At 40.8% G+C, this 71,918-nt stretch overlaps 1 protein-coding gene and 1 pseudogene across 1 annotated transcript; one reads left to right on the top strand and one right to left on the bottom strand.

Annotated features, from left to right (window-relative positions):
- The first annotated feature begins 15,510 nt into the window (after positions 1-15,510).
- On the top strand, positions 15,511-62,978 carry TMEM38B (transmembrane protein 38B). The gene is made up of 6 exons (XM_062207810.1): positions 15,511-15,679; positions 21,465-21,621; positions 40,209-40,393; positions 41,219-41,309; positions 45,131-45,248; positions 62,225-62,978. The coding sequence occupies exons 1-6, from the start codon at positions 15,568-15,570 to the stop codon at positions 62,438-62,440; spliced, it is 879 nt and encodes a 292-aa protein (XP_062063794.1). The 5' UTR covers positions 15,511-15,567; the 3' UTR covers positions 62,441-62,978.
- LOC133771204 (U5 small nuclear ribonucleoprotein 40 kDa protein-like) lies at positions 36,907-37,953 on the bottom strand (annotated as a pseudogene).
- Positions 62,979-71,918: the final 8,940 nt, after the last annotated feature.

Here is a 71,918-nt window from a genome sequence, read left to right as displayed (position 1 = left end):
TGTTCATTTTTATTCAAAATCACTCTATGACACAGTTTATTGCTGGAGAAGATTTACATAGACAGCTTTCTTTACATCAAAGTTTTTAATTCTTTTCTAAGCACTTTAATAGATTCTCATGAATCAAACTCAATCAATGGAATATAAAAAAGCCCCAACTGGGGTTAATTCTGAGACACCGTGTGTAGACTGTCATATGGAGGCACTCTTGAACGTGATGCCTGTGAGTGAAACTGGTAAGTTCCAACAAGAGCTGGGTCCAACATGAGCTGCTTTCCAGTCATTGCCTTCAACCATACTCTGCCTAATCATCCTTTCTCCTCCCATAATTGAATGTTGGGCCTGTTTAGACCAATTCAAAAGCCCATCTCAGGGCAAATGTTTCACCTAGCAGTTAAGACCCTGGTTAAGACATTAGCCTCCTCTATTGGAGTACTTGGGTATGATACCCAGCGTCAAGTCCTGACACCCATGTGGGTGACCTAGATTGAGTTCTGGTTCCCAGTTTTGGCTATGGCCCAGCCCCAGCTGCTATGGTCATTTGGGGAATGAACCAGCAGTTGGGAGCTCTCTGATGGGGTGGTTTCAGATCCAGTTTCTTGGTTTCCCTTTCACATTCTTGCTAAGGAAGCAGAGATCATAGAAGACCTCTAAAATAAGCCCAACCCTGAAAGGAGGATGCTTTAACCTATTTGGTGTTTCTGTTACAAAATATCTGAGGCTGAGTACTTTATCAAGAAAAGAGGTCTATTTAGCTCTCAGTTACAACAGTTCCAGAGCGTCGTGCCAGCATCTGCCCAGCTCTGGTGAGGGCCTCGTGACAGATGGCATCACAGGCTTATTTTATTGAAATAACATCCTGTCTCATGGGAAGTAAGCTGCTTCTCCCACACCTGAACCTCCTTTCAGGAGGCCTGAGTCCCTGTCATCTAATTACTTCCCACTAGGCTCCACCTCTTAAAGCCTCCATCTCATCACCACCACACTGAGGACCAAGCCTCCAGCACATGAAACTCTGGATGACAAACAACATCCAAACCAGAGCAGAGGAGGATCCTGTGGTGGGATCTGTAACCCAGGCTTCCTGGAGAGTGTCCCCAATCCTATTGCATAGTGGGGTAATGTTCCAGGTGGGACAGGTCCAATATATACCCCATTTTCAGTTGCTGCTAGTTTGAGGATCAATGACTTTCTGGGCAAAAATTGGATACATATTCACTGTTTAAGCAATATTATGAGAGTAGAGAAGAAAAATAAAACCTCTTTCTCTGAATGAGTAGGTTTTAAAAGGAGGTAGGGAGGCACTGGCATGTAGCATGGCAGGTTAAGCCACTGCCTGAGAAGCCAGCATCCCATATGAGTGCCAGTTTGAGTTTCATCTGCTCCTCTTCTTCAATCCAACTCCCCACTAATGTTCCTGGCAAAGCAACGGAAGGTAGCCCCAGTGCTTGGGTCCCTGCACCCACATGGGAGACCTGGATGGAACTGCTGCCTTCTGGCTTCAGCCTGATCTAACTCTGGCTGTTTTGGCCACTTGGGGTGTGAACCACTGGAAGAAAGATCTCTCTCTCTCTCTCTGTGCCTCTCCATCTCTCTGTGACTCTGTGTTTCAAATAAATAAATCTTAAATAATAATAATAAAAAAAGTAGGATGGGAGAGGGCTGCTGGGGACAAAAAAATGAAGTAACCAACCAACCAACCAAATAGTGTTTGCCAAAATGGGACTGCTGTCCTCTAAAATTCAGTTTTCACACTGGAGCCCTACTTTGGGCAAAAATAATGTAAAGTATTTGTGTCTAAAAATTAGTCTTCAGAAGATAGTCATATGTATACTTGAAAAGGAGATTTTGAAGTTAAATGCTTTCATGGATTGACTAAACGTGTAAGAGGTTAGAAAGCTATATGCTTTATCACTTGTGGATATACGTATATATAAGATTAAAAGATGGAGGCTGAGGTTTGTATGGGTCAGCCTTCTGGGGCACAAAGCAGGGCAGAATTTTCACAATCCCCCTCCCCTCCGCAAATAAGGACCAGGTAACACATTCTGAGTTTCTGATATCTATTGGAATTGATAGGGGGTATATAACTTTGTTTTGTTTTTTAAAGATTTTTATTTATTTATTTGACAGGTAGAATTACAGATGGTGAGAGTGAGAGACAGAGAGAAAGGTTTTCCTTCCATTGGTTCACTCCACAAATGGCCACAACGGACGGAGCTGCGCCGATCCAAAGCCAGGAGCCAGGTGCTTCCTCCTAGTCTCTCACGTGGGTGCAGGGCCCAAGCACTTGGGCCATCCTCCACTGCACTCCCGGGCCACAGCAGAGAGCTGGACTGGAAGAGGAGCAACTGGAACTAGAACCCAGTGCCCAAATGGGATGCCAGCACCGCAGGCAGAGGACTAATTTAGTGCGCCATGGTGCTAGGGGGGTATATAATGTTGATAAATGTCTTTGCATTGTTTATATAACTCTTACTTGGTCATGGTGTAGTTTTGTTTTCATCTACCATCATGTTACTTTCTCCATCTGTATCTTGACCAAGTTATGAAATAGCTCTGAAATTCCTACTTTTTCAAAAGAAATCTTTACTAAAATCTATATGGGAATGCACAAGATTAATTTATATTTGCAGAACACCTTCACTGACTAAGGACACTTTGCCTCACTTCCTTTTGTGCCACTCAACTACTCTGTCTATGCAAAAGGATACCTAAACTGCAATGTTTCAACCTGCAGCCTGAGGGACAATATTAGAACTGTCTGAGCTAATGAGTTTGCCAGGTCTTCCTCTGAGCTGTTCCTGACCCTTTCCTTTTATCTGAGCACCCCCCCACCCACCCAGGCCCCTGTCTCCCACTAATGGTGTTCTGTATATTCACTTTGGCTTCTAGAAAGCAGAAACTATTTTCCTGTCTCTCCAGATTACATTTCTTCCCCAGGCTCCAGAGCTCCTGAAAAGCACCTTGCAGTACCTTTCTTGTTCATCTATAAGAGGCTGTATATGCCAGGCTCCTGGAGGGACAATCCCCTTCACCCAAATGGAGAAGTAATTATGCCTGGGTATCCTAGTGCACCTACTTGGACCCATGAAGTGAACGTGGTTGTATACAGCAAGGTTTGGCTGGGAAGGGAATCAAAGTATAACTGCCTTAAGGAAGGGTCATTTATATCCATCATGTGCCCATTGTGTACCAGGTGTTTTACAAATGCCATCTTTAATCCTTTCAGCAAAGGCCAAATTCCTCTTCTATTTCTTCCTCCTTTAAGAACAGAAATCTTCTGTAAAAGAAATGCACGTTGCGGGCAGGCACTGGTTGAAATAAAGGCAAATAAAACAAAACACCAAGTTATTTGGTTGCTGCTCTGGGTTTTCTATCCAGAAGAATGCCTTGCTTGCCAGAGGGAAAATCATCCCGAGAGTCATGGGAACTCTATTGCTCACAGCATTTAAATTACCATCAGTGGCACTCAGGAAGATGGCTCAACAGACACACACCTTCTCTGCTGGTGACTTCAGATGTAAATCGTTTCATAGGTGGGACTCAACAAGAGGTTTCCTTACTGTCCCATAGAGTTAAACACTTTCAGATGTTCTCTGAGATTCACCTACACTTCGCATATGGTGCTCTGTTCCCAGCAAGGACGGGGACCTCAGCCTCTCAGGACTCCTTGTTTTGGAGTGGAATCGAGAAGTGGAGGGAGAGAAGTCTTTCTTCCACTAAGATGGTGATAGAAACCACTTGCTTGAAACACATATTTACTGTTCACGTGGGGTCTCTTTCTTATATTTTAAAATGGTGATAAATTCAACATGAACTGTTTACAGCAGAGAAAGGTATTCCCAGTCAAAACTTTCCCTGGCTTCACCTACAATAACAAGTTGATTATTGAGTTTTTCTTTTGTGGTTTTAAGCATACATTACCCAAAGGCCTAAAACACCTATCACCACCTACCCACCCTCCTTCTCCCAGAAATAAAGGAAAGACACAGGAGTCCCAATTCAGAAAGCACTGAAATCAAAACATCCAATGAACGTTGTTCCCTACAAGTAAACCCCTTATCAGTCTCTCGCAGAGATTCTAAAATGTTATCTCGATAGACCAGATTATGGGCTGACCCACTCTCAGTGCTGAGTAGGAATCAAATGGGCATTCTCTTCTGTCAGCAACCCCTGCATTGCCAAGCCAGATAAATCAATTAATGGGATGCAGAGCCGCTGCCTTGCCTTTCTCATCCCCATGCTTACCTCCCAGAGCTCCCCCGGACTCCTCAGTCCCCTGTTTAATACCATCTAAGAGTCCTTATTTACAAGAGGGCTTGTGCAGGTGCAAGCTTTCAGGCCAGCAGCCCAGTAGCAGTGGTCGCCCCTCCCCTTCCATCCTCCAGCCTCCCCTCTTTGTGCAACACTTTTCTTTTCTCTGCTTTTCAGACCAAAGGCGCCCTCAGCAGCTAATCTAATCGGATTATGCTAATTCGTACTTCATGAACCTAAACAGCATAACTGGATCTGCAGAGGGCTATGGCCGGCCGGCAAGAGGGGGACAATGACTTTGTCAGTAAACCTACCCCCCAAAAGTGCAAGAAGAATGTATGTCCTGTGTTTAGCAACACAAAGCTGCTCCTCTGGCAAGCCTACAGACCTCTTGACAATTTAGAGTGCCCAGGAGCAGTCTGTGCTCAGAACAGAAAAGCAGCCCAGGGATGCCACAATACGGACCACAATGACAATGCTGTCTCCCACCCTGCATCCCCATTAGAAAGTAAGGCTCCTCTTTTTCCTCCTTCCCAGTTTGCTCACATTTTCTCTCTTGGCTAATTGGTAGCTAAATTAAGAAACGAAGTCAGGTGGTATAATCCATCAAATGATTCTTGGTACTGGCCACTCATAAAACATGGCATTTGGTGCTTTGGGATGCACTGAGCTAAGGCTTAATTTTGCTCTTTAGTTTTTAGATTCTAGTAGGGTGTCATAGTCTACATATAGAAATCAGAAAACACTTCAATGAGATTATTGCAATTGCTCAGTTCTATCTGTCTCTGTTGTTTCACTTTACTAGTCATCTTCTACAAAATATTTTTAAAAATAACGGGTCCGTATAAAGCTCTGAGTTCTATCAAAACATGTAAATACATAGCTTAATTTCCTTAACAGATTTGAGATAGATAAAACTGGTATTTTCAGGGCAGGTGTTTGGTGCAGCGGTTAAGTTGCTGTCTGGGACATCCCATATTGGAGTGCCTGGTTTGAGTCCTGGTTCCTCTGGTTCCAATCCAGCCTTCTGTTGATATGCCCCTGAGAGGCAACATGATGGCTCCAGTGCTTGGGTCCCTGCCGCCATGTAGGAGACCCAGATTAAGTTCTAGGCTCTTGGGTTTGGCCTGGCCCAGACCCAGCTCTTTCAGCAATTTTTAAATAATCAGCAAATAGGACATCTCTGTCTTTCTGTATTTCTGCCTTTCTAATAATAATAATGATGATAATAAGGCAAGTAAATATTTCAAAACACTGGTATATATTCAAGCCCATTCTCAAGTGAAATGGAGACATAAATGGCTCACTGAAGAAGAATCTTTCAGTTAATAATTGGATATCTGATTACAAATCTGGTGTTCCTTGCCCTCACTCTCACGCTGCCTCACGGAAGGTTGGAAGGGGCCCTGAGGAGATCAACAACCCCAACTCTTTTGCAAATGAGTACAGCTGTACACAAAATGTTAATCTTTTACACTAACAACCTTTAAAAAGCCTTCTGCATGCATTGTGAAGTTGGGAAAACTAATTTGAATCTTCCAGTGGGTATGTGAAGTTGTTAAACTGGAATAATCTGGGCGAGCAAGTTTTTTTGTTGTTTGTTTTTAAATAAACTTCAGCTCATTTTTAGACCTAGACTTTCTTGTCACTGTTCTTGTGTATTCATATCATTCAGTGTCTTCTTTTCTTGGTTAAGACATCCATAAACGCTCCATGAACTGGTGTCTCCCAATCAGTCGGTGACCTTCTCCCTCTTCAGGTTTCTGTATCTATGGGTGGTTGGCACTCAGCACTTTGTGCTAATTGGTTTCCTAGCTGGTTATACCCTTGGGTGATGAAGCCCTGGCAGTTGGAGATCCCTTCCCCGGAGACTTCCTGCCACACACCTGTCCCTGTCACAGCTTGAGAGGAACGTGTCTTTCTCTTAGTGCAGAGCCTCGTTCCCTCTGGGATCTCTTACTGCTTTCCTGTTTCTAATCAGAGAGAACCTTGTAATTCACAGTTCATTTATGGAGCTGGAAAGATGGATTCTCCTGAGATTAATGAGTGACTGAGGCCTTCTCAGTCAGATGCTCTCTTTACTACCCCTTCTTCTCCTCTACCCTTAAAATAGCTGAAATAGGCAACAGCAAATACCCAGCAATTTTCCACCAAAAGAAGAAAATAAACACATATTTCAAATTTGCTCTCATTTGCTCCCCTTCTCACTTTTTTAAAAAGCACCTTTTTTATTTTATAAAAATTATTATTTGAAGGAGAGAGAGAGAGATTCTATCTACTAGTTCATTCCCCAAATGCTTTTAACATCCAGGGCTAGGCTAAGTCAAAGCCAGGAACTCAGAACTCCATCCAGGTCTCTCACATGGCTGGCAAGGACTCAAGTACTTGAGCCATCATCTTCTGCTTCCCAGAGTGGCCACTTGCAGGAAGCTGGATCAGAAACAGAGTAGCTGGGTGTCCAGCCCTTTGCCCCTTCTTTTTTAAAGCTAAAGAACATTCTTATAATCTCACAGCCTCAAATGCTGGTTGGAATGATGAGTGGAAAGGCAGACAGTTAAAGGTGGAAGATTTCAGATGAATTTATATAATTTCTGAGCATTAAAATATGCTTATTCTGCTTATAATTAATTCATGGGAGCTTTTATCTGAAAATTTCAATTAATAGTTTAAATCAATTTCCTTATATGGAAATTTAACCATTCTAAGCCAATTTCAGACTTGCTTTTGCAACCAGCTCAACAAATGACAATGCAAACATTAACGAGGTTTAAAAATCCTAACCTTGGTTTGAATCTTGCTGTGGATGGCTTTCTTTTGCTGATGTAATGCTGCCCCATTGGATTTTTAGTGCTCGGTCTACATTATTTTTATCAACTTCTTATGATGAACCGAGAGCCAGTCATTAGGGTGCATGTAAGCTGAAGTCTTGTGACTTTACCAAGTTAACTGTCTCGACAGCATTAAAATCAATTGTCATAGACACAGCTTTGGGAAAAAATGATTTCTTTACAAAAACTGTAGTGATGCAGATTTTTAAAAAAAAAAATCTAGAAGACTAAAAAATCTGGTTACTATTTTAAAAACCATGAATAGAAAATGTTTGCATTACACAAGGTTAGTTTATGCTTATTATGGTAGAAATTTTATTACTGAATTCATCTAGGAGTTTTCCGCCTTCATGTTCTATAGCCCTCAGAACACAACGGATGCTTGAATGCAGAATTCAGTGTGAATAATCCTCCTATCCCAGCCACACAGGAGAGTGCAGTCTCTAAGAGCTGCTGCTGTTGAGACAAGCATACAAAATACAAAACAAAAGAATGAGAAAGAAGTTTATATATCATGTTAGACTGCACAGGATGCCAAAAGCCAAGTCTAAATAGCTTTGGTTGTTTTGCCTAGGATCAGTTTCTAGGGCAGCACAATGGACATTACCAAATGCAACTGAAACGTAAGCCTTCAGGTCCATTGTCAAATCTGGGATTAAAGCCAGAAAAAGTTAACCAACAGAAAGACCAGACAGTTATCACATCAGTGATGGCTCACTGTTGTTGGAGATCGGAACACAATCAAGACTCCAAAGTATGGCACTTGGCATGCTGAGTGCTTTGAACTAAAGGAGATGGGAAGGTCTCTCTGGCCTTTCCTGCCTTCCTATCTGCAGCCTCTTGTTCTGCCCCCAAAGAAGGTCATGGAAACCAGAATTATTCTTCTACAGGGGAGGTATTAGGAACTAGAACATGCTCCCCAGAATCAACCTGATTAACCTAAAAGGTCTCTCTCTCTTCTCCCTTGACAATCTTTATTCCAGAGCTGTCCTTCCTTATTTCCTCAAGAAAGGAAGGACAGACAGGTTAAGAAGGATCTGAACAGATGGCCTTGCCTGGGTTTCCTTCCCTCAGTCTATTATCATTAAGTACCCCTTTGTTCAATCACATTTTCACACAGCTTCTTCACTGAACCTAAGCATAAGAACAGTTTTCCCTGGGTCTTTGGGTTTTCATTTCTGAAGGTTCCTGTGTCATGTAAACTTTTTGCTAAATAAATTTGTTAGGCTTTAAATTTGTTACCTTGTCTTTTATTATAAGAGTGTTGTCTGTGACCCTTACGATGGATGAGGAAAGGTATCACATCTTTCTGCTAATATAGTGAGTTGGGGCTTTTTATAATGACATGATGTTCTTTCATTATCCATAAAGACCTAACTCTCCTTACTGGTGTGTGACACTAACTTTCTACCATGGCATTCTTTCCTCCAATTCTACAGCAGTTCTCTAGCTAGAGTGGTGGCTGTTCTTTGGACTACATGGAAAGATGGCTGTGGAAGGCTGTCATAGGTTTGAAGTATTGCAGAAGTTGTCAGCACGTTTTAAGTTTCACCTTGTGACTATTTTCCCAGCTCCCATCCTCATCCACTACATGTGCAGTTGCCCTGAAACTGCTGGGAGTCCTCGAGATCTTTAATATTCTGAGGAATATAAAAACATTTCTGCTTTCTGAGACTTTTTTTGGAAGACACAGAAGACAAGGGCCAGGAGCCCCATCATGTACCCACAGATTTAGAGAGCTCATAACATGGCCCTTGAGGAGAGCAGGCTTGGGGTTCTGAGGCTCGTGTTCTGTGGTTAGATATATAAAAAGAAACATGAGAAGCAGGTTGTGCTATAGAATGATCCATAAAATAGTGACTGCCTTGGCTGCAGGACAACTATTCTTCCACTTACTTTAATCAGAAATTGTTGCATAAGCTCCTGGACTTGGACTTGGGCTTTGAGGAGACAGTTGTTGCAAGACTTGTAAACCAGGATCCTGGTTAACTTTTGCTTAGCAGCTTTTAGTTGGAAGCTGAGCACACTATGAGTTGAGATCTGGGAGAAGGTCCACTGATTATTAGTGCCCTAATTTGTTGCCATGTAATTGAGCAGGAGTCCCCTGAAAGAGGCTTCAAATCCAGGGAGGGCAGGCAAAACACTGTGGTACACAAAATGGGATTGTGACCCTAAGGCATTTGCCAGCACTTGTGTTTCCTAGACTTTCTTAAACTCTGCTGTTTGTATCAGCAAATGGGCCTCCAAGACTTAGGACAACACGTTGTGCTTCCTGCTGTTACAACTCTTATTCTATACAATCTTTGCTCATTTGTCTGCACTAGAGTGAAGCATCCCAAGAGCCTAGAAATGTTATTGATCTAGACATAAAGTTAATTAGATTCATGAACTAGCCTTTTGGGATTTCCTTGCAAATATCTCACAAAAGTCCAGTGTAGGCAGTGAAAGGGATGGCCATTTTTTTCAAAGAACTATTGACCCATTCACCATTCCCCTTCTTCTGAATGGCAGTCTTCAGTGGAATTGGTGTGCTCCCAACTCTACTCTCACTGACTCCCAAGATCTAGCAGCTCATGGATTCATGATTAATGAATTTTAAGTCTGATTTCAGTTACCCTTGCCACTCAGCTCTGAGTTCTGGTAGAATAAAACATTAGCTCCTGGCTGACTACTTCAAAATACCTGATAAAATTTGCATGTCTGGAGCCAAATTATATATTTGTTCAGGCAACAACATCAGACAAGGATCTTACCACTACTTAGCTGAAAGCACTTCCCTTTCAGAAGGAAGAGGCAACCCCTTGTAGTATTCAAAGGTACATAATTGAAGAACTCCATAGTGGCCTTTAAGTCTGCCACCCCCTCTACTTTTTAAATAGTTCTGTCCCTGGGTATTACGGGGGGGGGGGGAGGGGAGAGTGGAGAGAGCGAGCGAGGGAGAGAGAAAGGAAGGGAGGAAGAAAGAAATGAACATAGAAAACCAGTCATTCATAAAGCTTTAGATTTCTGGTACCTAAAAATGAATTCCAGGATGATTATTAACCTTTTCAGTTCTGGAAGGAATTTTTTGAGGAACAGACTCTAGGGAAATAGAGAACTAAGGAAATTACATGCTACTTAACTCTTGCATCTCAGGGTTCCAGAAGAAACCTCTGGCTGAGCCTGGTGACATAACAAAGCCTATGAAACATGAGTTAGAATGGGCTTCTTCCCCTTAGCTCACCATGCTACCCAAGCCTCCTTCGGAAACAGAAAATCTAGGCAGGGCTGGCCTACGTAGCAAGTCTAGCTGCCTACTAAATTTGTTAGAATGTGTCATCCTCTGCCCCTGACCCCATTGAAATTTTTTGATGTGAAAAAGTCTTTTAAAAAATCAAGTATATGTATTTTGAAGTGTAAAATATATGTACTAAGTAAAAGTGCACAAATTGTAAAAGTGCAGCCCCATGAATTTTCACAACAGGAAATAAAAAACTCAAGAATCTCTGGAACATATGCAAATACATGGAGACTGAATAACATGCCCCTGAATGAATATTGGGTCATAGAAGAAATCAAAAAACCATTGAGGAACAGGTTTATTTTTTTCATACTATTTGTTGAACTCTTTACTTAGTATAGAGTTAATCATCTGTGTGTGAAGTTAATTAAAAATAGATTTTAGTAAAAAAATAAGAATTGAAATAGGAGAGGGAGGAGGAAGAAGGATGGGAGAGAGGTACGGTGGGAAGAATCATTATGTTTCTAAAGTTGTATTTATGAAATAAAGTTTGTGTACATTAAATAAAAGGTTTCTGGGGGGGAACTCATACAGAACTTAAAAAAAAAATCTCTGTCGTTCCCTCTCTCTGTAACTCTGCCTCTCAAATAAATAAATAAATATCAAAAAAGAAAACAAGAACTTTAAAATAATTCATGGGAAAATGGAAGTAAAAGAAAAATCTATTTTGGTGCAAAAAGTTTAAAATCATGTATTTAAGGAGTCTTCATGGATACTATGAATTATGAAAAAACTAAGGGTTTCATATTTTTTAATTTAATTAATTAATTAAATTTAAAAGTTTTTGAGAGGCAGAGAGACAAAGAGACAGAGTTTGGAGCCATTGGCTCACTCCCCACATGACCATAATAGCTAGAGCTGGCCAGGTCAATACCAAGAGTCAGGAACTGAATCCAGGTCTCCCAGGTGGGTGGTAAGAATACTGTAACTTGAACCATCACCTGCTGCCTCCCAGGGTACCCCTTAATAGGAAGCTGGATTAAAGAGCAGAACTGGGACTCAAACCTAGGCACATCTATATGGGGTGCAAACATTGCAACTGGCATCTTAATCACTATGCCTAAGGCTAGTCTTCAAAATTTATTTTTGTCGCAAAATAAACATTTTTGAGTACCCCCCTTCCCCCCACAAAAAGGGAAAACTTTAGAATTTTTTTTGTTTTTCTACCAGGCAGGAGAAAATTTAAAATTTAGTAGTACTTCAGGGAGACTGATTAAAACAGAAAAATAACAAATTCTAGATTGTCTAGACTGCCTTTGTGGCCTCTTCTGGCCATTCATTTCTTTCTTTAAAATAAACAGATTCAATGACATGATTAGAACAGACACCTGTTGGAATGGCTATCTGGCTCTGTCCTTTCTCAGGACATTGCTTCTGACATGTAGGGGTGCTTTCACTCTGAGCCAGGTGACCCAGCCTCTCATTAGATCAGATAAACACAGGACAGGACATCTATTCCAGGCCATGGCAGACTTTCTCTCCTGGCAATACTGAATAGGTGGTCCCAGGCTGAGGGATGTTGGCACAGAGGATCGTCAGTGGCTGAGAGAAGGCCATGCCCACCTGCTGTTGCTAACCTCAGAAATACTCTGCATGCTTCTCTTCTTGGAGTTGGTTGTTCAACTCTTCTTTGCGTTCAGCAAATTCCTCACTTTAATCTGCTCAAAACAGTTTTCTAGTACTTGCATTTCAAGACATGTTTTTAACGAGCCTATTCACTTCCAGAATTCTGTTATTCTATGATTTAAAGGTACATGTCACTCTTGAAGAGAGCTGGATTGTAATGTCAAGTGTTGGTAACCACAGATAACTGGCAGCTACAGCTTAGAAGACTGCAGCTTTGGCAGTCCTTACACTGATGAAAATCAGGGATATTCCCTTTAATGATATCAAGTTTTTAATTAGTTATGTTGGCAGTTATTACACATTGGGAACATTGTTAGCTTGACAGTTTATTTTAGAGGTATAAGTGATGTTTATATAAAAAGAATTTTAGTTTCCAGTGTAAGAAACAAGTGAGCCAAGTCAGATTTTCCAAAACACAATACCAGAGGTACTATTATTAGACACATGCTGAGTCTGAAGAGTTGACATTACTTGAATTGGTTTATCACTTGAACCTCAGGAACACTGAACTGTTTGAATTCAGTGGGTATGCTAGGGCAACTGGCGCTCATCATTTAATTCTCCTTGATAATCCTGAAGGTTTAAAAAAGTTTGAATTCAAATTACACATATTTTATCTTCATTGCCATCTAGTATTACAGTATAATTTGATTCAATGTAGTCATCAAGTGCCTATAAAAATACCTTGAGAATGAAAATGCCTTGCCAGGAAACTGAAGTTTAGAAGTACAATTGGTCCATTTAATATGAAACTTCCTAATTGCAGACTTTTTATGGTCCTCTAGAAAGGTATTGTTGTGAATTTCCTGAAGTGAAAGGCGTGCCACTCAGTGGATAGAAAGCAGTATTGCAAGGAAAAAAGAGCTAGGACTGCGTTTACAATGCTGGGCTACAGGATATTACCAACTTGATCCAGGCAGATGGATGAGCAAGCCAAGACTAAACGGGGTTATGTGAGTTGTTCTAGAATTAACCTGGTGATTAATATTAGTGGCATGGCCACTATTAATAGAGGCACATGCTGCTGAAGAAAGCATTTCTTCATTTTTGAGAACAGCTCTGAACCAGAGCTCTTTTGTGTCCTTTCTCCCACTACAAGAGGACATTTAGCAAAGTTTAGAGATAATTTTGGTAGTCACAATTGTTTATGTGTATGTGTGTGTACGTGTGTGTGTTTAGTGGAGAGTAGGTGAGTGGATGCATTGCTGGCGTCTAGTGACATGGACCCTGCTAAACATCTAACAGTGCATAGGACATTCCCCCACAAAGAAGAATTATTCAGTCAAAAATGTCCTGTTGAGAAACCTGGTTTATGAAAATTAATTTCATGTTTTCAAATTGAAATGTGCCTTGAATAGGTTTAATAAAAAACTCTTTTTCAGGTGTTAATATAATTAGACTGGTTTTGCATTCTAATGAATACTTTGCAATTGGGTTTCATTTTACCAGCAATAAGTGTCATACAGTAACTTGTTTTAAAAGTCAGAAAAGGCATTAATGTTCACACATCACTTTCCCAAATGCTCCTTTCCTTCTTACCAGTTCAAAGGCTTCTCTCCTTTTTTCCCTCAATGGCCTTCATCAGACTAACGAACCCAAGCACTGACCTGAAACAAGCACAGCAGCGCCTTTAAAATTCAGACGGAATTTGTCTTTTTGTGAGATTGCTACTTAATTTCCCTTATTTTTGCTTGTTTTTAGTTTTTTCAGGCTCTAGGCAGATGGGACAAGCTTATTCCTACAGTGTTGAAATAAAACAAATTTCAGATGGCTTGTAGAGTTTGGGATGATTAATTCTTTCCTGTGGGATTAATCTGCTTAAGGCAAGTGAAGTGCTCTACTTACCTTCTTCAAAAATCTCAAATGTGTTTTGCTGCTGCCCTGTAGGGATGAGGGGACATGTCCCCTCTGCTCTCTGACAGTTCACTCCAACTCACAAAGACAGAATAAACAGAAGAAAAGGCACATCGATTTAATAATGTGAAAAAAGAAGAAAATTAAGGGCAGATACTCTGGCCCAGGGGGTTAAGCTGCTGCCTGCAACACTGGCATCCCGTATCGGAGCGCCAGTTCGTGTCCCAGCTGCTCTACTTCTGATGCAGTTCCCTGCTGATGTGCCTGGGAAGGCACCCATGTGGAGACGTGGGAGATCTGACAGCCTTTTGCTATTAAAAATTATAAGAAATGACGTTGGTAGGAACACGATGTAGAGATGTTACAAGGGTGACTTTGTCTTGAGTGATTTAAGTCCAAAGACAAAGTATGTTCTTCGTGAAATTTTAAGACTGAGAAGATGTAAAACCTTTTAGGAAAGAATATCTAAATTCTGCCCCTCAATTATCAACACTATAATCTCAAAGACAAAGGAATAAAAAAAAAAAAAGAGGGAACTAACTCACACACACAAAAAATATAAAATATGAACAGATAGGGCTGGTGCTGTGGCATAGCATGTAAAACCGCGGCCTGCAGTGCCGGCATCCAATATGGGCGCTGGTTCGAATCCCAGCTGCTCCACTTCTGATCCGGCTCTCTGCTATGGCTTGGGAAAGCAGTAGAAGATGGCCCAAGTCCTTGGGCCCCTGAACCCACGTGGGAGACCTGGAAGAACCTTCTGGCTCCTGACTTTTGATCGATCCAGCTCTGGCCCTTGTGGCCATTTAGGAGTGAACCAGCAGCTGGAAGACCTCTCTCTCTCTGCCTCTCTGTAACTCTGCCTTTCAAATAGTCTTAAAAAAAAAAAAAAGTGGGTGAGGCGAGCCAGGAGTGTAAGCGAAATGGAGGGGACTGTTTTGGCTGGACCACAAAGTGGGAAATGAGGATGAGACTCAGAGTTACACGTCCCAAATGGCCGCAAGGGCCAGAGCTGGGTCAATCAGGAGCCAGGAGCTTCTTCCGGGTCTCCCACATGGGTGCAGGGGCCCAAGGACTTGGGCCATCTTCTGCTGCTTTCCCAGGCCACAGCAGAGAGCTGGGTCGGAGTAGAGCAGCCGGGACTCGAACCAGCGCCCATATGGGATGCCGGCACTGCAGGCAGCGGCTTCACCCAATAAGCGACAGTGCTGGCATGCGGCCGACATTTTTAGAACAACTTTTCTCTCTTAGAAACTGCCCTCTCATAGCACTTACACTTCTGACCACCTGTTGTGTACAGTTAGGTGCATTTTTTTTCTGAACGAAAAAAAAACCTGAGGAACCGCAACTTTCTCGAGGCCACCACAGTTTCATTTTTCAACCTGCAAAAGGTCACGGTGTGCCTTGCACTGTGGCTGTTCACTAAAAAAATTGGGTAAATGACATCAATTTACAGAAATAAATCCGACTCCGAGCCAGGAAGACGCTGAACCCTTAACTAGGAGACCTGAGGCGAGGCCTCCCGAGCAGCTGGGACCCTTCCCTGCGCCCACGGCTCCGGGACACGCGGCCCCGCCCCTCGGCGCGCGGGCTCCCGGAGCCAGGGCGCATGCGCAGGGCGCGCGGCGGCGCGGTCGAGCGCGCGGCCGCGGCTGCCCTTCCCCCGCCGCTCGCCGCGCTCGCGGGGCACCGGTCGCGGCGCTGCCGCGGTGTGTGGTAGCCATGGACTCCCCGTGGGACGAGCTGACACTGGCCTTCTCCCGCACGTCCATGTTCCCCTTTTTTGACATCGCCCACTATCTAGTGTCCTTGATGGCTCTGAAGCGTCAGCCGGGTGAGTGTGGGCGCTGCGGCCCGGCCTCCCCGACGCCCCCTTCCCGGCGAGGGCTGCCGGGGCCGAGGGGGCCGCCCAGCGGCCTTTGGCCCGCGCAGTTCCGATGGCAGTCGACCCCTTGAGTACAGATGGGGAAACTGAGGCCGGGGAGGGGGGAGGCGCGGCCTGGTGTCTTCGGCGCCGAAGCAGGGGCGCCTGGCGGACCTCAGGGACAGGTGACAGAAGCCGCGGTCGCTCGTCGGGCGCGCGGTGCCAGCCGTCTTTGGCGCCGTCTCCTGGTGGTGCCGCCGCTCCCTCGGACCGTATTTATTTGTTTTACTTGCTCCCTCGGACCGTGTTTGTTTTACGTGTTTGAAAGGCAGGGAGACGGAGACAGACTCCAGTCACCCACGAACAAAGCTGCCTGAGAACTGCAGGGCTCCTGGAGTGACCGATGGCTGAGTACTCCCCACTTAGGAAAGTTGTTGTACGAATTCCCGAACACAAAGCCTGGGGCAGACGCACCAGTGTATCCCGCGAATGCGGTGCCGCGGCGGCGGCCACCACCAGTGGCATTGTACACAGAGTCGTGGGGCCGCTTGACCATCCGTAGAATGGGGATATAGCCTTGGTGCAGCAGTACAAAGTTGAGAGTCGTGTGGCCATCCGTAGAATGGGGATGGGGGGTGGGGGGATACAGTCTTGGTTCTGCAGTTTGACTTCTCCGCACCACCCCACCCGTAGGAGCACTGTTCCTGTATTGCTTTACTCTCTTAGTAAATGGGTCCTCCCTTTGAGGGTTGAATCTCTTCTTTCCTGGCGGGCAGGCATTTCTTTGTCTTCTTTGTAGGTGTTCTTGCTGCTTTTCCTTCTTATGGATTATTTTTTAACTCCTTGGACCTTAACATATTTTTCGTTCCTGTTGAAGTCTGCAACTCAGCCTCATTATTTGCTGGAAATTTTGACTTGGTTTACGAGTGTATTACCATATTAAAGTAGGACAGATAATCTGTGAAACGTACTGTTTCTTTGACTGAAAAGAAGTATATTGCCTTTTTAACTCCATATTCCAAATTTATTTATTTATTTGAGAGGTACAGTTACAGACCATGAGAGGTGGAGACAGAGAGAAAGGTCTTCCCTCTACTGGTTCACTCCCCAAATGGCCGCAATGGCTGGAGCTGCGTCGATCCGAAGCCAGGAGCCAGGGGCTTCCTCTGGTCTCCCACACAGGTGCAGGGGCCCAAGGACTTGGGCCATCTTCTACTGCTTTCCCAGGTCGCAGCAGAGAGCTGGATTGGAAGAAGAGCAGCCGGGACTAGAACCAGTGCTCATATGGGATGCTGGTGCCTCAGGCGGAGGATTAACCTACTGCACCACCGTGCAGGCCCCTATATTCCAAATTTAGTTATGTTCTTGTATAGACTAAATCAGAGGTTCTCAGAGTGTGGTCTAGGGACCCATGGGGTTCCATGACACTTTTCAGGTTAAAATTATTTTCTTAAAAATATTCAGCTGTTATCTTTTTCACTCCCATTTTTCTCACAAGTGTATAGTGGAGTTTTCCAGTGGCTACATGACTTCTGATAATGGAACAGATTGAAGCAGATGTGAGAATACAGCCAACTGTTTTCTGTTTGAAACCACACATTGAGGAGAGTTGCTATAATATATAACAGTGTGACTTTTCTCATTAAGTGTTGTCTGCTTTGCAAAATTTAATTATCATAAAGAATACATAATTTATGTTGCCATTTAGTGCATTTATTTTTAAAATGAATACATAAAGAAGTATTTAGGATTTTTCTGTTGTTTCTTATATGCTATTGATTGATTGTGGGCCTCAAAAATTTTTTTTGTTAGTTTTTAAAAAAAGATTTATTTATTTGAGAGGAAGAGTTACAGAGAGGCAGAGGCAGAGACAGAGAGAGGTCTTCCATCGGCTAGTTCACTCCCTCGATGGCCACCAGAGCTGCGCCAATCCAAAACCAGGAGCCAGGAGCTTCCTCAAGGTCTCCCATGCTGGTGTGGGGGCCCAAGGAATTGGGCCATGTTCTGCTTTCCCAGGCCATAGCAGAGAGCTGGATCAGAAGTGGAGCAGCTGGGTCTTGAACCGGTGCCCATATGGGGTGATGGGTATTGTTTCAGTGCCATGATACATTATTGTCATGGAATCCTTGCAATAAGAATTCGAAAGAGCTATATCTTGGCTTTAGAGAATTGAGCCAGAAATAGCCCTTGGGTTTCATTTGACTCCCCCCTCTTTTCTCTGCTGTTAGTGATCAAGTCATTTAACAGTTAGGAGTTAGCAAAGTGTGGGTCTTGTACTGGGCAGTAAATTTGTTTGTGTATGTTATCTCAGTTGAAATCAAGATATGCATTGTTAACATTATTTAAGATGAAATTTAAGCCAAGAAAAGTTAAGAGGTCTTACTCAGAGGTTTCAAAAGTAATAAACAGTCACAACTGCCTGAGTTACGACAATCATAAGTAAGCGAAATTAAAATTTTAGTGCTTAACCTCTTGGAAATATTTCACATGTATTTATTTCCCTGTCATGATAAACATTTATAGAGCACTTACTCCATACTAAGTCTCTGTTGGAGTCCTAAGGATTAGCAGTTTTTGATGGAGATAAAATTTGTGAACAAAATTTAGAATGTGATACGTATTAAGAGGAATGAATAAAATAATCAAAAGTTGAGGACAAAGGAAAGTTATTTTAGTAGACTTATCCAGAAATGGGTCTTATGTGAATGAATACTATGTGTGAAAAGCATTTAGTGAATTTGATTTGGATTATTTCAGTGGTCAAAGGAGAACCTGAGTATGTTTGGATTTGGTTTAGCTCATGAGTGGTAGTTAAAGGTAATGCTTGATCTTCTGTAGGAGCACTTATTAGGGGCCAGTGCTGTGGTATAGTGGGTAAAGCCACCACCTGTAATGCCGGCAGCCCATATGGGCTCCTGTTTGAGTCCTAACTGTTTCACTTCTGATCCAGCTCTCTGCTATGGCCTGGGAAAGCAGTAGATGGCCTAAGTCCTTGGCCCCCCCTGCACCCTCATGGAAGACCTGGAAGAAGCTCCTGGCTCCTGGCCAGATCAGCTCAGCTCTGGCTGTTGCGGTCATCTGGGGGGTGAACCAGCGGATGGAAGATCTCGTTGTCTCTACCTCTCTCTGTAACTCTGTCTTTCAAATAAATAAAATAAATCTTAAAAAAAAAAAAAAAAAAGAACAGTTATTAGGAAATACAGAAGATGAACACATCAGTCAATAATCGCTAACTGTATATGAGGTGGATTTTAAATAATGTTCATGGAAAAATAGAATTAAAAGATAATGAAAATTTTCCACAAACATGTTAAAGGCCCCTCATACTTGTCAGAAGTAATCAGTACTGTGGGAATGTGTTTTCATAGTGACTGCTGTGCTATGATGGGCCCTTTAGAACTCTCATTAAGTTTAGCTTCTCTTTCAAGAATGTGTCTCCAGTGCTAACCAGACCTGTAAAAGAGAGAGGGAGGCACCCATAAACACACAGGATGCACGGAGTGGGGAGAGAGAGAGTAGCAGACAGATGGGAGGTGGACGTGGAGATGGAGTATAAGTAAGCGTAGGAAAAGACCAGAAATAGTTACTCAGAGGAGGAGGAGTGTGAATGGTAGGAGAGGAAATTGAGTAATTTTTTTCCTATGTACTTCTATGATAATAGTGATAGCCAATACTCCCTACTTACTATATGGTAGGCCCCACTCTGAGTGCTTCAAATTTACTTACTCATAATTGACCTTATAACAACCCTATGATATGGGTTACTTTTTTCCTTTTCCTTTTATATCAATAAAAGGGCTGGAGGTGGGGGCATCTGTATTTTAAAGATGTGGGAAAAAAGACAGTTTACTTGTTGGGTTTACGCAAAGAGTAAGTACTAGAGCCAGGATCTGTATCTGGGCAATAAATGCTCTAGAATCCTTTTTTTTTTTTTTTTTTTTAAGCATTGTGTGTTGCTTTCAACCTGAGGATGGTTTAATGGCATTGTTTATTGTTCAGCTAGCGCTCATTGATGGAATGGAAAAAAATTGTGCTCGTTATTGTGCTGGCTAGTACAATAATCAGTCACACTGTAGGAGCAGGGCCCATATATTATGTTTGTGTATGTTCTAGACACAGTGGTGTCATATATTGCATTGGAATTTTGCACTAAATACAGCATGGCCTTGTATCATTGAAATACCTCTTGAAGATTCTTAGGCTTAAGGGAAGATGCTATACTGGAAATTGACATCCTGTCTTTTAGTAAGTTTCTCATAAGTGGATTTTTCTTTAGATTGGAGCAGTCACCATTTCTTGAGTTACCACCAGATACATATCATTACACTTTGGCAGCACTGTACTTTTAAGGATGTGTACACCACAAACATGCACATTTACTAAACCATGTTCACCCCTGGGCATATTTTATTTGGGAAATGGTGGGTTGCCCTATTCAAATGTTTATTTTCCTTCTGAGCACATATAGATGAATTCCCATGTTAAATACAGGCAACATTGATGTTTTAAATTCATATACAGATTTGCAAAATTCCAAAATTTTTTTCATTTTATTTCAAAGGCAGAGAGCAAGGGTGAGTGAGAGAAAAAGATAAAGAGATAAAGACAGACAGATAACAGATAAAGAAAGATCTGCTGCTTTACTTTCCAAATGCCTATTAACAACTAGAGCTAGGCCAGGACAAGGATGCCTAGAACTCAGTCTGGGTCTACCACCTGAGTGGTAGGGAACCGTTTACTTCAGCCATCATCATTTCCTCCCTTGGGTGTGCGTTAACAGGAAGCTAGAATTGGAAGCAGAGCCAGGGCTTGCACCCAGACACTCTGATAGGGGATGCATGTGTTCCAAGTCACCTCCTAACTGCTGTGCCAAACACTGGCCCTGCAGTTGTTGTTGTTTGTTTTTTTTTTGTTTTTTTTTTGTTTTTTTTTTTTTTTAGTGGTGGCTTGTATTTACATAAATGGACCTCTTTCTGAAAGTAACATTAGCTGTCAATTTGGTTATGTATTCTTGTAGACCTTATTCTATGCATTACTTGCATATGTATATACCTAGAAAAATATCTTGTTTTCTGTTTTTTCCTTGTACATGATTTCATGCTATACATACTGTTTACACATATGATTCTCTTTTTGCACAGTTTGTAAAACTGCTGTATTCTTTTGAATTAGGTGCATTGTATTCTCAGATTAGATATGGTATAATTTATTAAATTTTTTATTGATTCCTTTATTTAAAGGGCAGAGTTACAGAGAGGCATAGGCAGAGAGAGAGAGAACGCTCTTGCATCTGCTGGTTCACTCCCCAAATGGCTACAACAGCTGGAGCCAGGCCCATCCAAAACCAGGAGCCCAGAGCTTCTTCTGGGTGTCTAATGTGGGTGCAGAGACCCAAGCTCTTAGGCCATCTTCCCTTGCTTTCCCAGGTGCATTAGCAGGGAGCTAGATTGGAAGTGAAGCAGCCAGGATGCAAACTGGTGCCCATATGTTGCCGGTACTGCAGGCTGCAGCATTACCTGCTTTGCCACAGTGCCGGCCCCTAACATTTTAATTATATAATTAATAAATGAACATTATATTTTAAAGAATTCAGATGTAATTATATAATACAATTAAATAAGTTTAGAGCTCCCTTGACCATCTCTTTAATCCCAGGCTTCCCTTAAGAGATAACAATAGTTAACAGTTTGTTGCTCTTGTAGGTCCTTTTCTGTGTGTTCTATGTCCAAACCATGTTTTTACTTTACCATTTTAGGAGCAGCGGCAGTGGCATGGAAGAATCCAGTTTCAAGCTGGTTTACTGCTATGCTCCACTGCTTTGGTGGGGGAATTTTATCCTGTATACTGCTTGCAGAGCCTCCGTTGAGGTTTCTTGCAAACCACACTAATATTTTGCTGGCATCTTCAATCTGGTAAGCTACCATTTGATGAACTCTGAGACATTTAAAAATTTGTTTCATTAATTGTTAATAGAATGAAATTCTTTTATTTTGAAAAGTTAATATATATACAAGGAAGGAAACCAAATAATGTCAAAGACTTTAAGTGCTAAGAGTATCTCTTTATTACCTTTCTCCCCTTATCTTCTCCAAGAGACAATTATTGTTTTTTTTGTCATATGTGTCTTTAGTGGGAGCATTTGAAATATGAAAGGGCGTTAAACTTTTGGCCTCAAATGGTTTATCTTGTGAACCTACCTCATACACACAGATATACAATGTAAGAAAATTATGTGACCCACTAAACAAAAAGTCCAAGTGATTATGGCTCATGTATAATTGTTCCTGTCGTACTCTTTGTGGGACTTTTTTAGAGCCTTGTAAGATTTTTTGAACACTAATTTTAATTTTGAAGGGAAGAAAAAATTAGGAATTGCTTTGGATTCTTTGAAGTCTAAATTCAGGTTTCCTTAAGATTCATTAATTTTTTAAAAAAGTATATTACAACGGCGCTGCAGCTCACTAGGCGAATCCTCTGCCTGTGGTGCCGGCACATTGGGTTCTAGTCCTGGTCGAGGTGCCAGATTCTGTCCCGGTTGCCCCTCTTCCAGGCCAGCTCTCTGCTGTGGCCCGGGAGTGCAGTGGAGGATGGCCCAAGTGATTGGGCCCTGCACCCCATGGGAGACCAGGAGAAGCACCTGGCTCCTGGCTTCGGATCAACGCTGTGCGTCGGCTGCAGCGTGCTGGCCACGGCGGCCATTGGAGGGTGACCCAACGGCAAAGGAAGACCTTTCTGTCTCTCTCACTGTCCACTTTGCCTGTCAAAAAAAAAAAAAAAAAAGTTAAAAAGTATAATACAAATCAGTGTGCTTTGTTATAGCAAAAGCAGTAACTGCTTTCAATTGAAAACTGTATTAAATAACATATTAGAATGACAAAGTTTATTTTTCTGATACTTTAAAAATGAATATATAACCAGTTATATTAGGGCTTATTATAAATAGCAGCAATAAGAAAAAGTTGTAATGGTAGAAAGTATATAATAATATATTTGATAGCTGATGTTTATTGACTTATATGTCAGCTAAATTCTTTATATTTACTTACTTTTTTTTTTGTTTTTGACAGGCAGAGTGGATAGTGAGAGAGAGAGACAGAAAGGTCTTCCTTTTGCCGTTGGTTCACCCTCCAATGGCCGCTGCGGCCGGCGCATCTCGCTGATCTGAAGCCAGGAGCCAGGTGCCTCTCCTGGTCTCCCATGCGTGTGCAGGGCCCAAGGACTTGGGCCATCCTCCACTGCCTTCCTGGGCCATAGCAGAGAGCTGGCCTGGAAGAGGGGCAACCGGGATAGAATCTGGCGCCCCGACTGGGACTAGAACCCGGTGTGCCGGTGCTGCGAGGCGGAGGATTAGCCTGTTAAGCCACGGTGCCGGCCCCTATATTTACTTTCATATTTAATCACAACAGTACTGTGAGGTAGCTAATACCATTATTATTACCCCATTTGGCAGATGGGAAAACTGGGACAAAATTGTTGCTATAGTTTTCACATCTAGTAAGTGAGTTAGAAAAAAACAAGAAGTTTTACTGTAGAGTCTTTATACTTAGACACAGTCTTTTATAGATTTGCTTATCTCTTTTTTGTAAAAAAATTGCTAATTTATTTGAAAGACACAGCAAGAGGGAGAGAGAGGGGAGGAGAGAGAGATTGAGAGATTGAGAGATCTTACATCTGTTGGTTCACTCCCCAAAAGGCAGCAGTGGCTGGGGCTGGACCAGGCTAAAGTGAGCAACCTGGAGCTGCCATCCAGGTCTCCCACATGGGTGGCAGAGGCCCAAGTACTTGGACCATTTTCTGCTGCTTTCCCAGGTGCATTAACTGGAAGCTGGATCAGAAGTAGAATAGCCAGGATATGGGATGCCGGCTTCCTCAGTGTTGCAGCAGTAGTTTAACCTGCTGCTCTATACTGCCAGCTCTCCCTTATCTATCTCTTAAAGGGTAGTCTTCCAGTGGCTATGTTTTGAAAATTTTTTAAGGACTGTAATTTCTGTAACAATATTTTAAAATCTTGTGTGTATAGATGCTAAAGCTATGTAAAAAGTTAAGATACCCAGAATCTGACACTTCCCGTCAATCATTTCCACTTCTGTTCCTCTAGAACTAGTCACCACTATATCTTGCTTCTTAAGGGACTAGTTGCTCCTTTTGTTATTGTTCTGAGTCTTTTATTCCTCCAACAAACATAGGGATTATTTTAAAGTAAATTAGAACATGTCACTCCTATGTTTGGTAGTTTCTATATTTTAAGACTAAAATCCTGGGGCCAGCTCTGTTGTGTAGCAGGTAAAAGCTGCTGCCTGCAGTGGCAGCATCTGATAGTGGCCACCTGTTCGTGTCCTGGCTGCTCCACTTCTGATCCAGCTCTCTGCTATGTCCTGGGAAAGCAGTAGAAGATGGCGCAAGTCCTTGGGCCTCTGCACCCACGTGGGAGACCCAGAGGAGGCTCCTGGCTCCTGGCTTTGGATTGGCGCAGCTCCAGTCTTTGCGGCCATCTGGGGAGTAAACCAGTGGATGGAATCCAAGCCTGTCTCTGTCTGCCTCTGCCTCTCTAATTGTGCCTTTCAAATAAATAAATAAATCTTTAAAAAAAAAAAAAAAAGAATAAGATTCCAGAGCCTGTAACACCCAACTGAATCTTCCCTGGCACTTTCTTTGGTGTAATGTCTTTCTACTGCACTCCTGTTCACTCCACTGTAGCCACATTAGTGTTGCTATTTCTGGAACACATAAGGTATTCTACCTGAGTGCCTTTGTATTTCCTTTCTTCTACCTGTTCTTTCCCTAAAAGGCTTGTGCTTTCTTTTATTATAGAGCCCTTGCATGATTGTCATATTATTTATCATTTTTCTTCTTGGACTTATTATTACCTGACATATTATCTGTTGATTTTTTTTTATGTTGTTTTATCTCACTCTACTAGTAAAACAGTTTATCAGAGCAGGAACTTTGTTTTGTTAACCATGTGCCAAATACTGTTCTAGATTGAGTAAGTACCTTGCTAAAGGAATGGACTAGTATATATTGTTAGACTCCAACTATATTGAATAGCAAGGAATTACATGTCTTAATAAGTTGATCCCTTAAATAAAATTGCTCATGCATAATATATGCTTCCTTGGCTTAAACTAAAAGATTTGTGAGAAATGGAAAATAGGGGCTGGCACTGTGATGCAGTGGGTTAAGCCACCGTCTGTAGTGCTGTCATCCTATATGGACACTAATTGGAGTCCTGGCTGCTCACTTCTGATCCAGCTCCCTGCTAATGCACCTGGGAAAGCAGCAGAAGATGACTCCAGTGCATGTGGGAGACGTGGGTGAAGCTCCTGGCTCTTGGCTTCAGCCTGACCCAGCCCTAGCTATTGCAGCCATCTGTAGAGTGAACCACTGACTAGAAGATCTCTCTTTCTGTCTCTCCCTTTCTTTAATTCTGACTTTAAAAAAAAAAAAAAGAAAAGAAAGAAAAGGAATGGAAAATAAAATACATTTTAATGCAGTGAATTAATAGTATACTATTTAATTATTCATTAACCTCAGCTTTTATTTTTCTCCTTTTGCATACGAAGAAATTGAGGCTTAGAAAGTTGGTTAATGGTAAATCTAGATTTCAACTCATGGATTTAGACTATGATTTTAATTAGAGTTTTCATTATGAATAATCTGGTTTGATTAAAATTTCAATTAACACTGAATAGGTACATAATTATTTATGAAATATGTGAAGTAGAAAGAATTATGATATAATGAAAACTTATACCTATCATTTAGAGTAAGAAAAATACTACCACTTAAAAATTTTGTTACTGTAATTTGCCATTATAAAGTAAAAATTAAAAAGTATGAAAGCCAGATATATGGTCTAATAAATTATTATAGTGTACATCCTTGTAATTACATCTAAGTCAAGAAATAGAACTTTTTTGGGGTCGATGCTATGGTGCAGTGGGTTAAAGCCCTGGCCTGTGGCCTGTGATGGCACCATCCCTTATGGGCGCCAGTTTGAGTCCTGGATGATCCATTTCCGGTCCAGCTCCCTGCTAATGTGCCTGGAAAAGCAGTGGAGGATGGCCCAAGTCCTTGGGCCCCTGTACCCATGTGGGAGACCCGGAGGAAACTCCTGGCTTCAGATCAGGTCAGCTCTGGCCTTCGCGGCCATTGGGGGGTGAACCAGCAGGTGGAAGACTCTCTCTTTATGTGTATCTCTTTCTCTGTAACTCTGTCTTTTTAAATAAATAAAATAAATCTTTGTTTAAAAAAAAAGAATGGAACTTTTTCATGCATCCCAGAAGTCATTTCTGTTTTCCCCATTCCAATAAGCATTCTTGTCACCTTAACCATTTTAACACATCATCATTCTAACTTCTATGGTAATCTCTTTTTTACATGTTTTTGTGATTTTATCTCCCAATATTCTTTTCTAGACTTTATAGTTTAGTCATACCTAAGTCCACATTTTCTAATTGACTCTTTTGTTTTTTACTTAATACTTAAAACAATTGCTCATTGGGAATTGCAAAGTAATAATATACTTTGTTAATTAATGTAAGTAGATACTTCCCATTTATCATCCATTATTTGGTAAACCAATAGTATAGTTCATGTAGGAAAGTCAAGATAAATGCTTGATTGTTTCCCTTTATTTATCAAGTTTTACAGATAGTAAACTGGTCCTCTGTCCTCCAAAGGTGATCACTTTTTGAATAGTAATAAACTCATGAGTTTAGCATAGATCATGAATTTCAGTAAAATTCAATTTTTATCATTATAGAAGCTCAAATTGTCCATGTCTGGGTAGTAGAATCTTTTTCACCATTGACTCCTGAAACTTTGGATTAGCATCCTTGCTTCTTGTTGTTAATAAGATTTCATTTTGTACATACTTTTCTTCTGGACTCACTCATGTCTCTTAAGAAAAGTATTTTAGTGAGAAATGGTATTTCAAGACCATAGTGTAAGGATACTCATTTTCACTGGTTCATTGTCCTTTGTTTCTAGGCTATTTCAGTGAACAGAGCTAGGAATAACTCCTGAGTTCTGATATTTCTAATCTGAATTCAAGACTATAGGGAATTTTTTGTTTTAACTTAAAGGTGTAAGAGAGAAACACACACACACACACACACACAGTGACCCCTCTTACGTCTTCTAATTCACTCTCCAAATGCTAGCAACAGTTGGGACTGGGCCAAAGCTGTGAGTCTGGAACTCAATCTGAGTCTTGAATGTAGATGGTCAGGGCCCCAAGTACTTGGGCCATCACCTTCTGCCTCATAGGGTGCTCATTAGCTGGGTGCTGGGATCAGAAGTAGAGCCAGGACGCAAGCACAGGTACACCAGCTTGGGATGCCAGTGCCCCAGGTGGCAAGTTAACTTCTGTGCAGACTTCTGTCCCTAGAGCTTTTATTAAAATTTTCACTGCTGTATATCCACCTCCTTCTATACTAAGAATTTTGGTTCTTAAGGGCATAGGACATGACAGAATTAGAGTATTTCAATAGTCTGATGTGTGTAAAGTAGTCTTAGAGTAACAGTTCTAACACTGTCATGGATATTACTTAAAGCATGGATTTTGTATGTGTGTGTGTGTGTGTATGTATGTATGTAATTTTTATTCTCCCATTTAAAAAAATGAAAGTACTATTCTACACTGTCATTGTTTTATATTCTTTACATACTATACTTTTTCCTTGTGAGACTCCATTCAGTCTTAGTTCTCCAGCCAACTTTATATTTAATGAGTGTCACCAGTTCTTAGGTCTGTATCTCTCTAGTATTTTGGTTGTCTGAAGCTTGTATTCATCTGGAACAATAGTCCTTGAGTTCTGTTATACTGATGAATTTGTCTTTATTGTACTTGAAAATCAGTTTTACTGGTTCACTCCTTAAATGGCTACAAAAGCCAGGTCTGGGCTAGGTGGAAGTCAAGAACTCCATCTTGTATCTCCCACATGGCCACATGGAAGTGGGACCAAGTACTTGAGCCATCTTCTGCTATCTTCAAAGGTACATTAGTAGGAAGCTGGTTCAGAAGTAGAGGAGCCAGGACTTTAACTGGTACTCTAGTGTGGGGTGTTGGCATTGCAAGTGGTAGCTTAACCTGCTGTACCACAAAGCTGGCCCTGGGTCCCATCTACTTAAGCTATCACCTGCTGCCTCCCAGATGCCCATTATCAGGGAACTAGAAATGGGGCAGAGCTGGCATTTGAACCTAGGCAATCAGATTTAGGATGCAGACATTTCAAGTGGTGTCTTAACGACTGTGCCAGTTGTCTGCCCCATCTTTGGTTTTTAATGGAAATATTTTTCCCTTTTTGCTTTCTGTCTTAGGAGGCACTATGTTTTATATTTATTTCTCTTTGTGTTTTCTGGTTTGGGCTTTATTTCTGAAAGTTTTGTTTTCCTTTATTTCTTTTTTCTTTCCTGAGTATTGTATTTTTAGTTTTCAGTTTCTACAATTCTAGTTTTTATTGTGCTTTTATGTCTTCCATCACTTTTTAAATGTCTTTTTTTTTGAAGATTTATTTATTTATTTGAAAGCCAGAGTTACACAGAGAGAGAAGGAGAGGCAAAGAGAGAGAGAGAAAGGGCTTCCATCTGCTGGTTCACTCCCCAATTGGCTGCAACAGCTGGAGCTGTGGTAATTTGAAGCCAGAAGTGTCTTCTGGGTCTCCCACGTAGGTGCAGGGGCCCAAGGACTTGGACCATCTTCTACTGCTTTCCCAGGCCAGGATCAGAAGTGGAGCAGCCAGGATTTGAACCAGCGCCCATATTGGATGCTGGCACTGCAGGCAGTGGCTTTACCCACTATGCCACAGCGCTGGCCCCTTTTAAATATCTTTAACTTGTTTGGAAAGAGTGTGTTACAGTTTTCATTCTGTTTTGTGGGCACAGTTTCCTGACTGTTTTCATTGTAGGGATTCATTCTTTTTTTTTTTTCTTGTTATTAACTTTATATGGAATTTGACCTTGCTACTTTTCTGTTGGTCATTTTTATATGAAATTGGTTTCTTGAACTTTAGGAATAAGGTGGAATGGGGAAAATATTCTCTGACTTCACAGAGCTTCCACTTCTGTTCTTATATAGTGTTCAAAAGATAATGACCTGCTGGGATTTCCTGGGTCTTTTCCCTTTCCCCAGTTTGATCTGGACCTTCCTTTTTTTGCTTTTATTCTGTTCCACTCAGTGTTGATTTTACTCCAGCCGTTTCTTCTCAGTGTGGGGCTTGTTTTAGAAGAGAGCCCTGGCAGGTCAATTTTGAAAGCTTGTAGAGACTGAATCGCACGATCTCTTTCAGGCTTTCTTATCCTGGACTCTTTCTCTTGTCTGCTACTTGAGATGCCAGAACCCGTCCTAATTTCAGATGTATTTGTCATTGTGTTTTTTTTTTTTTTTGTTTGTTTGTTTGTTTTCAAATTAGCCTGCTGTACTTTCTATTGAATGCCTATGCTCTGTGTTGAAGTTACTTTGTTCTTAAGTCCCATCAGTTGTCACCTTCTTCCTGCAAAGTAGTACAGGTCTTGTGGGTGTTAGTGATTTGTCTTTAAGCACTGCATTTTGGAATTTGCGGGGTTGCAGTGATGTTTCTATGTGGAGCTTGAAGAGACCAAAAGGCATGCAAGCCATGACCATCTTCGCAGAAATCCCTGCCACTTGTTTTGATGTCCCTTTGTGTAACCCTGTTGCATCTATTTCTTTTCCTTCCTCCAAGGTAACCATTATCCTTAATTTTGTAATTATTCCTTTCCTTTTTAAAAAAGATTTCTTTGTTTTTTGAAAGGTGGAGTTACAGAGAGAGAGAGAGAGAAACAGAGATCTTCCACTCACTGGTTCACTCCCAAATGGCCTCAGTGGCCAGGGGTGGGCTAGTCCAAAGCCAGGAGCTTCTTCCAGGTCTCCCACATGGGAGAAAGGGCCCAAGCACTTGGGTTGTCTTCCACTACTTTCCCAGGTGCATTAACAGGGAGCTGGATTGGAAATGGAGCAACTGGGACACGAACTGGTGCTCACTATGCCACAACGCTGGCCCTTCTTATGCTTTTCCATGTAGGTTTAACATGTTTATATCCCTAAACAATATAGTATTTGAAAGTGTTACAAATGGAATCATTTGTATTTTTTCTGTGACTTGTTTTTTGTTCAGCTACTGTTCCTGAGATTCATTCTTATGTGTATGGTTGTAATTTTTTAGTTTTTACTGCTATATTACATAAAAGAACTAATATAATTTATTCATACTTTCTTCTGTTGTCAGAGTTCTTTCTAGTTTTTCCTGTTACAATGTTTCTAACAACATTCTTGAATGTATTTACTAGTATGTATGAGCAAGATTTTCTCTTAGTGTATGCTTCAAGTAGATTTATTGAATGCATTATGGGGAAAGAATATATTATGGGGAAAGTGATTCTTAAACTCTATTTGATAGTGCTAAATCAGTTCCTAAAGTGATTGTACTAACTTACATTCTTATTACAATGCACCCAATCTAAGAACTTGGCTTTATCAATAATTTTATACATACTCATTTATTCTTTCCTATCTCATCTCTTTCCTGGTTTCCTCTATTACCAGGATTGTGTTTATCTTACCTTTTAAAAGCTAATTATGTTGGGGCCAGTGCTATGGCGTAGTAGGTTACTCCTCCGCCTGCGGCGCCGGCATCCCATATGGGTGCCGGTTCTAGTCCCAGTTGCTGTTCTTCCAGTCCAGCTTTCTGCTGTGGCTCGGGAAGGCAGTGGAGGATGGTCCAAGTGCTTGGGCCCCTACACCCGCATGGGAGACCAGGAGGAAGCACCTGGCTCCTGGCTTCGGATCGGTGCAGCGCCGGCTGTAATGGCCATTTGGGGAGTGAACCAATGGAAGGAAGACCTTTCTCTGTCTCTCCCTCTCACTGTCTGTGACTCTACCTGTCAAATAAATAAATAAAATCTTTAAAAAAAAAACTAATTATGTCATACACACGAATAAACAATTTTTAATTGTTTTGGCCCTATTTTAAAACTGTGGTATCATACTGTCCATAGTTTTCTGGGACTTTTTTTTTTTCAGTCAACATTTGTCCTTGTATTTTTAGATAGCTATAGAACATTTCTTCTCATTACTATGGAAGCCATTTGATTAATGTCTATATTTAATTATTCTTCGGTTGATGAGATTTTCTTTGGTTTAGTTCCTTTGCTAAACGTTAGAGAACAACAGCAATATAGCAACCACTTGCATAGTATTTACTATGTCCCAGATACTCTTCTAAGTGCCTTGTGTATATTACCTCATTTGAACTTCACAAGAACCCTATAAGATAGTTATATTTTATTCTTATTTAACAGACCATGTACCTGAGACATGGAGGATTATTACAGATATTGAATAGTTGGAGGCTGGATTCAAATCTGGGGTATCTAGTCCTTTTGTCTGTGCATATGCAGTATATATTGTTTTGTACTCTGGAAATGAAAACATTATGTCTGTCCTCACAGACCCTTAAATGTAAATAGTGATACTGACTTTAAAGGCATAATAACATTTTTTGCTTTCTTTAAGGTTTTAATATTTAGAAAAAACTTGTAATCTTTGCTTCATTTGATTTTTAGAGATAAAATAATGTTTGGAATGTGCTTTAAACTCTGGCATGCAAGGTCATCTTTATATTTTTTCTCTTGTCCTTTAATAATTTTTGTTATTTAAATATATTTTAACAGACATGTAAGAATTGTACATATTTATGAGGTACTGTGTGATGTTTTGGTGCATGCATAGATTGTGTAATGTCTAGTCAGGGTGACTATATTTATCTCTTAAAGCATTTAACTTTTCTTTATAATGAAAATATCTTATTTAGTGTACAGTTGCTTATAGTGCACACATCTGGAGACTAGCACCATCTACTGGTTAAAGAGGATTAGTGGATTATGTCACAGTAACTGCTTGGGAGACAGTGTACACTTTCGTAGGATTTTTCTCTTTGAAAGCTGTTTCTTGGGAAGATAAATTTTTTAAGAAGATTTATTTATTTATTTGAAAGGCAAAATTACAAAGAAGCAGAGAGAGAGAGAGAGACAGAGAGAGAGATCTGGTTAGGGAGAGAGCGAGAAAGAGAGAAAGAGAGCGAGAGAAGCATGAGAGAGCTATATCTTACATCTTCTGGTTCACTCCCCAAATGGCTACAATGGCCAGGGCTGAGCCAGGCTGAAGCCAAGAGCCAGGAGTTTCTTACAGGTCTACCACATGGGTGCAGGGGCCCAAGTACTTAGATCATCTTCTGCTGATTTCCCAGGCACATTAGCCGGGAGCTAGATTGGAAGTGGAGCAGCTAGGATTTGAACCAACATCCATATGGGATGCCGAGGCTGCAGACTGTGGCTTTACCCGCTAAGCCACAGTGTCAGCCCCGGAAACAAATATTCTATAATTTTTGTGTATATTGATTTTGTGCCTCAGTGTATTTTCCTTGAACTTCCAAGTGTTGTTTATCATCCATTGCACATCTGCATAATTGAGACTCCATTTACATGAGGAAAAACACAGGAGAAGACATGGTTTTATTGGTGTCATTATAGCATATACATAGAATGTTAATTTTTTAAAGTGCTCAGAATAAGAACAAAGCTGCCATATTGGACCTAGTGTGAACGCTATTTAGTTTTTCTTCTGTTTTGGTTTAGTTAAGTGATATTGTCTGTGACAGAGGAGTGGGATTGACAGTAGAGAGAAAACTTAGTGACAGCTTCTGGGAAACTTCTGAGCTCAACTCATATTATGAAGCTAAATGCTACTCTTTATCTTGCTTACAATCAGTTTATCTTTTGTTTGTTACTGGCCAAAGGTCTTGCTTATACTCTGTTTTAGACTATTTATTAAAATTTATTTTTATTTACTTGAGAAGCAGAGTGACAGAAAGAGAGATATCTTCTGTTGCTGCTTCATTTCCCAAATGCGTGCAGCAGCCAAGACTGGGCCAGGTCAAAGTCAGGGGTCTCAGGAACTCCATCTGGGACTCCTGGTGAGTGGCAGGGATCTAAGTACTGGAGCTTATCATCAGCTGTCTTCCATGGTATGCATTATTTGGAAGTACTTTGTTCTGATATGAGATGTAGGTGACTTAATTGACTGTGCCATATGCCTGCTCCTGAACTAACTGCTATTTTTTTTTTTTTTTAAGATTTTGTTTATTTATTTGAGAAGTAGAGTTTCAGAGAGAGGGAGAGACAGAGAGAGGCCTTCCATCTGCCCCTGCAATAGCTGGAGCTGAGCCAATGTGAAGCCAGGAGCTAGGAGCTTCTTCTAAGTCCCCCATGTGGGTGCATGGCCCAAGGACTTGGGCCATCTTCTACTGCCTTCTCAGGCCTTAAGCAGAGAGCTGGATTGGAAGAGGAGCAGCCGGTATATAAACTGGCCACCCACATGGGATGCTGGCACTGCAGGTGAGGCTCAGCCTCCTGCACCACAGCGTTGGCCCCTAACCTCTATTCTTTGTCATTCTTTTCCCTCTCTGTTAATCTAATCTGTGTGACTTAAAAATGTATGAGAAATCAATTTTTGTCTTCCAATTCCATTTATTCTCCTTTTTCCTGGTATGTTTTTTTTTCCAGGTACTTTATAAAAGTATCTTAGATGTGAAATTTAGTTTAGATGAAATTATATCTTTACAGAAGGAGGGATATGGTGGTTACTTAATGAATGTTGGGCGAATGATTCAAAAGGAATTTCAGAAAGCTAATTTGTATTTTTCTTTTTTAAATCTTTGAAAGTTTTTTTATTTATTTAAGGGGAACAAATATCATGTATTTCATATATACAGTTTTAATAGCATAATGATACTTCCACCCTACCCTCTGTCCTCCTTCTTTTCTTATTTGTCTTTTAATTTTTATAATGACTTATTTTAAGTTTACTTTATAATCACAAGCTGAAGCCTCTACTAAATAAAGAATTATTAATCTACATACTAGTAGAAAAATCACTGTTCTTCAATAGTATAGATCAGCCATAAACAATAATCAAATTTTAAGATATCAGTTTTGTTTATATACATGACTTTTTTTTGTACTCTGTATTAGTTAACACAAATCAGGGAAAATATATGATATTTGTCTTTTTGGGATTGGCTTATTTCTCTAAGCATAATGGTCTCCAGTTGCATCATTTTGTTGCAAAAGACAGGATTTCATTCTTTTTAATGGCTGAATAATATTCCATTATGTATATATACACCACAATTTATTTAGCTATCATTTGATGGACATCTGGGTTGATTCCATATCTTAGCTCTTAGAATTGAGTGTTGTAAATGTGGGGGTACAGTTAACTCTCTTGTATGCTGATATCAGATCCTTTGGTAAATTCCCAGGAGTGGAATGGCTGGGTGATATGGTAGATGTTATTTTCAGATTTCTGAGGAATCACCATACTGTATTTCATAATGGTTGTACTAGTTTACATTCCCACCAACAGTGTATTAGAGTACCTTTTTCCTCTACACCCTTGCCAACATTTTTTGATTTTTGGGTGATATCCATTCTGACTAGAGTGAGGTGAAGCCTCATTGTGGCTTTTATTTGCGTTTCCCTGCTTAGTGATCCTGAGCATCTTTTCATGTGTCTGTTGGCCATTTGTATTTGATCCTTTGAAAAATGCCTATTCTAGCCTTAGCCCATTTCTTAACTGGGTTATTTGTTTTGTTGAGTTTCTTGAGTTCTTTATATATCCTGGATATTAATCCTTTATCAGATGTATAGTTTGCAAATAATTTCTTCTGACAAAATGGGATTACACGTGCTAGCCGTGTGGCATTGTGGGCTAAGCCTCTGCTTGTGGTGCCGGCATCCCATATGGGCGCTGGTTTGTATCCCAGCTGCTCCTCTTCTTATCCGGATCTCTGCTATAGCCTGAGAAAGCAGTGAAAGATGACCTAAGTCCTTGGGCCCCTGCACCTGCATGGGAGAACTGGAAGAAGCTCCTGTCCCCTGGCTTAGGGTCAGCCCTGCTCCAGCCATTGCAGCCGTTTGGGGAGTGAACCAGTGGATGGAAGACCTTTTTGTTTGTCTCTCCCTCTCTGTGTTACTCTCTCTCAAATAAATCAAATCTTTTTTTTTTTTTAAATTTTTGACAGGCAGAGTGGACAGTGAGAGAGAGACAGAGAGAAAGGTCTTCCTTTGCCGTTGGTTCACCCTCCAATGGCCGCTGCGGTAGGCACGCTGCGGCCGGCGCACCGCGCTGATCCGATGGCAGGAGCCAGGTGCTTCTCCTGGTCTCCCATGGGGTGCAGGGCCCAAGGACTTGGGCCATCCTCCACTGCACTCCCTGGCCACAGCAGAGAGCTGGCCTGGAAGAGGGGCAACCGGGACAGGATCGGTGCCCTGACCGGGACTAGAACCCTGTGTGCCGGTGCCGCAAGGCGGAGGATTAGCCTAGTGAGCCGTGGCGCCGGCTTTTTTTTTTTTTTTTTTTTTTTTGATAGGCAGAGTGGACAGTGAGAGAGAGAGAGAGAGACAGAGAGAAAGGTCTTCCTTTGCTGTTGGTTCACCCTCCAATGGCTGCCACAGCCGGCGCGCTGCAGCCGGCGCACCGCACTGATCCGAAGGCAGGAGCCAGGTGCTTCTCCTGGTCTCCCATGGGGTGCAGGGCCCAAGCACTTGGGCCATCCTCCACTGCCTTCCCAGGCCATAGCAGAGAGCTGGCCTGGAAGAGGGGCAACTGGGACAGAATCCGGCGCCCCGACCGGGACTAGAACCCGGTGTACCAGCGCCGCAAGGCGGAGGATTAGCCTATTGAGCCGCGGCGCTGGCCAAATAAATCTTAAAAAAAAGAGAATAATTTGTATTATAGAGAAGGAATGAATAGTTGGTTGAAGAGGCATTGGTCTCATCTGTTTACTTGCAAGTCTATTGAACACAGCAATTGTTCTTTTGCTGTGTGGCTGTTTAACACTCTTAAAGATTTTTTAAGATGTTAACTTATAGGTATATTTTAGAAATTCCTGATTAAATAGCATGGTGACTTACTTGTTTAGAAATAGCAGTAATTATCAGTTTTATGTGGTATGATGTTTCATAATTCATTATAAGATGTCCAAAATTACTGTTGTGATAGTGTAATAAAGATAGGCCTGGTATAGGCAATGAAAATGAGGTGATCTGTAATATGAATTATTGCAAAAGTGAAACAAAATCTTCCTTTCTTAATCTATTCTATAATAGATAACCATAATAATATAACTTTATTAAAAACACATTGAAAAATTGATAACTAAGTATAATCAAATTCTCAGAAATTAGTTCTATATATTCTATATTCAAAGAATAGTGTAGAGAGACTCAAAATGTTGTATGAACATGTAAAATTTTGAAGTGAAGGATTTTTTTTTCTTATAAAAAAGGCTTTTATGTAGCTTTTTTAATTTTTTAATTTTTTTATTATTATTTTTGACAGGCAGAGTGGACAGTGAGAGAGAGAGACAGAGAGAAAGGTCTTCCTTTGCCGTTGGTTCACCCTCCAATGGCCACCGTGGCCGGTGCGCTGTGGCCGGCGCACTGCGCTGATCCGAAGGCAGGAGCCAGGTGCTTCTCCTGGTCTCCCATGGGGTGCAGGGCCCAAGGACTTGGGCCATCCTCCACTGCACTCCCTGGCCACAGTAGAGAGCTGGCCTGGAAGAGGGGCAACCGGGACAGAATCCGGCGCCCCGACTGGGACTAGAACCCGGTGTGCCGGCGCCGCTAGGCGGAAGATTAGCCTATTGAGCCACGGCGCCGGCCTTTTATGTAGCTTTTAATACAAAATGACTCAAAGAAACACAGGAAGAAAATATCACACATGCCAGTTACTGAATTAAGACAAAACAAAACCCAATTAACAAATTTCAGTCACATTCCTTGTCTTCAGCCTGGATTAGAAAACAGGAAACTACAAAACCAATCAATATTTGTCCCTTTGAAGAATCTTATTTAAAAGATAAAAATAAAAAGTGAAAAACAAAAAAATCCAATCCCTGAAATCTGCTAGCTGGTTTTGGAGGCCACTAGGAGCTTCCTCAAGCATCCTGGTGACATGAGATACAAGGGGTTGCTGGAGGATGGTCACAGCTTCTCCCGTTTCCTGCTAGTAATGGTCACCTGAGGGCAGACGCTGGCCTGCGAACAATGTGGTGCCACTTATGTGGAAAGAGGTCTCAAGGACAAGCAGCCTTGGTGTCTTCCACTCTGCATCTTCACCGGATCTCCCTCATGTACAGTCTTATGTACTGGATGCTGAGAGAATGATGGGCTCATCAGGATAGAAAGCCACTTCATTGAGGACCAGTGTGGCCAGGAGGCTTGTACAATATTCTTCTGCTTGTGATATCCTACACATAGACAAGCCTGTCAGCTGAGCCAGCTGCTATTTTGTTTCCATCAGGATCTCAGAAGATTCTTTTCAAAGTTGGGCACATTTCTTTGAAATATCTTCAAATACCTCTCTTTGGGGACAAAAGGCCGGACATCCCAGACCCATACTGTATTGTCCATTGCATTGGACAAGAGATAAGAGCCTTCATAACTTAAACTCAGCACAGTCACTGAATCTGCATGGTCTCTAATGGTGTAGGTTAGCTTGTTTTGGCATAGGTCCCAGACCTTGATATTGTTGTCTATTCTACCAGAAATAATCTGATTACTTGTTTCATTAAAGATCACAGGTAACACCTGGTATGTGTTCTGAAATGTCTGGATGGCTGCTTGCTTCTGGATATCCCAAAGCTTAACTGTACCTTTGTCACTCCTCGTACAGACAAGCTGGGGGCCTCTCCTGGCTGTATAACAGGAATTCCCAAAGGAAGTGTGTCCTTTCAGCCTTTTAACTCTCCTGTTTCACTGCCAGTTGTATCTGTGGATGCTGAGAGGAGTGTACTGCCATCTGTGTTATAATGCAGCTCCATCACTGCTCCCCTGTGTCCCTTCAGTGTGGCATAGGTATCGCAGTCACCATACGCATTCCACAACAATATCAGATGGTCAAATTCTGCAGCTGATAGGGCTGATCCACTGGGGTGAAACTTGCTGCAGTACACTTCTCCTTCCTGTCCTGAGAGCAGCATGAATGGGGCTTGAAGGGAGGAGCACCTCAGAGGCCCTGCTTGCAGCGAAGCTCCTGGCGTTGCTTGCTGCTTCCCTGTCCCGGGGCCCGACCCTACTGCTCCCAACAGCAACTCACGGCGCTGCCACTTGACTGGGACCAGTGGCAACTCTGGGCCTTTTTGTTTCTGCTGTTCTTTCATGGTGGCAGCCGCTTTCCAAGTAAAGAATTTTTTTCTTCAAAAAAGCTACTCTTCATTCTGTTTCTATGAGGCTTTATTGTTTTTTAATTTTTAAAGATTTATTCACTTGAAAGGCAGAGTTACAGAGAGAGAATGAGAAGGGAGTAGAGTCTGAAGCTAGCATCCTGGAACTCCATTCAGGTCTCCCATGTGGATGGCAGGGGCTCAAGTACTTGGGCCATGTTCTGTTGCTTTCCCAGACCCATTAGCAGATGGATTGGAAGTGGAGTCCCTAGGATTTGAACTGGCACTCATGGATTGCTGGCATTACAGGTAGTGGCTTAACCCACTGTGCCACAGTGGTGGCCCCTCAAAGATCTTTTTGTTTTGCTCACATAATGTATTCCTTTCTTTCAAGCTTTTTAATTATCAACTTATTCGGCATACTTTGTATTTTGCTTCCATATTGACTGCTAAGAAGTTATTTAATTCAGGGCTACTTTGCATTTTGTTGAGACTTAGATTAGGAGATAACAAGAAGAATGGCTTCTGTCATCTAAACACTATTATAATTTGTTATGGGTATTACAGCATTTATTTTATAAAGGGAAGGGGCCGGCGCCATGGCTCACTTGGCCAATCCTCCACCTGTGGCGCCGGCATCCCAATGGGCGCAGATTCTAGTCCTGGTTGCTCCTCTTCCACTCCAGCTCTCTGCTGTGGCCCAGGAGGGCAGTGGAGGATGGCCCAAGTGCTTGGGCCCCTGCACCCGCATGGGAGAGCAGGAGGAAGCACCTGGCTCCTGGCTTTGGATTGGTGCAGCGCCGGCTGTAGTGGCCATTTGGGGGGTGAACCAATGGAAGAAGACCTTTCTCTCTCTCTCTCTCTCACTGTCTATAACTCTACCTGTTAAATGAAAAAAAAAAAAAAAAAAAAAAGGAAATTTATAAAGAGCTATTTTGAGACATAGGAACCAATTTTTTTTTAGTTTTACAGAGCCCCCATTAGTCTAAGCTCAGACTAAATTAAACAAAACTCCTAAAGTCAGTGGATAGTATTTGAGTCTCTCCTTGAAAAATAGGAGAGAATTGGTAAATGGAGATGAAGAAGAAAGGATGCTTTTGGCTAAAAACCTATTATATCTTTTTATTAGGTGTGAAGCAGTATTTTGGCAAACATTTCATATTCCATGAATACTTTGGAAAATTCTGACTTTATGAATCATGAATTACAATAAAATTCACAGCTACTTTTAAAAGAGATATGATACTTCTTTCATGCTGTGTATTCCATAACATCTCTCTCTTTTTCTCTTTTTAAAGATTTATTTATGTATATGAAAGGCAGAAATACAGAGAGGCAGAGAGAGAAAGAGAGAGAGAGAGAATCTTCCATCTGCTGGTTCACTCCCCAGATGGCCACAATGGCCAGAGCTATGCCAATCCGAAGATAGGAGCCAGGAGCTTCTTCTGGATCTCCCACGTGGGTGCAGGGGCCCAAGGACTTGGGCCATTTTCCCCTGCTTTTCTAGGCCATAGCAGAGAGCTGTATAGGAAATGTAACAGCTGGGACTCAAACGAACACTCCTACGGGATGCCAGCACTGAAGGCAGCAGCTTTACCCGCTATATCACAGTATTGTCCCCAATAATATAGTTGGTTAAAACTAAACTTACTCAACAATTGAAGAACAAACCTTGTACTCTTTCAGGTATGTGAAAATATGTTTTTCTTTAAGACAAATCTGATTCCTGGTGTATAGGTTGCAGTTGATATCCTGCATGAAGAAGTATAGGTGAAGATATTAGTGGATATTGAAATGCAGCTCTTCTTCAGTTACCAAAAGCCCTTAATTACTTTTCCTAGAGGCCAAAGGCACTGTATAGTTAGATAGTCTTTGCTTCTGGAAGTGATAATTTGCTTTATTCTTGTTATGTTGGGTTCAGCACTTAACTTCAAACACAGTACAGGCATAAATTAGGTACTCAGTAAATTATTTTGTTAGTGGTTCAGCACTTTACTTTGAGAATAGCATAGGCACAAATGTAGATACTTGTTACATCTTTAGAGTATTCTGAAGTCTAAAATTTTAAGATAGTTCATGTGTTCCATGTGCTTAAAATTGCTTTCCTATCTAATTTGTATTTTTCTTTAATTCAAATTCCAAGTTTATATGGATAATTCCATTTGTTGTATTTTGCCAAATTGTTATTGCAGATAGACAAGATATTTTTAAAATTTCATTTATATATTAAAATGTTTAAATTTTAATTTCAGGTATATTATATTTTTTTGCCCATACGACCTAGTTTCTCAGGGCTATTCATTCCTACCTGTTCAACTCCTGGCTGCGGGAATGAAGGAAGTGACCAGAACTTGGAAAATAGTAGGTGGAATCACACATGCTAATAGCTATTACAAAAATGGCTGGCTAGTCATGATAGTTATTGGATGGGCCAGAGGTAAGATTAACAATATGAATTCATAAGTATTTTCTTATTATTATACCACAACTATTTGAACAGTTCTCTGGTTAAGTTAATGGGGGGTCACATGCTTTAATAACAGAATCTTTTTCTAAGTTAGAAACATTGTTTCTGTTGGCTAGAAAAGTTAATTCAAAACTAATACCCTCTCTAAAGTGTGTCATCATTAATTATTTTGAATAATCATATAACGTGATATGAATAATCATATCATATGATACACAATTTTTATAGTTAGATTGATGAAGAGCTCCAGAGCAAGAAAGATTCATAGTTAATTTTGGTATAGTGTCACCATAAATAAAATGAGCTTACATAAGAAACTGTGTGGTCCATGTAAATAAAAAACATTATTCTGTCTTTTCTGTATTTTTTTCCCATTCTATATTTTTGGGTATAGTATATATGCTTGGTTATGGGTTTGTGTTCATGTTGTGTCACTTGCCCTTTGTTGTTTTATATGAAGAATTGAACAAATTTCTTTAATTTCGTATACTATGTGGTTATATTAAACTAATCATATCAGGAAGGGAAATGCTAAAGCAGAGGAGTATGTTTTTCAGTTCGGAAACAAACCTCTAGCTTTATCTCTATCCTTGAAGCCCCAATTTCAACCATAAGTATGGTATAAGAGACAGTTGCCAAGCTGGTGAATGGGAAAATTAAAATTGTCTTAACATCCTAAATATACAAGGAAGCTTTTTTCTCCTGCACAAGAATTATATTTTGGGAATTCTCAAGAAAATTTGCATAAACATTTTTGTTTCTTTTTTTTTTTTTTTTTTTTTTTTTTTTTTTTAGGTGCAGGTGGTACCATTGTCACAAATTTTGAGCAGTTAATAAAAGGATATTGGAAACCAGAAAGTGAGGAAGAATGGCTGAAGATGACCTAGTAAGTTGGTGTTCCAACAGGCAGCTTAACTGTTGCACCAAATGCCCATCCCACTGCAAGATTTTGAACAGAGGAAAAGCACAATTTTTTTTTATTATGAAAGCTTCAAGAAATTTTGTGTGGAAAAAATTTCAAGGCATATACTCAAAATAAGGAACATATCCCCTGAATATTGCTAATAATTATAGCATCACCAATCAAAGAAAGCCTCCTTTGTTCTAGTTCTGAACTACCTCATTCAGGCTTTAAGGTGTGCTTTCCAGGATATTCTAAACTTCAGTGTACTTTGTCATTCATGCAGCTTCTCAACCTTCATATTTAATTCATGGTGTCAGAGCATAGCACTAGCACAGCTCCAGAAACGAATGGATATTCCCAAGGCTCAGACACCAGGGAGCAGGATGCATTGACAATTTGGGTCCCAGAGCTTAAAGTTAGAGTGGCAACTTGGCTTCCTAGAAATAAGGCTTTTTTTTTTTTTTTTTCCTTTAAAGCCTTATTTATTTATTTGAAAGGCAGAGTTGCAGAGGCAGAGAGAGAGAGAGAGTCTTCCATCTACTGGTCCGCTCCCCAGATGGCTGCAACAACTGGAGTTGCGCCAATATGAAGCCAGGAGCCAGGAGCTTCTTTTAGGTTTCCCATGTGGGTGCAGGGGCCCAAGCGCCTGGGCCATCTTCTACTGCTTTCCCAGGCCATAGCAGAGAGCTGAATCTGAAGAGGAGCAGCCAGGACTAGAACCGATGCCCATATAGGATGCTGGCAATGCAGGTGAAGGATTAACCTACTGCGCCACAGTGCTGCCCACCTTTTATTTTCAAGCTTGTTTTTGTTATTCAGGGCCCCCTACAATTCCATGTGAATTTAATTGGTATTTTAATTTCTGCAAACGTTGGAATTTTGATAAAGGTTGTGTTAAGTCTGTAGATTGCTTTGGGTAATATTGTCATCTTAACAATATTAAGTCTTCCAATATATGAAGATGGGATGTCTTTCCATTTATTTAGGTCTTTAATTTCTTTTAACAGTATTTTATAGTTTTCAGTGTACAAGTCTACTTCCTTGGTTAAGTTCATCCCTAGGTATTTTAATTTTTTTAGATGTTACTGTAAGTAAAACTATTTTCTTTTTTTTTTTTCTTTTTTTTTTTTGACAGGCAGAGTGGATAGTGAGAGAGAGAGACAGAGAGAAAGGTCTTCCTTTTTGCCGTTGGTTCACCCTCCAATGGCTGCTGCGGCCAGCACATCTCGCTGATTCGAAGCCAGGAGCCAGGTGCTTCTCCTGGTCTCCCGTGGGGTGCAGGGCCCAAGCACTTGGGCCATCCTCCACTGCACTCCCTGGCCATAGCAGAGCCATAGAGAGCTGGTCTGGAAGAGGGGCAACCAGGATGTAATTCGGTGCCCCAACCAGGACTAGAACCCGGTGTGCTGGCACCGCAAGGCGGAGGATTAGCCTGTTAAGCCACGGCTCTGGCCATATTTTCTTAATTTTCTTTCAGATTGTTTATTGTTGACCAGACAATTTAAAAAATGTCTAATTTTACCAAAAACAAAGGGCCCCATGCCTCAGTTTCCCTCACAGTGGTACAAGGTCTGTATCCCATCTTGTAGACCCTAGGGAGACCCGAGAGGCCACCACTTCAAGTGAAGTCTCTAATATGAGAAAGTGGAGGCCAGAGACACTCCTGCTCTGAGTTTATTTCCCTAAGACTGATGTTCATTAGACCATGGGCAGGCTAACTTGTTGGGGAGGGCTTCATCGCCGCCTGGAAAACCTTGCTGTCAGTTCCAGGTCACTACAGTTACACCTGTATATAATTTATGCATTAGTTGATAAATACTTATTAGGAACTCTTAAAATATTTTTTTAAAAAAAAGATTTGTTTGAGAGAGAGAGTTACAGACAGACAGAGGGAGAGACAGACAGAAAGGTCTTCCATCTACTGGTTTATTCCCCAAATGGTCACAACTGCTGGAGCTGGGCTGATCCAAAGCCAGGAGCCACGAGCTTCTTCCAGGTCTCCCATGCAGGTACAGGGGCTCAAGCACTTGGGCCATCTTCCACTGCTAACCTCGGCCATAGGCAGAGAGCTGGATCTGCAGAGGAGAGCTGGGACTTGAACTGGCACCCATATGGGATGCCAATGCTGCAGGCGGAGGCTTAACCTACCATTGTTGCTGTGGATTCATTTCTGAGAGGAAGAGCGTGGTGGGGGCAAGAGGCATGGAGTCACCACACAGACCCCGGGAGTCGGGTGAAAGCAGGCCTGAGGCAAGCAGCCTGCAGACTCATTTATTTCAGTTGCTACAGCAGCTTATATAGCCAAGGCAGCCAATCCGGTCAAGGGGTGGTCTATGCCCTAACCAATCACACCCTGTTGCCAGGCAGTTTCTGAAGCCATCCAATCACAGCCTGTTGCCAGGCAGGCTCCATTGTCATGTGGTTTCCAAAACCATCCAATCACAGCCTGTGCCAGGCAGTTTCTGTTGCCAGCGGCCATCTTGGCATGGCCTTCTCATTCCACCACATTTCCCCCTTTTTGTTTATTTTTGAGCAATGGAGGCATGATTCTTGACCATACCATTGTTGATCTGGTTTCCATGTGGTCTCCGTACGCGGCTGTGCCTGTCTTAGGTTGTCCCCCAGGGAATCTTACCCGTTATCTTCCCTCATACCATGCCACAGCATCAGCCCCCTTAAAATACCTTTAAAAATATTATGAATATATAATCAAAAACTGTTAGAGATTGCTGTTCTCAAATATGAATGTTACCCAATCATATTGTTAAGTCCAAACCTATTTCCCAAATCTAACCCTGTTTTGAATTCAGTCATTAGCTTTTAATAATTAAATAACTTAGGTTTGATAAATGGCTTATAGGGGCCTTTACATTTGTTATATACTGCAATGTGGCATCCTAAGTGTTTATCTTTTTCTACTTGTAGGCATAGAGAGCTAGACACTGGTCTTTTACTGAAATATATGAGGGTACTTCAAAAAGTTTGTGAAGAAATGGAATTAAAGGTAAGTGTATCTTGGTGCAAAAACTATTTTGAAATCCATGCATAGTTTTTTCAGAATATTCATGGACTTCAGAATTTTTTGCACCAAAATAAGCTTATCTTTTAATTTCACTTTCCATGAACTTCTTTGAAGTAATCTTGTAGTTTAAATGTATGACAAGTACATAATAAGAAAGTATGCTTCTTATTTAGTAATAGCATTTTATTATAGACTTCATAATTTTGTCATTAATATATTAAGATATAGAAAAATTACTTTGCTATGTTGGAGTTAGCTAACTAATTTGCTAGAGCTGGCTCATACTGTGTTATGAGAACCAATTGTGTGTATTTTTTCTCCATTCTGTACAACAGGCTGAAATAGTTGGTAATGAGTTTATTTACACCCTAGAAGCAGGCAAGTGTTACAAATCAGGGCTTTCTTTTCCTAATGACACCTCCCTGGGAACTTATTTAGCACTGTTAAATTTTTCAAGATTAATTCCAAATCATGCTTTGGAACATAAGACTTTCAAATTCTTAATGAAAAGTACTGTTTGGCCAATTGTGTTTCAGAATTTGCATGTAGGAAGATACTCTCTTTGTCAAAATTTTAAACTGTTCTGTATTTCATGCTTTGAAGAAAGGTATTTAATTTTGTATATCTTAGCTCTTCCAAAACTTTCTGAGGGTGTTTATGAAGTTCATTTTTGTTTTACATATAAAAATAGCCCATTAAGAGAGTATTTTTAAGAACACACTTTGATAAAGAAATGAATCTTGTTTATTACTCACTGACTTAAAATATGGTTAATTTTCAGCGCTTCTAAGGTAACACTCCTGGGGTCAGTCATCTTCACATTCCAGCACACCAAGCATCTGGCAATATCAAAGCATAATCTTATGTTCCTTTATACCATTTTTCTTGTGACCACAAAGGTAAGAGTTTAAAGTACCTATAATTCAGTATTACAAATTCTGTGGCACCATTTCCTTTTTTTTTTTTTTAAGATTTATTTTATTTATTTGAAAGAGAGAGTTAGAGAGGTAGAGTCAGATAGGTCTTCTATCTGCTGGTTCACTCCCCAGTGGCTCAATGGCTGGAGCTGCGTCAATCTGAAGCCAGGAGCCAGGAGCTTCTTCCGGTTCTCCCACGTGGGTGCAGGGGCACAAGGACTTGGGCCATCCTCCACTGCCCTCCCAGGCCACAGCAGAGAGCTGGATCAGAAGTGGAACAGCCGGGACTGAAACTGGCACTCACATGGGATGCCAGCGCTTCATGCCAGGGCTTTAACCTGCTGTGCCACAGTGCCGGCTCCAGCACGATTCCCTTTTGATAGAATCCTGCTCATTGTGCAAATAAGAGGAATTTTTTTTTATTGATGTTAAGGAGTTTACTTAGTATATCTATAACTTTTTTAAAAAATTAAATTCTTTTAGTTCTAAAATGTTTTGATTAACATGCAATACTTGCACATTTTTTTATGGGGTGCACTGAAATATTTCAACACTTATTTATATATCATAAACCAATCAAATCAGGCAACTAGCTTTTCCATTTATTTTTTTTTTCTTTCTGTTAGGAGCCTACTAGTTCTTCATTTCCAGTTCTTCATACAATAGATAATGCATTATTGTGAACTATGATCATCCCACTCTGCTGTGGAACACTGGGACTTGTTATTTCTGTCTCACTGTTTTGGTTTACTATGTGCAGCATCCTTCTAGGCCTACTCTTCCCATCCTTCCTAATCTCTAGTAATCACTATTCTAAGTTCAAATCGACTATTTTTTTTTTTAAACTTCAACAAATAAGAAAGGAACATACGGTGTTTTGTCTCTCTGTGTGTAGCTAATTTTACATACCACAGTGGTCTTGAATTCCAGACATTTTGCTGCAAATGTCAAGATTTCATCCTTTTTTATGTCTAAATAATACTCCATTTTCTTCATTTATCAGTTGATGGACATCTAGGTTGATTACATATCTTGCCTATTCTGAGTATTGCACTAATAAACATCAGAGTGCAACTATCTCTTTCTTCTACTGATTTTCTTTCATTTGGGTATATTCTCGGAAGTGGGTTATTTGATGAATCTGTTTTTGGTTTTTTTGAGGAACCTTTATACTATTTTCCATATGACAATACTAAATTGCATTCCCACCAGCAGCGTATTAGGGTTTCCTTTTCTCCACATCCTTGCATTTGTTAGTTTTTATGTTTTAATTTTTTTGTAATAACCATTCTAACTAGAATGAGATGATACCTCATTGTAGTTTTGGTTTACATTTCCCTGATGATTAGTGGTATTGAGCATTTTTTTATGTGTTTGCTGGCTATTTTTATTTCTTCTTTTGAAAACACCTATTTAGGTCTGTTGCCCGTTTCTTAACTGGATTATTTGTTTTTTTCTTTGTTGTATGTTTTTGAGTTCCTTATATATTCTGGGTATTAATCCTTTGTTAGATGCACAATTAGCAAATATTTTCTCCCATTCTGTCAGCTGTCTCTTCACTCTGGATTGTTTCCTTTGCTATGCAGAAGCTTCTTTTTGTATATAACCCCACTGGTCTGTTTTTGCATTTGTTGCATGTACTTTTTGGGGTCTTAATCTAAAACATTGTTGCCTATACCAATGTCTTTTTTTTAAAGATTTATTTATTATTTGAAAGGCAGAGTTACAGAGGCAGAGGCAGAGAGAGAGAGAGGTTGGTCTTTCATCTGCTGGTTCACCTCCCAAATGACTGCACCTGCCACAGCTGGACTGAACCGAAGCCAGAAGCCAGGAGGTTCTTCTGGGTTCCCCACGCGGGTACAGAGGCCCAAGGATCTGGGCCATCTTCTATTGTTTTCCCAGGCCATAGCAGAGAGCTGGAGTGGAAGTGGAGCAGTCAGGTCTCGAATCGGCACCCATATGGGATGCCAGCACTGCAGACAGCAGCTTTACCCGCTATGCCACAGTGCCAGTCCCTATACCAATGTCTTGAAATGTTTCCCCTGTTTATTATAGTAGTTCCATATCTTACATTTAGATCTTCTGTGCATTTGAGTTGATTTTTGTATAAGGTGGGAGGTAGGGCGTGAAGTGTAATGCTCCTGCATATGGGTATCCTGTTTCCCCAGCACTATTTATTGAAGACACTTTCTTTTCTCCAGTACATGTGCCCTCTTATTCCAGCCTTCCAGTTTTGAATTATGTATATTTTAACGGCTTATTTTTCATACTGTATAAATCACCCACTTGAAGTATGCAGTTGATTTACACTATATTCAGAGTTGTGCAGTTACCACCATAATCATTGTTAGAACACTTTTACCACCCCAGAAAGAAATCTTTTACCTAATTTGCCCATTGTCTCCATTGTTTTATTTATTCATTCATCTGATGGTGATATTTTAGTTGTTTTACTTTTGGGCTGATAGGAATAATGAGCTATGAGCATTTATGTACATGTTTTTGTGTAAACGTGCTTCATTTAGGATTAGAATTTTTAGATCTCATGGTTATTCTGTGTTTAACCTTTGAGAGACTGACATTTTTTAAATGTAAAGTAATGAATCATGTTTGAAAGTTCTAATTTTACCACTTCCTTACCAGTGCATAGTACTGTCTTTTTTTATAGCCATCCTAGTGGTTATGCAGTGGCACCTTATTGTGGTTTTATTTACATTTTTCTCATAAGTGATGGTGCTTAGCATCTTTTCATGTGCTTGTTGGCTATTTGCATATCTTCTCTGGAAAAATGTTCAGATTGTTGGTCTATTTTTAATTCTGTTATTTGTCTTTAATTTTGAATTGTAGGATTCATATGTTCTGGGTACTAGGCCCTTATCAGATTTATGATTTGCAGATTTTTTTCCCATGCTGTGAATTTTCTTTTTACTTGGTAATGTCCTCAGATAAACAAACTTTTAAAATTTTGATAAAGTCCAATATACCTATTTTTGACTTTGTTAAGTGTGCTTTTTGTGTCCTAAGAAACCATTGCCCAATCCAAGATCATGGAAATTTATCTCTGTTTTTTTCTTTTTTCTTTTTCTTTTTTTTAGACTCAGTTGGAATGTACATTTCATGTTCTGGTTTTTAAGATTTATTTATTTATTTGAAAGATGAAGTTACAGAGGCAGAGAGAGAGAGGTCTTCCATCTGCTGATTCACTCCCCAACTGACTGCAATGGCTGGATCTGGGCCAATCCGAAGCTAGGATCCTGGAGCTGGTTCCAGGTCTCCCACGGGGGAGCAGGGGCCCAAGGACTTGGGCCATCTTCTACTGCTTTCCCAGGCTATAGCATAGAGCTGGATTGGAAGTGGAGCCGCTGGGCCCAAAACTAATGCCTGGTTGTTATTCATTAGAAGTATATAGAAATGTAGTTGGTTGCTTTGTATTTTATCTAGAATCCTATGGCCTTGCTAAACTTGTTATTCGCTCCAGTAGTTGTGTATGTGTCTACGTGTAAATTATTTAGGATTTTCTGTATTAAAGATCATGTCATGCAAGTTGAGATAGTTTTACTTCCTTTCCTATCTTTCATTTCAATTTTTTACTCAGTTGCCATGGTTAGAACCTCTAATACATGGCTGGCGCCGCAGCTTACTAGGCTAATCCTCCACCTGCGGCACTGGCACCCCAGGTTCTAGTCCTGGTTGGGGTGCTGGTTCAGTCACGGTTGCTTCTCTTCCAGTCCAGCTCTCTGCTGTGGCCCGGGAAGACAGTGGAGGATGGCTGAAGTGCTTGGGCCCTGCACCCGCATGGGAGACCAGGTGGAAGCACCTGGCTCCTGGCTTTGGATCGGTGCAGTGCTCTGGCCATAGTGGCCATTTGGGGGGTGAACCAACGTAAAAAGGAAGACCTTTCTCTCTGTCTCTCTCTCACTGTCTATAACTCTCTCTCTGTCTCTCACTGTCTATAACTCTTTCTCTGTCTCTCTAACTCTGCCTGTGGAAAAAAACAAAAGAACCTCTAATACAGTGTTGCTTAGAAATGGAGAGAGTGAACATCCTTGTCTTGTTTCTGATATTAGGGAGAAAGCATTCACCCTTTTATGATTAAGTAGGATGTTGGCTATGAGTATTATCATAGATGCCCTATATCGGGTTAAGGAAGTTAATTTCCTTCCACTCTTAGTTTGTTGCGTGTTTATCATTAAGGGGTATTGGGAGCCATATAATTTTTGAGTTTGTATATTAACCTTTAAAGAAAATGAATATGTTTTATGAGTTTAGAAGGAAGAGGTAGCACTGGTGTCAAACTTTTTTAATCATAGGATTAGTTGTTTTAAAATTTATTTATTTGAAAGAGTTACAGAGAAAGAGGGAGACACACACATACACACATAGATATCTCCATCTACTGATTTTTTGTTTGTTTGTTTTAAAGATTTTTCTTTATTTATTTGAAAGAGTTACAGAGAAGGAAAGGGAGAAGAAGAAGTAGTAGTAGAAGAAGAAGAGAGAAGGAGGGAGGGAGGAAGAGAGGGAGGGAATGAATCTTCCATCTGCTGGTTCACTCCCCAAATGGCTGCAACCATCAGGGCTAGGCCAGACCAAAGCCAGGAGCCAGGAGCTTCTTTCAGGTCTTCCCATGAGGGTGCAGGGGCCCAGGAACTTGGGACATCTTCAGCTGCTTTCTCAGGTGCATTATCAGGAAGCTGGATCAGAAGTGGAGCAGCCAGGATTTGAATAGGTACTCAAATGGGATGCCAGTGTTGCAGGTGGGAGTTTAACCTGCCACGCCACAGTGCTAGCCCCTCCATCTACTGATACCCAAATGACCACAACAGCCGGGGCTGGGATAGGCTGAAGCCAGAAGCCAGGAGGTTGATTTGAGTCTTCTACTAGGATTCAGGGGTCCAAGTACGTGGGCCATCTTCTGCTGCTTTCCCACACGCATTAACATGGAGCTGGATGGGAAGTGGAACAGCCAGGACTCAATTGGGGCCTATGGGATGCTGTAATTGCAAGTGGTTGCCTAATCCACTATACTACAACCCACTGTACCACACTGCAGACCCCATAGGATTGTTTTTTTGTTTGTTTGTTTTGTTTTTTGTTCGAGGCCTACTTTGTTGGATAAAAGTGAAAGTTTTTCTTATAGTGGTTTCTAGACATGCAGTTCTTTATTTTGACATCTACACTGAAACCTGGTACTACAGTGTGATAATTAAAAGATATTTTAGGAGCCAACATTGTGGTGTAGAGGTAAAGCCGCTGCCTGTGGTGCTGGCATCCCATATGGGTGCCAGTTTGATCGAGCTCACTGCTGTGGCCTGGGAAAGCAGAGGAAGATGGCCCAAGTCCCTGGGCCCCTGCACCCACGTGGGAGTCCCAGAAGAAGCTCCTGGTTACTGGCTTCGGGTTGGCACAGCTTCAGCTGTTGTGGCCAATTGGGGAGTGAACCAGTGGATGGAAGACATTCTCTCTCTCTCTCTCTCTCTCTCTCCCTGCCTCTCCTCTCTCTCTGTAACTCTTTCAAATAAATAAATAAATCTTTTTTAAAAAAAGATATTTTAGTAGAAAAAAATGTAGAATGTTAGACTTTTCTCATAACAGTGCACAATATTTTACTGATTAGAAATATTTCTACTACTTTGGGATGGGTGTTTGATATAGCAGTTAAGATATGATGCCCCTTGGGATGCCTGCATATCGTGTAGTTCTGGCTCTGCTTCTGATTCCGGCTACATCCTGGGAGGCAGTAGTTGATGACCCACGTATTTGGGTCTCTGCCCCACATGGAAGACCTGGATTGAGTTTCAGGCTCCTGGCTTTGGCCTGGCCCAGCCTTGGGTGTTGCAGGCATTTTAAGGAGTGAACCAGAGGATGGAAGTTCTCTCTTTCTGGGTTCACTCCTCAGATGGCTGCAACGGCCAGGGCCAGGTGCTTTATCCAGTTCTCCCACATGTATGGCAGGGGCCCAAGGACTCTGGCCACCTTCCACTGTTTTTCCCAGGTCATTAACAGGGAATTAGATTGGAAGAGGATTAGCCAGGACTTGAAACAGCACCTGTATGGGATGCTGGCATTGCATGTGGCGGCTTTATCTGCTATGCCACAATGCTGGCCCAAGAATATCCATGTATAACTCCTATGTTTGCCCAAATTCCATTTGGATTTATGTTGATTCTAAAATAGCTCATCATTACGTGTTACTGAGCAGCTACTATAGTGTCTCATTTCTTAGATATAAAAACAAATGTCAAGAATACACAGAGAAAAATTTTGTGGTAATTATTTCTCTTTATTTTGCTGTTTTCCTATTCATATAGTCAGAAAGTTTGTATTATATGTTTTGGATAATCGTGTAGTGTTTCTCTTCATTTATTCAGGTCTCCTTTAATTTCTTGGGGTAATGTTTTATGGTGTTCATTGTCTTACATGCATCTTTTAAAATTTAAATTTTTCCTGATGCAGTTCATATTTTTGGGTTCCTTTATACATAATTTTTTGCATTTAAATTTTGAATTTTATATTGCTTATATGTAGACATACAGTTAATTCATATACATTGTTCTTGTATCCTGTGACCTTGCTAAATTCACATGTTGGTTCTGATAGCTTTTGCATAGATTTCCTTAGTGTTGTTTACATATATGATCTTGTCTACGATAAAGACAGTTTTACTTTTCCTTCTTAATCTGGATGCAGTTTATTGTACTGCCTTACCACATTGGTCTAGAACTCCCAGTACAGTGTTGAATAGAAATGGTTAGAGTAGACCTCTTTGTCTTTTTTCTGGTCTTAGTGGGCAAACATTCAACTTTTACACTGAACTATGATGTTGACTTTAAGTGTCTTCTGGATACCCTTTATCAGACTATGGAAATTCCCTCCTTATTTGTAGTTTGCTAAGAGTTATTATCATGAATGGGTGTGGAATTTGGTCAAAATTGTTTTTCTCTTATGTCAACATAGTGGATTACCTTGACTGATTTTTTTTTTATATTTACTTATTTATTGGAAAAGCAGAGTTACAGAGAGGCAGAGGCAGAGAGGTCTTCCATCTGTTGGTTCACTCCCCAGGTGGCTGCAATGCAGGAGTGGTGTCGATCCAGAGCCAGGAGTTTCTTCTTGGTCTCCCATGCAGGTGCAGGGGCCCAAGGACCTGGGCCATCTTCTGCTGCTTTCCTAGGCCGTAGCAGAGAGCTGGATCAGAACTGTAGCAGCTGGGACTAAAACCAGCAACCATATGGGATGCCAGCACTGCAGTGGTGGCTTTTACCCACTATGCCACAGTGCCAGCCCTTACCTTGACTGATTTTTAAAACATTATATTGGCCGGTGCCGTGGCTTAACAGGCTAATCCTCTGCATTGTGGCGCCGGTACACTGGGTTCTAGTCCTGGTTGGGGCACCGGATTCTATCCTGGTTGCCCCTCTTCCAGGCCAGCTCTCTGCTATGGCCCGGGAAGGCAGTGGAGGATAAGCCCAAGTGCTTGGGCCCTGCACCCTCATGGGAGACCAGGAGAAGCACCTGGCTCCTGGCTTCGGATCAGCGAGATGCGCTGGCCGCAGCGGCCATTGGAGGGTGAACCAACGGCAAAAAGGAAGACCTTTCTCTCTGTCTCTCTCTCTCTCACTATCCACTCTGCCTGTCAAAAAAAAAAAAAAAAAAAAAAAAAAAACCCAACACATTATATCGACCTTTCATTCCTTTGACCAATTCTGTTTATTTATGATGTAGTATCTTGTTTGGCATATTACTGGATTCAATTTGTTAATGTTTTTCAAGTATTTTCTTTTTCTTTTTCTGTTTATGAATATTGGTATATAGTTTTATTTGTAATTTTATCTAGTACATAAAACTGGGCTTACTAAACAGTAGAGAAATTTTTAATTTTCTACTCTGAAGGAGTTTATGTAGGTTAGATAATGTTTGATAAAATCACCAGTGAAGCCATTTGGGCCTAAAGTTTTCTTTGAGGGAAGGTTTTTTAAATTTTTTAAAAGATTTATTTTTTATTTATTTGAAAGAGTTACAGAGAGAGGTAGAGACAGAGAGAGAGAGGTCTTCCATCCGCTGGTTCACTCCCAAGATGGCTGCATCGGCTGGAGCTGCACTGATCCGAAGCCAGGAGCCAGGAGCTTCTTCTGGGTATCCCATGTGGGTGCAGGGGCCCAAGAATGTGGGCCATCTTCTACTGCTATCCCAAGCCATAGCAGAGAGATGGAGGAGCCGGGATTAGAACCAACACCCATAGCTGGCATTTCAGGAGGACATTAACCCACTGCGCCACAGCGCCGGCCCCTGATGGAAGGTTTTTGATGACAGCTTCATATATATATATGTATATATATATACACACAAAAAAAAATCATGTATATATATATATATACATATATATGTATGTTAATTTGGATTTTTTCTATTTTTTTATTTATTATTATTATTATTTTTTTTATTTTTGACAGGCAGAGTGGACAGTGAGAGAGAGACAGAGAGAAAGGTCTTCCTTTTGCCGTTGGTTCACCCTCCAATGGCCGCCGCGGTAGCGCGCTGCGGCCGGTGCACCGTGCTGATCCGATGGCAGGAGCCAGGTGCTTCTCCTGATCTCCCATGGGGTGCAGGGCCCAAGGACTTGGACCATCCTCCACTGCACTCCCTGGCCACAGCAGAGAGCTGGCCTGGAAGAGGGGCAACCGGGACAGAATCCGGAGCCCCGACCGGGACTAGAACCCGGTGTGCCGGCGCCGCAAGGCGGAGGATTAGCCTAGTGAGCCGCGGCGCCGGCCTGGATTTTTTCTATTGTATTATTGTATTTACTTTAACAAGTTTTATTTTCAAGGAATTTGCCATTTCACTTAAGTTTTTGGTTTTGTTGTGAAATTGTTCCTAATATTTTTAAAATCATTTTTTAAAAGATTTGTTTATTGAAAGGCAGAGTTAGAGAGAAGGAGAGAGAGGGGGCTATCTTCCATCCACCCACTGGTTTATTCCCCAAATGGCTGCAATGGCTGGAGCAGAGTCAGGCTGCAGCCAAGAGCCCGGAGCCTCCTCTGAGTCTCCCACATGGGTACAGGGGTCCAAGCACTTGCTCCATCCTCTGCTGCTTTCTTGTGAGTACTGGCAGGAAGCTGGATTGGAAGCAGAGCAGCCAGGACTCAAACTTGTGCTCGTATGGGAAGCCAACACCACAGGTGATGGCCCTATGTGCTACACCACAGTGCTGGCCCCTGAAAAAAATCATTTTAATGTTTAAGAATTTGTAGTAATGTCTTCCCTTTCATTTCTGATATTGGCAGCTTGTCTTTTGCTTTTTTAAAGTCAAGTCTATCTAGAGGTTTATCAGTTTCATTGATTTGTTCCAAAGATCCAACTTTTGGTTTCATTGTTTTGTATCTTATATTTCATTAACTTTTTTTTTTTAAGATTTTATTTATTTATTTGACAGGCAGAGTTTCGGTGAGAGAGAGAGAGAGAGAGAGAGAGAGAGAGAGACAAAGGTCTTCCTTCCGTTGGTTCACACCTCACATGGCTGCAACAGCCGGAGCTGCACCATTCTGAAGCCAGGAGCCAAGAGCTTCCTCCCCGTCTCCCATGCAGATGCAGGGGCCTAAGCACTTGGGCCATCCTCCACTGCTTTCCTAGGCCACAGCAGAGAGCTGGACTGGAAGAGGAGCAACAGGGACTAGAACCGGCGCTCATATGGAATGCTGGCGCCACAGGTGGAGGATAAACCTAGTGCGCTATGATGCTGGCCCCATCATTAACATTTTTATTATGTCTTTCATTCTACTTATTTTTCTGTAAAGAAAAGGTTAATAAATTTGACCCCATAATTTTTTTTTAAATTGCTTAGCAAAAACTACTATGGACAAAGTCAAAATACAGCAATCAAACTGTGATAAAGCACAGCATATAACACAGAGGTCTGGTATTGCTAATTCGTAACAATCTCCTAAAAATTAAAGGATAAAAGACCAAGACTTCACAGAAAAAGTAAAACAAAGTCAGTAACAGATCATTCACACAGATAATATATGAAAATGTCTGGACAGATGCCGAATCTTACAGTTAACATGCCCATGTTTCATATGAGAGTGCATTCAATACCCAGCTCCATCTCCTGATTCTGACTTCTTGCTAATATTTTCCTTTTATTTGAAAGAGACAGAAAAGATGGCAAGGGATCTTCTATCCACTGGTTTACTCCCCACGTGCCATAACAGCTAGAGCTAGGTCAGGCTGAAGCAAGAGTCTTGAACCTCAGTCTCTTCTATGGAAGCCTTTTGAGTCCACAGTCTCTTTCAGTATTTAGACAAGGCCATACACAAAGTGGAAGTTCTCTCCTACCTTCATACAAAAGTACATCCTTCTTTGATGGCCCCTTCTTTCCACTGAGGTTGCAAGGAGATCCTTTCTGTAGAGCACTTTCCATACCTGAAATGCTGTCATGGGCTTTTCAGCCAGACCAGAATGCCTTAAGTGCTGATTCTAAGGTTAGAGTGCTGTTTAAAGTGATTGTCATTCTGAGTCTGCTGTGTGGACTGCTTCCCATGTTGAAACATTCTCTCCTTTTTAATTCTATCTATTATTATTACCAGACACTTGATCTTATTTATATGATATTTTTAACACTTAATCCTATCTATATTATACTTTAACACTTAATATGATCACTTTAACAATTAAGGTGGGGGCCGGCACCATGGCACAGTAGGTTAATCCTCTGCCTGTGGTACCAGCATCCCATATGGGTGCTGGTTCTAATCCTGGCTGCTACAGTTCTGATCCAGCTCCCTGTTATGGCCTGGGAAAGCAGTAGAAGATGGCGCAAGTCCTTGGGCCCGTGCACCTGCATGGGAGACCTAGAAGAAACTCCTGGCACCTGGCTTCAGATCAGCACAACTCTGGCTGTTGCAGCCATTTGGGGAGTGAACCAACAGAAGGAAGACCTCTTTCTCTGTCTCTAACTCTCACTGTCTATAACTCTACCTCTCAAATAAAAAAAAAAAAAAACAATTAAGATGGCATTTTTACCGCCCAGCTTAATGGGATTTGGGGTCCCATGGCAAATTTTTAAACTGTGCCCTTAGAAGTAAGTCCATAGAAATATATGCAGAGCTATACAGCTTTACAGTTACAAACTTCCTCCTCCCTCTCTTACTCCCACTCTTATTTTTTTACTGGAATCTATTTTCAATTGACTTTATACACATATGATTAACCCTATGTTAAGTGAAGAGTTCAACCAATAGTATTAAGAAGGAAAAAAAAACCAAAAAAACTGTTCCTCGACAATCAAGACAAGGGCTATTCAAGTTATTGCTCCTCAAAGTGTCAATTTCACTTCTACAGATTTAGTTTTAGGTGTTCTATTAGTTCTCACAGATTAGGTAGAACATATTATATTTGTCCTTTTGGGACTGGCTTATTCAGATTTCTGAGGTTTCTGCAAACTGTCTACCAGTTTACATTCCCATCAACAATGGATTAGGGTACCTTTTTCCCTACATCCTCTCCAGCATTTGTTGATTGTTGATTTCTGTATGAAAGCCATTCTAACTGGAGTAAGTTGAAACTTCATTGTGGTTTTGATTTGCATTTCCCTGATGGCTAGTGATCCTGAGCATTTTTTCATGTGTCTGTTGGCCATTCGGATTTCCTCTTTTGAAAAATGTTTGCTTAAGTCTTTTGCCCATTTCTTAACTAGGTTATTTATTTTATTGTTGAGTTTCTTCATCTCTTTATATATTCTGTTTATTAATCCTTTATCAGTTGCATAGTTTGCAAGTAATTTCTCCCATTTTGTTGTTTACCTCTTCACTTTGCTGACTGTTTCTTTTGCAGTACAGAAACTTCTCAATTTGATGTAATCCCATTTATTAATTTTGGCTTTGATAGCCTGTGCCTCTGGGATCTTTTCCAAGAACTCTGTGCCTGTGACAAAGTTTTGCAGGGTTTCCCCAATGCTCTTTAATAATTTGATGGTATCAGGTTATTTTATTTAGATCTTTAATCCATTTTGAATGGATTTTTGTGTAAGGTGTAAGGTAGCGGTTGTGCTTCATGCTTCTGCATGTGGAAATCCAATTTTCCCAGCACCATTTGTTGAAGAGACTGTCCTTTCTCCAGTGGTTGGTTTTAGCTCCTTGGTCAAATATAATTTGGTTGTAGATGCTTGGGTTGATTTCTGGCATTTCCATTCTGTTCAATTGGTCTATCCATCTGTTTTTGTACCAGAATCAGGCTGTTTTGAGTATAACTGTCTTGTAGGATATCTTAAAATCTGGTATTTTGATGCCTCCAGTTTTGTTTTTGTTGTATAAGATTGCTTCAGCTATTTGAGGACTCTTATGTGTCCATATCAATTTCAGCATCATTTCTTTCAGATCTGAGAAGAATGTCTTTGGTATTTTGATTGGTATTGCATTGAATCTGTAAACTACTTTCAGAAGAATATTCATTTTGATGATATTGATTCTTCCAATCCATGAGCATGGAAGATTTTTCCACTTTTTTGTACCTTCTTCTTTTTCTTTCTTTAATGTTTTGTAATTCTCATCATAGAAATCTTTGACATCCTTGGTTTATTTTATACCAAGGTATTTGATTTTTTTTTGTAGCTCTTGTGAATGGGATTGATCTTAGAAGTTCTTTCTCGGCCAGTGCTGTGGCTTAACAGGCTAATCCTCCGCCTTGTGGCGCCAGCACACCGGGTTCTAGTCCCGGTTGCCCCTCTTCCAGGCCAGCTCTCTGCTATGGCCCAGGAAGGCAGTGGAGGATGGCCCAAGTGCTTGGGCCCTGCACCTGCATGGGAGACCAGGAGAAGCACCTGGCTCCTGGCAAACTTGGAAGGCTTCCATAGCCTTGGCAACTCATGACGACAGCCTAGGGTGGTTACTGGCACCATAAACTAGAGTGTCAATTTGTTGGGTCAACAACAGGAGCCACTGTGCACTTGCTCCTCATGTGGGATCTCTGTCCTTAATGTGCTGTACATTTTTATTTGATGCTATAACTAGTACTCAAACAGTATGTTTGACTTTGTGTGTCTATGTGGGTGCAAACTGTTGAAACCTTTATACTAAATTGATCTTCTGTATATAAAGAGAATTGAAAATGAATCTTGATGCAAATGGAAGGGGAGAGGGAGCGGGAGAGGGGAGGGTTGCGGGTGGGAGGGAAGTTATGGGAGGGGGAAGCCATTGTAATCCATAAGCTGTACACTGGGAATTTATATTCATTAAATAAAAGTTTAAAAAAAAAAAGTTCTCTTTCTCTGTCTCTCCTTCTCTCTGTAACTCTGACTTTCAATAAATAAATCCTTAAAATAAAAAATAACTGTTAGAGTTCATGTTCTTAGGAAGTACTTTAAACTCTGACACTCTTCTCTTTTGGATTTTTTAATAAGATGTAAGATGTTGGCATTTTTCTGACAATAGACTGTTGTTTTTTACCGCAACAATTTTTAGCTCTTTTTAGCAGCCAGTTAGATGAGGCTGTGACCAAGATAATAAACCTGGTATATCTCATTGTAACTATTTATTGTAAAGAACAACTTACTAGAGGAAAGTTCTTAGAACTTATCCAGTAATGGCATAAAATTGAAGGTTAACATAATATTTAGCTCCTTCCATTCTGTATTCTCACTAAATTTCTATATTCATATTTGTGTCTTTATTTTTATGTATGTGATCATGTCTTCCACATTTATATCTCTTTCTTGAATGTTTCTGGACAAACCTCTATCATTGCACTTAGTCTTTACTGTTTTGTAGCTACTGATTTTACTTGCCTATCTCTGAATAGTCAGTTGGTAAGGTCCTTGAAGGGAGGGCTATATTGAATATTCTTCTGGCCTCCAAGTGTGATGTACAGCATATTATTTTAATCCTGTTGATGGTTGGTTTTAGAGTTTGTTAGTGCTATTCTACTTTAGGTTTGGGGTCTCAGTTTAAGCCTGTGTTGTATTCCTGGGCAGTTCTGCCTGTTTTCCCCAGTACTAGAAAACCAGTTGCTGAAGTATCTATCCCAGCTGTTGATGTCCATTTTCCTTTTGAATTTTCTTCCTCCTTATGTGTATACTGTTTCAGGATTACAAACTCTTCCAGAGCACATTGTACATGGGCTCACTTCCAAATGGTTTCTTCCTCTTTGGGCTATAGTGCCTTCAAGTATTAAGCATTTTAGCTTTCTTAGACACCACCTTGTCTCTTTAGCCCATTAGAACTTCTGCTTTCTGTTCCCTGGCTGTGATTTGGCACATATCCCTGGAAGAAAAAGCCAGGATAAATGTGGAGCTCACTTTATTCAGCTTCCTTTCTATTAAGGATAATAGCCTCCTCAGGTTCTGCCTGTATTGCTTGTTTTCTAGTACCTTTCAGCAGTTTTATGTAATTCTTTCATGTTGACACTGGTGAAAGACAGAGTGTGATATGAGATCCTTGGTTATGGCTGGTTCATGTATGTATGTGCATATGCATTAAAAAATTTGTTTTTTGTTGAGGTCAAATTCATGTAACACAGTTAGCTGTTAAAAATACATACTTTGGGGCCAGCATTGTGGTGCAGTGTATTAAGCTGCTGCTTATGATGCTGGCTTCCCAAAATGGAACACGTAATTGAGTCCCAGCTGCTCTGCTTCTGATCCAGCTCCCTACTGATGTGCCTGGGAAACCAAAGGGAGATGGCCCAAGTGCTTGGGCTCCTGGCTGCAGCCTGACCCAGCCCTGGCCATTACAGTCATTTGGGAGTGAACCGGCAGATAGAAGATCTCTTTCTCTTTTTCTGCCATTCAGATAAATAAAATCAATCTTAAAAATGATGCTGCTTAAAAATAAATAAAAATATATACTTTAGTGGCATTTAGTACACTGACAGTGTTATGTGGTTATGTATTTTTAATATGTAAACATGAGGGTGCACTATAGCTAACTCTTGTTTTGGTCTCATTTTACTTAGCAATATGTCCTAAGAATTTTTCCCTGTTAATTTCTTGTTCATTATTTTTCTGGTCCCGGCTCGGGCACCAGATTCTGTCCCAGTTGCTTCTCTTCCAGTCCAGCTCTCTACTGTGGCTCGGGAAGGCAGTGGAGGATGGCTCAAGTGCTTGGGCCCTGCACCTGCATGGGAGACCAGGAGGAAGCACCTGGCTCCTGGCTTCGGATCAGGCGCAGTGTGCCGGCATTTGGAGGGTGAACTAATGGAAGGAAGACCTTTCTCTCTATCTCTCTCTCTCTCACTGTCTAACTCTGCCTGTCAAAAAAATTTTATTTATTTATTTATTTGAAAGAGCCACAGAGAGACAGGAGCAGAGAGAGAGAGAGAGAGAGAGAGGGGGGGGGGGGGAGAGAGAGGTGTCTTCCATCTGCTGGTTCACTGCCCAGACAGCCACTATGACTGGAGCTGCACTGATCTGAAGCCAGGATCCAGGAGTTTCTTCTGGGTCTCCCACATGGGTGCAGGGGCCAAGGATTTGGGCCATCTTCTACTGCTTTTCTAGGCCATAGCAGAGAGCTGGATTGGAAGTGGAGCAGCCGGGACTCAAATTGGCACCCATGTGGGATGCCAATACTACAGGTGGCAGCTTTATACACTATGCCACAGCGCCACCCCTCGTTCATTATTTTTAACTGCCACATAATATGCATACACTTATCTTTCTTGTGATGTCTACTCTTTCGCCAATTCCCTGCTTTCTAGGCTGTGTTGAGTTAGTAAGGTGTTATTCTTGATTCCATTTTTCCTAAGCAAGTGGATTATGTAGAGGTCTTTCTTTGAAAATTGTTTTTAAATATTACTTGTTTGGGTCCTTATTTATGACCTGGAGGAATTGGCTTTTGGAAATTCATAGGACCAGCATTGTGGCGTAGCAGATTAAACCATGGATTGCACTGCTGGCATCCCATATGGGTGCTGGTTTGTGTCCTGGCTGCTTCGCTTCTGATTCAGCTCCTTGCTTATGCGCCTAGGCAAGCAGTGGAATATGGCTCAAGTCTCTTGGCCACTGCACCCCCATGGGAGACATGGAAGAAGCTGCTGGATCCTGGCTTTGGCCTGGCACAGCCCTGGATGTGTGGCCATTTGGGGCGTGAACCAGTGGCTGGAAGATCTCTCTCTGTCTCTTCTTCCCTCTCTGTAACTCTACCTTTCAAATAAATGTATTTAAAAAATTAACAGTAAGAAATTCTTAATATTTTTTAACTGTTTTAGACCTTAGAGTTCTCCTACCCAGATTCTAGTCTAATTCTAGTCTAATTTCTTGATCAGATCTAACAATCTCTGAACACTGTTTTGTCAGATAAAGGCCTGGTAGCACTATCTGCTGTCTCTCTTGATGGCTGGATTGCATGTATAAGAAATACAGATGGAAAAAGTTGGATGACTGATGTCTACAGTACCTCTTAGGGATAATACTCTGCTTCATTGAGCTTGTGACTTTTAGATAATGATGGACAGTGTATTTAAGAGTTAAACTATAGATTTGGATATTGCATACTTACTAGTTTTGAGTGTTTGAGAAAGTTATTTAACCTTTTAGAGCACTGGTTTCACATCCTTATGATGAAAGTAATAATAAAGCACTTTAGGATTAAATAATGTGAAGCATTTTATTACCATAGTTCTGGCATCTCAATGCATAGTAAAGATAGATGTATTGATCATTTGCTGTAGACTATAGATGATATTTTACCTTGTTTTCTTTGAATACTAAATGTATTTTTGTGGAAATGGTTACACTACTCAATTGGCATACAAAAATGTGGTCTCTTTTGTTGTTTTTAATAAGTAAATTTTTTTGCCATGAGATGTAAATTCTTAGCAAAAATTGTCCTGGAGTCTACCTTTGCTTTTTAGCAGATTGAGGATGCATTTTGAAGTCTTTTTTTTTTTTCCTTTTCATTTATGTTTCTCAGTATTGAGAAACAGAAAGCATTTGTACTTAAATTCAAAACTGAACTTTCTCTCCCCAGATAACCATGATGATTACAGAGACTTCTACTGTGACTCTGGCTCCCTTTGAGGACACATTGAGTCGGATGCTGTTTGGCTGGCAGCAGCAATTTTCATCATTTGAAAAGAAAAGTGAAACAAAACCGTCTTCCAATGGCACTGGGTCATCAGCCTCAAAACCTGTAGCTGATGCTTCAGATAACGTTAAAAAGAAACATACTAAGAAGACTGAGTAAATTTACCTTCTATGAACTCTAGAAAGCAAAATTTTTTTTTCTTATCTACCTACCTGATTGTGATAATATTTCTGCGTGAATGATGTGAAATAAAGATTACATGTAAGGAATGGAGGTGAGAAAAAGAAAGAAATTCTTTCTGTGTCAGAGAGTCTAGCCCTTTCTGGATTGTAATTCTTGAATGTTAAGGGTTGTATAATGTGAATTTGTTTACTGATATAAAATATTCTGTTGTGATTATTTGAATAGATTAAATTGATAAAAGAGACTAGATTTTTTAAATGATAGAAAAAGTATACCTATCATTTCAAAAGAAGAAAAATTTTAAACTTTTAAAGAATTTAGAAATTTTCATACATATTTTTAATTTGAATGTGTTTGAGCTTTAGTTCAACAGAATTAAACTTTTATTTCACATTACCATTATCATTGCTAAGTATAGCAAGCAATTCCTATTTAATTTGTAACACTGGGTAAACTTTTCCTAAAACACTTCATATATTATAAATGTAAATAAATTGCTAGTTTATATTACAGATGTAAACATTGTCTTTATTGCCCATGTTAGATGAAAAATACTTGCAGTTTTACTTAGTTTTGTTTCTGGTAGTACTTTTCAGTGAGTACAGAATATTAGCAGGAGTTTTAATCCGAAGTTTTCTCGTGCCCTTGTTTTTCTAAAAAAAATTTTTATTTTTATCCTCCAAAAAAAATCAGGAGTGTAATTTTTCATACATTAGTGCATCCATGTTTTATTGTGTAATTTTCATTTAGCTTATTTCCCTCTGCCCACCTTAAAACACACTTGTTTTTAATGTAGTTAAGATAGTGTCAGCATTTCACATGTGCTTTCTTTTCTTAGTAAGTCTGAATACTTTAGTGGTAGTTATCTTAGTGATCCAACAGAAAGTGTTATCTGAATTTAAGATTTTTCCCTTCCCTTTTAATCTTCTTTCTAGTAGCTATTTTTTCAATTTTCTAGTTGAATGTCTCTAGTTTAATGTCTAGTTTGTGTACACTAGTTTGTGTATGATATATTATTTTTCAATCTACACTTTCATATGTTTTTATTTTAAGTGAAAACTACTTTCACGTGAAAATACTTGGCTGTAATGAGAATTGTTTTTGGATATTTGATAATAACCAGCTAACTGAGAAAGAGCAGAGAAAACAAAACTTCCTATGTTAGACCTTTTGAATGAAGAACAGTTGCATTAAATCAGGTTACTTATTGGCAGAATAAAAAGGAAACAAGAAAAGGTATTAATTTGATGTTAGTTTTTTTTTTTTTTTTTTTTTTGACAGGTAGAGTGGACAGTGAGAGAGAGGAACAGAGAGAAAGGTCTTCCTTTGCCGTTGGTTCACCCTCCAATGGCCGCCGCGGCCAGCATGCTGCGGCCTGCGCTGATCCGAAGGCAGGAGCCAGGTGCTTCTCCTGGTCTCCCATGCGGGTGCAGGGCCCAAGCACTTGGGCCATCCTCCAGTGCACTCCTGGGCCACAGCAGAGAGCTGGCCTGGAAGAGGGGCAACCTGGACAGAATCTGATGCCCTGACCGGGACTAGAACCCGGTGTGCTGGCACCGCAGGTGGAAGATTAGCCTATTGAGCCGCGGCGCCAACTGATTTTTGTTTTGCTTTTTAAGTCCAGATAAAACATTAGAGCTCTATGACATTTCTTCTAACAGAACTATGAAGCTGCTACCTGTATCAGGTATGTGGATGGCTTACAGGCACCCAAATCACATTCAAGTTAGAAATTTTTTTTCTTTTAAAAAATTTTTAAATAAATACAAACAATAGTGGGTAACATACTTAGTTAAGGAAAAGAAAAAGACAGTGGGGTTAGCAGGAGGCTTTTAATAGTCTGGGGATGCTAAGAAGTTTTAATATTGTGACAGAAAAATATGTAAGTGACTGTATTATATTTAATACACTTGTGGGTAAAAACTTCAAAATGAGCATGTTAATTATTGAATAGTTTCAAAGTTTGGGTTTAATTGTTGAAATGATAGGGATTTTTTTATGCCTGTATTATAAGATATTTATTAAAATAACTTATTTAGCACAAATGAAAATGTTATTTTTTTAAAAAATTTATTTATTTATTTGAAAGTCAGAGTTACACACAGAGAAAAGGAGAGGCAGGGAGAGAGAGAGGTCTTCCATCTACTGGTTCATTACCCAGTTGGCCACAATGGCCGGAGCTCTGAAATCAGGAGCCAGCAGCCTCATCCAGGTCTTCCCACATGGATGCAGGGGCCCAAGGACTTGGGCCATCTTCAACTGCTTTCTCAGGCATAGCAGAGATCTGGCTAGGAAGTGGAGCAGCCGGGACATGAACTGGTGCCCATATGGGATGCTGGCACTGCAGGCGGTGGCCTTACCCGCTACACTACAGCACCAGCCCTGATGTTATTTTTATGTTTTTTTCTTTTTTCTTGAAATTGGAGTTCAGAACTCCTTTGGTGTTTTGACTATTATAGTATATATTCCATGATGACTGTCCAAATGGGACACTAGTATAAACTTTGTTAATCTACCCAAGTAGTATAGAACTCTCAGTACAAGGCTCTTAGATGGAAGCTGTACTTGAGGACATGGCTTAGGCCTGAAATCCTCTAGCCGGTATGTCAGACTGCCTGAAGACTTAGCTAAGCTTTGTGAATGTTAGCCTGCATGAGGCCTTAAGGCATGCTTCACATGACCAGTCAGATGTGGCACTGAGAAAGTAAAAACTTTGTAGAGTTTCTTTAAAAAAAAGGAGACAAGGAGCTAGCAAGAACATGGGCCAACATCTCAGCTGATCTCACCCTATAGTAAAATGTGTCCAGATGAATATATTATTTATCAGATTTTCACTCATCCTTGCTGAAAGAGCACTTGAGTAAGGGCTGGGAAGAGACCATATGTGTGGATTTCAAATTTTTTTTGGCATTAAAAAACTTAATTCTATTTTTCATGAACTTAGTGAAGTATCATGTGGGGTAGGTGGTTTTCAGCGGAAATGCTAGCCTCTCTATGGGCAGAGACCAAAATGTAGAGAGATGGGGGAAAGGAAACCCTCATTGGTGTATTTTTTGTCTATTCCTTCAAGCACAGATATCAATTCATTAAAATCTATTTCAAATCACAAATTAATTGCCTGAGTTGGAATGTTGGAGATAGAATCATGTGATCTAGAATGCTCTCTCTCCCCCTATGCAAAGCCTTTTATAGTGTTTGCCCCCAGGTATGATTCCATCTTTGGTGATACATATTCATTACAAATATTGATTAGGGTCAGGAGTTGTTCTAGGATCAAGAGAAAACAAGAAAAAGGCCAGCTCTCTTGGAGTTTATATTAAGTGGTGGAAAGACAGTAGACAAATGTGTTCTTGTGATAATAAAGATATGAATAAATATTAAGCAAGTTATAAGGATAGAAAGTGAGGAGGGTGGGGGTGTTTGCCAAAATAGAATTGCTAGAACTTTTTGTAAAAATTGCATTTTAGCACAGACCTGAAGAACTCAAGTGAACAGGCCATGTAGACATCTGGGTAAGTATAAAGATCATATTGTTCCTTTATATACTTGATTTATTTATATTTTTCCTCCAAAATTAATAAATTATTTTTCTAAGTACAATTTCACTGTGTAGGTTTTAATAGACATTTTTTCACAGAATTTTTTTTTTTTTTTTGACTGGCAGAGTGGATAGTGAGAGAGAAACAGAGAGAAAGTTCTTCCTTTTTGCTGTTGGTTCACCCTCCAATGGCCGCCGCGGCCGGCACATCGTGCTGATCCGAAGCCAGGAGCCAGGCGCTTCTCCTGGTCTCCCATGAGGGTGCAGGGCCCAAGCACTTGGGCCATCCTCCACTGCACTCCCGGGCCATAGCAGAGAGCTGGCCTGGAAGAGGGGCAACTGGGATAGAATCCGGCGCCCCAACCAGGACTAGAACCCGGTGTGCTGGCGCCGCAAGGCGGAGGATTAGCCTGTTAAGCCATGGTGCCGGCCCACAGAATTTATTTTTAACATTTTTCTCATTTGAGGTAAAGTTTACATATAATAAAGTGTACAAATTACAAGTATGCATATTCTTTTTTTTTTTTTTTTTGACAGGCAGAGTGGATAGTGTGAGAGAGAAACAGAGAGAAAGGTCTTCCTTTTTGCCATTGGTTCACCCTCCAATGGCTGCTGTGGCTGGCGCATTGTGCTGATCCGAAGCCAGGAGCCAGGTGCTTCTCCTGGTCTCCCATGCGGGTGCAGGGCCCAAGGACTTGGGCCATCCTCCACTGCACTCCCGGGCCATAGCTGGCCTGGAAGAGGGGCAACTGGGATAGAATGTGGCGCCCCAACTGGGACTAGAACCCGGTGTGCCGGTGCCACAAGGTGGAGGATTAGCCTGTTAAGCCATGGCGCCAGCAATATTCTTATTTTTTTAACTTATTTAATAAATATAAATTTCCAAAGTACAACTTTTAGATTATAGCGGTTTTTTCCCCCCATAACCACCCTCCAACCAGCAACCATCCCATCCCCACTCCCTCTCCCATCTCATTCTTCATAAAGATTCATTTTCAATTATCTTTATATACAGAAGATCAATTTAGTATACACTAAGTAAAGAATTCAACAGTTTGCACCCACATAGAAACACAAAGTATAAAGTACTGTTTGAGTACTAGTTATACCGTTAATTCACATAGTACAACACATTAAGGATAGAGATCCTACATAGGGAGTAAGTGCACAGTGACTCCTGTTGTTGATTTAACAATTGACACTCTTATTTATGACGTCAGTAATCACCCGAAGCTCTTGTTATGAACTGCCAGGGCTTTGGAAGCCTCTTGAATTTGCCAACTCCAATGTTATTTAGACAAGGCCATAGTCAAAGTGGAAGTTCTCTCTTCCCTTCAGAGAAAGGTGCCTCCTTCTTTGATGGTCCCTTCTTTCCGCTGGGATCTCACAGAGATCTTTCATTTAGGTCTTTTTTTTTTTTTTTTTTTTTTTTTTTGGTGGAGTGTCTTGGCTTTCCATGCCTGTGAAACTCTCATGGGCTTTTTAGCCAGATCCAAATGCCTTAAGGGCTGATTCTGAGGCCAGAGTGCTGTTTAAGACATCTGCCATTCTATGAGTCTGCTGTGTATCCCGCTTCCCATGTTGGATCGTTCTCTCCTTTTTAATTCTGTTAGTTAGTATTAGCAGACACTAGTCTTGTTTACGTTATCCCTTTGACTCTTAATCCTATCATTATGATCAATTATGAACTGAAAATGATCACTTGGACTAGTGAGATGGCATTGGTACATGCCACTTTGATGGAATTGAATTGGAATCCCTGGCACGTTTCTAACTCTACCGTTAGGGGTAAGTCCGATTGAGCATGTGCCGAACTGTACATCTCCTCCCTCTCTTATTCCCACTCTTATATTTAACAGGGATCATTTTTCAGTTAAATTTAAACACCTAAGAATAATTGTGTGTTAATTAAAGAGTTCAACCAATGGTATTAAGTAGAACAAAACAGTACTAAAAAGAATATTAAGTTGTTCCTTGACAGTCAGGACAAGGGCTGATCAAGTCATTGTTTCTCATAGTGTCCATTTCACTTCATCAGATTTCCTTTTAGGTGCTCAGTTAGTTGTCACCGATCAGGGAGAACATATGATATTTGACCCTTTGGACTGGCTTATTTCACTCAGCATGATGTTTTCCAGGTTCCTCCATTTTTGTTGCAAATGACCGGATTTCATTGTGTGTGTGTTTTTTTTAACTGCTGTATAATATTCTATAGAGTACATATCCCATAATTTCTTTATCCAGTCTACTGTTGATGGGCATTTAGGTTGATTCCATGTCTTAACTATTGTGAACTGAGCTGCAATAAACATTGAGGTGCAGACAGCTCTTTTATTTGCCAATTTAATTTCCTTTGGGTAAATTCCAAGGAGTGGGATGGCGGGGTTGTATGGTAGAGTTATATTCAGGTTTCTGAGGCCTCTCCAAACTGACTTTCATAGTGGCTTAACCAGTTTGCATTCCCACCAACAGTGGGTTAGTGTCCCTTTTCCCCCACATTCTCGCCAGTATCTGTTGTTGTTAGATTTCTGTATGTAAGCCATTCTAACCTGGGTGAGGTAAAACCTCATTGTGGTTTTGATTTGCATTTCCCTGATTGCTAGTGATCCTGAACATTTTTTCGTGTGTCTGTTGGCCATTTGGATTTCCTCTTTTGAAAACTGTCTGTTAAGGTCCTTGGCCCATCTCTTAAGTGGGTTGTTTGTTTTGTTGTTGTGGAGTTTCTTGATCTCTTTGTAGATTCTGTTTATTAATACTTTATTGGTTGCATAGTTTGCAAATATTTTTTCCCATTCTGTTGGTTGCCTCTTCACTTTCCTGACTGTTTCTTTTGCAGTACAGAAACTTCTCAATTGGATGTAATCCCAATTGTTAAATTTGGCTTTGACTGCCTGTGCCTCTGGGGTCTTTTCCAAGAACTCTGTGCCTGTGTCTATATCCTGCAGGGTTTCTCCGATGTTCTCTAATTTGATGGTATCGGGACATAGATTTAGATCTCTAATCCATGTTGAGTGAATTTTTGTGTAAGGTGTAAGGTGGGGGTCTTGCTTCATGCTTCTGCGCGTGGAAATCCAGTTTTCCCAGTACCATTTGTTGAGGAGACTGTCCTTGTTCCAGGAATTGGTTTTAGATCTTTGATCAAATATAAGTTGGCTGTAGATGTTTGGATTGATTTCTGGTGTTTCTATTCTGTTCCATGGGTATATCCATCTATTTCTGTACCAGTACCATGCTGTTTTGATTATAACTGCCCTTTAATGTGTCCTGAAATCTGGTATTGTGATGCCTCTGGCTTTGTTTTTGTTGTACAAGATTTCTTTAGCTATTCGAGGTCTCCTGTTTCTCCATATGAATTTCAGCATCATTTTTTCCAGATTTGAGAAGAACGTCTTTGGTATTTTGATTGGTATTGCATTGAATGTATAAATTGCTTTTGGGAGAATGGACATTTTGATGATATTGATTCTTCCAATCCATGAGCATGGAAGATTTTTCCATTTTTTGGTATCCTCTTCTATTTCTTCCTTTAAGATTTTGTAATTCTCATCGTAGAGATCTTTGATGTTCTTGGTTAAGTTTATTCCAAGGTATTTGATTGTTTTTGTAGCTATTGTGAATGAGATTGATCTTAGAAGTTCTTCCTCAGCATTGCCTGTGTATACAAAGGCTGTTGATTTTTGTGCATTAGTTTTATATCCTGCTATTTTGCCAGACTCTTCTATGAGTTCCAGTAGTCTCTTACTAGAGTTCTTTGGATCCCCTAAATAAAGAATCATATCATCTGCAAAGAGGGATACTTTGACTTCTTCCTTCCCAATTTGTATCCCTTTGATTTCTTTTTCTTGCCTAGTGGCTCTGGCTAGAACTTCCAGTACTATATTGACTAGCAATGGTGAGAGTGGGCATCCCTGTCTGGTACCAGATCTCAGTGGGAATGCTTCCAACTTTTCTCCATTCAGTAGGACATTGGCCGTGGGTTTTTCTTAAATTGATTTGATTGTATTGAGGAATATTCCTTCTATACCCAGTTTGCTTAGAGTTTTCATCATGAAAGGGTGTTGTGTTTTATCAAATGCTTTCTCTGCATCTATTGAGATAATCATATGGTTTTTGTTCTTCAGTTTGTTAATGTGGTATGATGTTGCAGTTGATTTCTCCACAATGTTGCAGTGGGTTCGTTTCTGAGAGGAGCAGCGTGGTGGGGGCAAGAGGCGCGGAGTCAACACACAGACCCCGGGAGTCCGGTGAGAGCAGGCTTGAGGCGAGCAGCCGGCAGACTGTTTATTACAGTTGGCACAACAGCTTATATAGCCAAGACCAGCCAATCTGGTCAAGGGGCGGTCCATACCCCAACCAATCACAGCCTGTTGCCAGGCAGTTTCCAGAGCCATCCAATCACAGCCTGTCGCCAGGCAGTTTCAAATCCATCCAATCACAGCCTGTCGCCAGGCAGTTTCCGGAGCCATCCAATCACAGCCTGTTGCTAGGCAGTTTCAAAGCCATTCCTGACTAACTGACGCTCGCTTGCCAGTGGCCACCTTTGCATGGCCTTCTCATTCCACTACAGTGTATCACATTGATTGATTTGCGAATGTTAACCATTCCTGCATACCAGGGATAAATCCCACTTGGTCTGGGTGAATGATCTTTCTGATGTGTTGCTGCATTCTATTGGCCAGAATTTTATTGATGATTTTTGTGTCTATGTTCATCAGGAAAATTTTCTGTAATTCTCTTTCTCTGCTGCATCTTTTTCTGGTTTAGGAATTAAGGTGATGCTGGCTTCATAGGAAGAATTTGCGAGGATTCCCTCTTTTTCGATTGTTCTGAATAGTTTGAGAATTGGAGTTAGTTCTTCTTTAAATGTCTGGTAGAATTCGGCAGTGAATCCATCCTGTCCTGGGCTTTTCTTTGTTGGGAGGGCCTTTATTACTGATTCAATTTCTGTCTCAGTTATGGGTCTGTTTAGGTTTTCTATGTCTTCATGGTTCAATTTAGGTAAATTGTATGTGTCCAGGAATCTATCCATTTCTGATAGATTTCTCTATTTGCTGGCATACAATTCTTTGTAGTATTTTTTTTTTTAAAGATTCATTTATTTATTTGAAAGTCAGACTTACACAGAGAGAGGAGAAGCAGAGAGAGAGGGGTCTTCCGTCTGCTGGTTCACTCTCCAGATGGCCACAACAGCTGGAGCTTTGCCGATCCGAAGCCAGGAGCCAGGAGCTTCTTCCTGGTCTGCCACGTCGGTGCAGGGGCCCAAAGACTTGGGACATCTTCTGCTATCCCAGGCCATAGCAGAGAGCTGGACAGGAAGTGGAGCAGCCGGGTCTCAAATAGGCGCCTGTATGGGATGCCGGTGCTTCAGGCCAGGGCATTAACCCACTGCGCCACAGCACTGGCCCCCTCTTTGTAGTAATTTCTGATGACTGTTTTTATTTCTATGGTGTCTTGTTACATTCCCTTTTTCATCTCTGATTTTATTGATTTGGGTCTTTTCTTTTTTTAGTTAGTTGGGCCAGTGGTGTGTCAATTTTGTTTATTTTTTCAAAAAACAATCTCTTCGTTTACTGATCTTTTGTAATGTGTGTTTTTTTTTTTTGGATTCATGTCTGTTGATTTCTTCTCTAATTTTAATTACTTCTCTTCTCCTACTAGTTTTGGGTCTGGTTTGCTGCAGTTTTTCTAGATCCTTGAGATTCACTGATAGCTTATTTATTTGGTGCCTTTCCAATTTCTTGATGTAGGCACCTGTTGCTATACACTTTCCTCTTAACACTGCTTTTGCTGTATCCCATAAGTTTTGATATGTCGTGTTGTTATCCTTGCATAGTCTTATTTTTGACATGTGCATATAATTTTATATCCTCATCTCCTATCCAGATATAAACATAACTAATGCCCAGGAAGTTACTT

This window comes from Lepus europaeus, chromosome 12 (genome assembly GCF_033115175.1).
Source record: "Lepus europaeus isolate LE1 chromosome 12, mLepTim1.pri, whole genome shotgun sequence".
Lineage (NCBI taxonomy): Eukaryota > Metazoa > Chordata > Mammalia > Lagomorpha > Leporidae > Lepus > Lepus europaeus.
Note: the sequence above shows the minus strand (reverse complement) of the source record. Positions and strands in the feature narration are given on the sequence as shown.

Coding starts and splice junctions, on each gene's coding strand:
- TMEM38B (XM_062207810.1), top strand. CDS start 15,568: ATGGACTCCCCGTGGGACGAGCTGACACTGGCCTTCTCCCGCACGTCC. Junction 15,680..21,464: donor GGCTCTGAAGCGTCAGCCGG/GTGAGTGTGGGC, acceptor TTACCATTTTAG/GAGCAGCGGCAGTGGCATGG. Junction 41,310..45,130: donor GAATGGCTGAAGATGACCTA/GTAAGTTGGTGT, acceptor GTTAATTTTCAG/CGCTTCTAAGGTAACACTCC.